Source organism: Lontra canadensis, unplaced genomic scaffold (genome assembly GCF_010015895.1).
Source record: "Lontra canadensis isolate GAN:19392208 unplaced genomic scaffold, GSC_riverotter_1.0 scaffold81, whole genome shotgun sequence".
Classification (NCBI taxonomy): Eukaryota; Metazoa; Chordata; class Mammalia; order Carnivora; family Mustelidae; genus Lontra; species Lontra canadensis.
The window spans coordinates 535,471-607,559 of NW_022631075.1; positions in this window are offsets into that span (position 1 = coordinate 535,471).

Genomic DNA, 72,089 nt, shown 5'->3' on the forward strand with positions numbered 1-72,089 from the left:
TTATAGTCCATTGAGTACATTTTTAAGAAGATGTAATAATTTTATTTTAAAACATCAGAATTTCTAATAAAGTTACATTCTTTGCAAAAAAAATAAATGTTTGGTAGAATTCAGCTGTGAAGCTATCTGGTCCTGGATTTATGGGGGTTTATTATTAATTAATTAATCATTTATTTATTTATTATTTTAAGTAAGCGCCACATACAACATGGGACTTGAACTCACTACCTCAAGATCAAGAGACACGTGCTGTACTGACTGAACCAGTCAGGTGCCCCTGGTCCTGGATTTATGTTTGTTGGAGTTTTTTTTTTTTAAGATTTTATTTATTTGAGAGAGAGAGAGAATGAGCAGAGGGTAGGAGCAGAGGGAGAGGGAGAAGCAGTGAGCCTGACGTGGGGCTCAATCCCAGGATCCCGTGATCATGACCTGAGCCAAAGGCAGATGCTTAACCTACTGAGCCACCCAAGTGCCCCTTGTTGGGAGTTTTTTGACTACCAATTCAGTCCCATTATACTAATTGGTATGTTAAGATTTTCTGTTTCTTTCTGGTTGATTCTCAGAATATTGTCTTTCTTTATTAATTTATGCATTTTTCCCTAGTGTGTCCAATTTATTGACAAATAATTTTTCATAGTAGTCTCATAATCTTTTGTATTCCTGTTGTAACTTCTTTTACATTTCTGATTTTATATATTTGAGCCTTTTTTTTCTTGATGAGACTGGCTAAAGGTTTATCAATTTTGTCAATCTTTTCAGAGCATCTGTTCCTAATTTCCTTGATCTATTTAATATAATGTTTTTGGTCTCAGTTTCATTTATTTCCACTCTTTTTATTATTTCATTCATTCTGCTAAATTTGGGCTTCATTTTCTCTTCTTTCCTAGCTCCTTTAGGTTTAAGGTTAGACTGAGATTTTTCTTGTTTCTTGAGGTTGGCCTGTATTGCCATAATCTCCCATCTTAGAACCACTTTGCTCCATCCCATAGATTTTGAAATGTCCTGTTTTCAGTTTCATTTGTCTCCAGTTATTTTTTATATTTCTTCTTTGCTTTCTTCGTTGACATATTTTTTAAAGATTTTATTTGTTTATTTGACAGAAAGAGAGAGAGAGAGCACAAGCAGGGGGAGCAACAGGCAGAGGGAGAGGGAGAAGCAGGCTCCCCATGGAGCAGGGAGCCCAATGCAGGGCTCGATCCCAGGACTCTGGGATCATGACCTGAGCCAAAGGCAGATGCTTGAGGACTGAGTCACCCAGGGGTCCCTATTTTTAATTTTTTGAAGAACCTTCCTGCTATTTCCCACAGTGGCTGTACCAGTTTGCATTCCCATCAGCAGTGTGCAGGAGTTCCTTTATCTCCACATCCTCACCAACACCTGTTGTTTCTTTTTATTTTTGATTTCAGCCATTCTGACGGGTGTGAGGTGCTAACTCCTTGTGGTTTTGATTTTCATTTCCTTGATATTTAGTGATGTTGAGCTACAATCTTTATTTTAACATCTAATTTGTCTGATAAAATCATTGCTACCCAGGGTTCCTTTTTTTTTAATTTTTTGCTTCCATTTGCATGGAATATCTTTTCCTATCCCTTCGCTTTCAGCCTGTATGTGTCTTGAGGTCTGCAGTGAGTCTCTTGAAGGTATCATATAGATGGGTCATTTTTTTTAATCAATTCAGTCACCCTGTCTTTTTTTTTTTTTCACCATATGTCTTTTGATTGGAGCATTTACTTCATTTATGTTTAGAGTAATTGATTGATATGTATGCTATTTTGATCATTGTTTTTATAGTTGTCTTTCTGTTCTTGCTGTGTTCCCTTGATGCCTGATGACTTTCTTTAGTGTTATGCTTAGATTCCTTTGTCTTTATTGTGTATCTGTTACAGGTTTTTGGTTTGTGATTACCATGATGTTCATTTAGAACTTTCCATGTATGTGGCAATGTGTATTAAGTTGGTGGTCACTTAAGTCTGAACACATTCCAAAAGTACTTCATTTGTACTCTCTCTTGCATGTTTTATGGGAATGATGTCATATTTTATGTTTTTATTTTGTGTATTCCTTGACTAAGTTTTTAGATATAATTGATTTTACTGCTTTTGTTTTTTTATCCTTCATACTACCTAAATAAATGATGGAACTCATAACTTTACTGTGTGCTTGCTTTTACCAGTGAAATTTTTCCTTTGAAAATTTTCTTTTCTTTTTTTTTTTTAAGGATTTTATTTATTTATTTGACAGATAGAGGTCACAAGTAGGCAGAGAGGCAGGCAGAGAGAGAGGAGGAAGCAGGCTCCTAGCTGTGCAGGGAGCCCAATGTGGGGCTCGATCCCAGGACCCTAGGATCATGATTCAAGCCAAAGGCAGAGGCTTTAACCCACGGAGCCACCCAGGCGCCCCTGAAAATTTTCTTACTTATAGTTATGACCTTGCGTTTTCTCCTTAAATATGTCCATTTAACATTTCTTGTATAGTTGATTTAGTGGTGATAAACTGTTTTAAGTGTTGTTTGTCTGGGTGACTCTTTCTCCTTCAATTCTGAATAACCTTGCCAGTAGAGTATTTTTGGTTATAGATTTTTTCCCTTTCAGCACTTTGAATATATCCTACCATTCTCTTTTGGCCTGCAGTTTTTGCTGAAAAATTAGCTAGTAGTCTTACTGTTTATCCCTTGCACATAACTGCTTTTCTTTTGCTGCTTTGAGATTCTCTCTTTATTTTTAATTTTTGACATTTTGATAATTGTGTTTCTGGGTGTGGACCGCCTTGAGTTCATCTTGTTTCATGTTTGTGCTTCCTGAACCTTGATATCTCTTTTCTTCCCCAGATTAAAGAGGTTTTCAAGTATTTCTTCAAGTTAGTTTTCTGTCTTTCCCCCTTTTCCCCTTCTGAGACCCCCATTATGCAGATGTTATTATGCTTGATGTTGTCACAAAGGTACCTTAACCTGCTCTAATTTTTTTTACAGATTTTATTTATTTACTTGACAGAGAGAGAGAGAGAGAGTGAGCTGAAGAGCATAAGCAGGGGAAGTGGCAGAGGGAGAGGAAGAAGTGGGCTCCTGGCCAAACAGGGAGCCTGATGTGGGGCTTGATCCCACTGGGATCAGGACTCGAGCCGGAGGCAGACATCTAACTGACTGAGCCACCCAGGTACCCCAACCTATTCTGATTTTTTAAAAATTGTTTTCCCATGTGGTTGCTTTCTATTACCCAGTCTTCCAGCTTACTGATCCATTCTTCTGCATCCTCCAATTTGCTGCTTATTCCCTCTATAGTACATTTTTCACTTCAGTTATTGCATTTTCAGCCCTGATTGGTTCTTTTTTTTTAAATTTTTTAAATTTTATTATTATTATTTTTAAAGATTTCATTTATTTATTTATTTTTTTGAGAGAGAGAATGAGAGAGGGAGAGAAAGTATGAGAGGGGAGAGGGTCAGAGGGAGAAGCAGACTCCCCACTGAGCAGGGAGCCTGATGCGGGACTCGGTCCTGGCACTCCAGGATCATGACCTGAGCCACTTAACCAACTGAGCCACCCAGGCACCCCTGATTGGGTCTTTTATATATTTTCTATCTCTCTGTTATATTTCTCAGTGAGTTCATCCATTGTTTTCTCAAATCCAGTGAGTGTCTTTATGGCCATTACTTTGAACTCTTTTGTCAGGTAGATTGCTTATCATTGTTTGACTTAGGTCTTTTTCTGAAATTTTTTCATATTCATCCTTATAGAACATATTCTTCTGTCCTCTCATTTTGTCTTAATCTTTGTGTTTGTTTCTATGTATTAAAGGAGTCAGCTATGTATGTCTCCTGCTCTTGGAAGTAGTGGTCTTATGTGGAAGGCGTCTTGCAATGCCCGTTAGTGTAATCACTCCTGGTTGCCAGAATCAGTATGCTCCAGAGCTGTCCCCGGTGTGGGCTTCATGCACTTTCTTGCTGTGGCTGAGCTACAGCGCTGCATTCGGGCTGGAGGGTCGAACTGGCCCTCAGCTTGGCTGGCTGCAATTTTTGTAGACTCACTTTTATAAACTATTCCGTTCTCTCCCACACTACAAGTCTTTTTTAAGGTAAGCTTTTTTGTTGAGCGGGAGAATAACCCACCTCCGACTGTGTCACTTGGGCATGTGGAGCATTTGGAGCTGAAGACTTGGGGCCTGCCAGACAAAGGAAGAGCTTTCTTATTTGTTTTTCTTCTGTTAATCTGTGTTATGTCAATTTAATTATTAGAGCAGCTGAAAAACCTAGAAGGGAAGAAGAGAAAAGTTTCCTGCCCTTATAATACTTAGCTAAAAAATATGTTTGTTTTTAATCTGTAATTCAAATTTAACTCAGGTCATGTATTCCATTTTTTTTCTTTTTTTAAAAAATCTGTTATGGAAGTATAGTTGACGTACAATGTTATATTAGATTCAGGTGTACCACATAGTGATTCGGCAATTCTGTACATTATTCGGTGCTCACTTTGTTAAGTGTCATCACCATTTGTCACCGTACATTATTACAGTATGATTGACTAGATTCCCTGTGCTGTACTTTTCATCTCTGTGATTGTATTTATTTTATAACTGGAGGTTGGTAACTTTTAATCCCCTTCACGTATTTTGACCATCCCCCCCATCTTCCCCTCTAGCAGCCACCAATTTGTTCTCTGTATATATGAGTTTATTCCTTTTGTTTGTCCATTTGTTTTTTTATATTCCACATGTAATGAAATCACATGGTATCCGTCTTTCTATTTGACTTACTTCCCTTAACATAATGATACCCTCTAGGTCCATCCATGTTGTTGCAGATGTCAAGATTTCATTCTTTCTCATGGCTGAGTACTGTTCCATTGTGTATACATACCACATCTTTATCCATTTATATATGGATAGGCAGTTGGGTCGTTCCCATATCTTGGCTGTGATAAATAATGCCGCAATACACATAGGGGTACATATATCTTTTCTGGTTAGTGTTTTTGTTTTCTTTGGGTAAATACCCACTAATGGAATTATTGGATCATACGGTATTTGTATTTTTAATTTTTTTGAGGGATCTCCATTCTGTTGTTCACAGTGATTGCATCAATTTACATTTTCATGAACAAAACATGAGGGTTTCCTTTTTGCCACATCCTCACAAACACTTGTTATTTCTTGCCTTTTTGATATTGGTTGGGCTATATATTTCTGTTTGTTTGATCTTATAAATGTAAGGATTCAAAATTTGCCACCCCAGAATGTGTCTTTGGCATGGGAGTTATTCAGTGTGATTTTTTAAAAAAATATTTTATTTATTTATTTGACAGAGAGAGTGTGAGAGCATACACATGCACAAGCAGGGGGAGTGGCAGAGGCAGAGGGAGATGAAGGGTCCCCACTGAACAGGGAGCCCAATGCGGGGGTTGATCCCAGGACCCTGGGATCATGACCTGAGCTGAAGACAGATGCTTAACCAACTGAGCCACCCAGGTGCCCCTAGTCTGATTGTTTCTATGAAATATAAAGCTCAGGAAGAACTTCTGACCTTCTTTTTAACTGCCTAAAAGAATTTAGGTAGAGGACCTACTCCAAGCCAGGGATGTCACCATAGGTAACTATAGTATAATATGAACTAAGTATGATGGACAGGAATCTAGCAAGCCCTGTTCGTTTCAGGTCCTGGCATGTCCCATTATTTCTGTTTGGCTCAGCAAGCATTTCTTTCACAAGCATATACTCTTTTTCATCCTCTAGTGAATTGCTTTCTTTTCCTTTGAAATTCCTAACCCATACCCATTTCTCCTTAGTCCAGAATGAAATATATATTTCATTTTGCCTGACTGTGTTTGGAAACTTATGTGGATTCCTTGTAGGTACATAGTTTTGATTTTCTTCTGTTAATCTGTCTCATGTTAGTTTAATCCTTAGACCAGCCAGAAGAATCTTGAAGGATGCAGGAATTTTTTACTCCCCAACAGTTGTCGTGGGTGGCAGGATAAATTTTAACTGGATGGACATTACTCTCCCTAGGGTACAGGGCACAGCACAGCTGTGAGGTTCTGGGACTTCTGACAAGTTGGCCTAAGTTACCAGTTCTTACAACATTAATCTGCTGAGTCTCTGCCTGAAGGTATAGCGGAATCAAGAGTGGTAAGCATCCTTTCTTTATCTAAATATAGATTAGCAGGAAACAATATTTGTGGAACTCGTTCCTTGGGTATAGGGACTTTGGTAATACTTCGTTTTGGAAAGCAAATTAATATTCAGAGATTGAGTTTGCCTTTGCTAATAATTTATTTAGAAGAGGTTCACTGTGAGAATTTTACAAGCCAGTAGGATACAGGATAATGTCTCTTCATGAACCCATAAAGAAATGACATACTCTAAATTTATGATAGATTAACCACACTACTGTTCCAGGAAAGGAGAAGTGAAAGGGATAAAGTCCAGACTTAGTTGAGGTGTACCTTTAAAGGAGTTGGTACTCAGGAGAGAGTGCTTAGCCAACTGAAAGGTGAGGCCCATCCACCAATGCAAAAGTCAAGGTCCCCTGTTGCTAGAGCACTTTGCTGGGGATTGATGGCACCATTCTGAGAGGCAAGAGGATTTTTATCTCAAAGCTGCTTGCTGCTCGGCTTTCACCACTGCTTGTAGAAGATTCCCTTTTACCAGCAACAGGAGCTAATTGCCCAGGTCTTCAGAGAGCTGTCTTAGATCAGCAAAATCTTGCTTCTCTAAGACCAAACACTAGAATTGTCCTCATAAATTCAGTATTTGCTGTCAAAATGTCCCCTTGCCATATTTGCTTCCTTATATATTTTTTTGATATGCCCCCAGGGGGGCCCCCCAGCAGCTGAGCTTTTGAGTTCTTAACAATGAAAAAAGATGACAGGACAACATCCTAACACAAATTTCTTCGTTCTTATATCAAAACAACTTTATTTCTAAAAACTTTGTCTTTATCATAAACAAGTGGATTTGAAATTGCATCGTAAGAATGCACAACAATTCAATTTGTAATTTCAAATCACTCACACCCTAATTAATCCTAAGGGCCTAATGCCCGGTACGAAGCTAAGTTCCCAAAAATATCAGTCCACCCTCTGATTCTACATCACTTACAACCTTAATCACGTGCAGTCATTTTGGGGGAGCATTTTTCCTTTGCTGCACATTCTTTTACACCATCGTTTAATGACCAATTTAAGCAACCATATTCCTAATATTTGTAGCAGAAGCACAATAAAGAACTGCTTAATATGCTACCGTATCCAATTGCTAAATGAAAACAAATGAAGCTTTTTAACTCATTCAGTTAAACTTCCTTAAGAATTGTATTTCCAGGGGCGCCTGGCTCAGTGGGTTAAAGCCTCTGCCTTCGGCTCAGGTCATGATTCCAGGGTCCTGGGATCGAGCCCCGCATCGGGCTCTCTGCTCAGCAGGGAGCCTGCTTCCTCCTCTCTCTCTCTCTGCTTCTCTGCCTACTTGTGATCTCTGTCTGTCAAAATAAATAAATAAAATCTTTTAAAAAAAAAGAATTGTATTTCCATTGATAAGCCATTTTTTAAGATATTCATTTGAGGGAGAGTGCATGAGAGAGAGCACAAACGGGGGAATGGCAGAGGCAGAGGTAGAAGCAGCTCCCCGCCGAGCTTGGAGCCTGAGCCGAAGGCAGACACTTAACCAACTGAGCCACCCAGGTACCCCTATAAGCCATTTTTATAAGGATCCAGGGGTTATAAGCACGAATAGTACCTTGTGTATACAATATCAAGTACAGGTATGGTTGCCATAACATCAGAATTCAAGGCTGTCGTAACTTTGGGAATAGAATTTTTTTGTCTTCTTTTCAATTCCTGCTGCATTACCTTAAGTTTATTAGTCTTATCTACCATGTTTGTTTATTTAAGTTTCTGTTATATGATTTAAATTGACTAAATTTATTTTTTTTTAATGCTAGTAGCTTTTTTTAAAAGACTTTATTTATTTATTTGACACAGAGAGAGAGATCACAGATAGGCAGAGAGGCAGGCGGCGGGGATGGGAAGCAGGCTCCCCACTGAGCAGAGAGCCCGATGCGGGGCTCGATCCCAGGACCCTGAGATCATGACCTGAGCTGTAGGAAGAGGCTTAACCCACTGAGCCACCCAGGTGCCCCCAAATTGACTAAATTTATTTTAAAAGTTTCAATGTGAAATATTTCTCTGGTTTTTCTTCTTTTTACTTTTTTCTTTTACTTTTACTTTTTTCTTTTATTAAAGTTTTTTTTTTTAAATTCTAGTTATTTGGGCACCTGGGTGGCTCAGTGAGTTAAAGTCTCTGCCTTTGGCTCAGGTCATGATCCCAGGGTCCTGGGATTGAGCCCCGCATCGGGCTCTCTGCTCAGCGGGGAGCCTGCTTCCTCCTCTCTCTCCCTGCCTTTCTGCCTATTTGTGATCTCTGTCTGTCAAATAAATAAATAAATAATCTTTTAAAAATTCCAGTTAGTTAACATACAGTGTTCTATTAATTGCAGGTGTACAGTGTAGTGATTCAGCAGTCCCATACATCACCCAGGGCTCATCACAACAAGTTTATTCCTTAACTCCATCACCTGTTAACCCATTCCTCTCTCTCCCTACCTCCCCTCTGGTAGCCATCAGTTTATTCTCTATAGTTAAGACTCTGTTTCTTCATTTAGCTCTGTCTGGTTTTGTTTCCCCTTGCTCATTTGTTTTGTTTCTTAAAATTTCACATGACTGAGATCACATGGTAGTTGTCTTTCCCTGTCTTATTTTGCTTAGTATTCTATTCTCTGGCTCCATCCAAGATTTCATTCTTTTTATGGCTGAATAATATTGCATTGTATATTTATACCACATCTTCTTTATCCATTCATCAAACGATGGGCATTTGGGTTGGTTCCATAATTTGGCTATTGTAAATAATGCTCTATAAACATCGGGGTGCGTGTATCCCTTTGAATTAGCGTTTTAGTATTTTGGGGGTAAATACCCAATAGTGCAATTGCCGGGTCATAGGGCAGTTCTGTTTTTAATTTTTGAGGAACCTTTGTACTGTTTTCCACAGTGGCTACACAAGTTTGCGGTCACACCTACGGTACACAGGGGTTCCTTTTTCTCCACATCCTCACCAACACTTGTTGTTTCTTGTGTGGTTGATTTAAGCCATTCTGACAGGTGTGAGGTGATCCTCATTGTGCTTTTGATTGGCATTTCCCTGATGATGAGTGATGTCGAGCATCTTTTCATGTGCCTGTTGATGGTCTGGATGTCTTCTTTGGAGAAAAATGTCTGTCTGTGTCTTCTGCCCATTTTTTTCATTGGATTATTTGTTTTTCAGGTGTTAAGTTGTATCAGTTCTTTATATATTTTGGATATGAACCCTTTTTTGGGTACATCATTTGCAAATTATCTTCTCCCATTCCATAGGTTTTCTTTTCATTTTGTTGATTGTCTCCTTCGCTGTAGAGAATCTTTTTATTTTGACATAGTCCCAATAGTTTAGTTTTCCTTTTGTTTCCCTTGCCTCAAGAGGCATACCTAGAAAAAAGGTGTTATGGCTTATGTCAGAGAAGTTACTGTCTATGTTCTCTTCTAGGATTTTTATGGTTTCAAGTCTCATACTTATGCATTTAATCCATTTTGAATTTATTTTTGTATGATATAAGACAGTGGTCCAGTTTCATTCTTTTCCATGTTGCTGTCCAATTTTACCAACACCATTTTGTGAAGAGATTGTCTTTCTCCCATTGTATATTCTTGCTTACTTTGTCACAAATTAATTGACCATAAAAGTATGGGTGTATTTCTGGGTTTTCTAGTCTGTTCCATTGATTTTGTGTTAGTTTTTGTGACAGTACCATGCTGTTTTGATGACTTCGTAATATAACTTGAAATCTGGAATTGTGATGCCTCTAGCTTTGCTTTTTCTTTTTCTTCTTTTAATTTGTTTTTTTAGGGAGGGAGTGGGGAGAGAGGAAAAGGAGAGGAGGGAGAATGAGGCTCTTAAGCAGGTTCCATGTCTAGTGTGGAGCCCAAGGCAGGTCTCAATCTTAAAACCCTGAAATCATGACCTGAGCCGAAATCAAGAGTCAGACACTTAACTGAATGAACCACGCAGGTGCCCACAGATTTTACATTTTTTTTCTCAGTAATCTCTACACCTAACATGGGGCTTGAACTCACATCCTGAGATCAAGAGTCACCTGCTCTATTGACTAAGGCAGCCACACACCCCTTTGCTTTGCTGTTTTAAGATTGCTTTGGTTAGGGGTGCTTGGGTGACTCAGCCGGTTGTCTGCCTTCATTTGGCGCAGGTCACGATCTCCAGGTCCTGGGATTGAGCCACGCATCAGAGTCCTTGCTCAGCAGGGAGCCCGTTTCTCCCTCTGCCTCTGCTGCTCCCCCTGCTTATGCTCTCTCTCTGTGTCAAATAAATAAGTAATCTTTTTTTTTTCTTTAAAGAGAAAAGATTGCTTTGGCTATCAGGATCTTTTGTGGTTTCATACAAATTTTAGGATTGTTCTAGTTTTGTAAAAAATGCTATTGGTATTTTGGTAGGCATTGCATTAAATGTTTGGATTGCTTTGGGTAGTATAGACATTTTTTTACTTTAATTTTTAAATTTAAATTCAGTTAATCAATATATAATGTATTATTAGTTTCAGAGGTAGAGTTCAGTGATTCATCAGTCTTACATACTAATGTATAGTGCTCATTACATTACATGCCCTCCTTAACAGACATTTTAAAAAAAGATTTTATTTATTTATTTGAGAGAGAGAAAGAACATGAGTTGGGGGGAGGGGCAGAAGAAGAAGCAGACTCCTCGCCAAACAGGGAGACCGATGTGGGGCCCAATCCCAGAACCCCAGGATAATGACTTGGGCTGAATGCAGACGCTTAACCAAGCCAGGTGCCTCCAGACATTTTTTTAAAGTATGCTATGTGTCCAATGTGGGGCTTTAACTTAGGACCCCAAGATCCAGGGTTGCATGCTCTTTTGACTGACCACCCCAGGGACCCCCTAGTATAGACATTTTAAACAATATTTGTTCTTCCAATCCATGAGCATCCAATGTCTTTCCATTCCTTTGTTGTCCTGAATTTCTTTCATCGGTGTTGTATAGCTTTTAGAGTACAGGTCGTTCACCTCTTCGGTTAGGTTTATTATTAGGTGTCTTATTATTTTTGGTGCAATTGTAAATGGGATTGCTTTCTTAATTTCTCTTTCTGCTGCTTCATTATTGGTGTATAGAAATATAACAGATTTCTGTACATTGATTTTTTTTTTATCCTGTGACTTTACTGAATTTGTTTATCATTTCTAATGGTTTCTTGGTGGAGTCTTTTGGGGTTTTTGTATATAGTGTCATCTGCAAATAGCGAAAGTTTTACTTCTTCCTTACTGATCTGGTTGCCTTTTATTTATTATTCTTGTCTGATTGCTGTCACTAGGACTTCCTGTACTATTTTGAATAAAAGTGGTGAGAGTGGACATGCATGTCTTGTTCTTAACTTTAGGTGAAAGCTCTCAGTTTTTCTTATTAGAGATGATGTTAGTGGTGGCTTTTTCATGTATGGCCTTTATTATGTTAAGGTGTGTTCCCTGTAAACCTACTTTGTTGAGGGTTTTTATCAGGAATGGATGTTGTACTTTGTCCAGCGCTTTTTCTGTGTCTATTTATTTATTTATTTATTTTTAAAGATTTTATTTATTTATTTGACAGAGAGATCACAAGTAGGCAGAAAGGCAGGCGGGGGGTGTGGGGAAGCAGGCTCCCTGCTGAGCAGAGAGCCCGATGTGGGGCTCGATCCCAGGACCCTGAGATCATGACCTGAGCCAAAGGCAGTGGCTTAACCCACTGAGCCACCCAGGTGTCCCTTCTGTGTCTATTTAAATGAGCAAATGGTTCATATCCTTTTTCCTATTGATATGACATATCATCTTGACTGAGTTTGTGTATATTGAACCATCCTTGAAACCCAGGAATAAATCCCACTTTATCATAGCAAATGATTTTTTTAAGGTATTGTTGGATTCGGTTTGGTAGTACTTTGTTGAAAATTTTTCTATCTATATTTATCAGAGGAATTGGCTTATAGTTCTCTTTTTAGTGGAGTCTTTATCTTGTTTTGGTATCAGGGTAATGCTGGTCCCATAGTAGGAGTTTGGAAGTTTTCTTTCAAACTCTTTTCAAACTTTGGAATAGTTTAAGAATAGGTATTAACTCTTTAAATGTTTGGTAGAATTTGCATGTGAAGACATCTGGTCCTGGAATTTTGTTTGTTGGGAGTTTTTAAATTAGTGATTCCATTTCTTTGCTGGTTATCGGTCTGTTCATATTTTCTGTTTCTTTCTATTTCAGATTTGGTAGCTCATATGTTTCTAGGTATTTATTGATTTCTTCTAGAGTGTACAATATGTTGGCATATAGTCTTTCTTAATATTCTCTTATAATCCTTTGAATTTTTATGGGTTTTTTGTTATTTCTCCTTTCTCTTTCGTGATTTTATTTACTTGGGTCCCTTTTTTTCTTGATAAGTCTGGCTAGAAGTTCATCAATTTTATTGATTTTTTTTTCAAAGAACTAGCTCCTGGGGGTGGCTGTGTTGCTCAGTCAATTAAGCGTCTGACTCTTGGTTTCGGCTCAGGTCATGATCTCATGGGTCATGAGGTCAAGCCCTGTCTCAGACTCCACATTCAGTGGAGAATCTTAAAGATTCTCTTCTGCTCCACCCCCTAGTCACACACACACTCTCTCTCTCTCTCTTTCTCTCAAAAAAATGAATAAATCTTTTTTAAAAAGAAAAGAACAAAAAGATCCAGCTCCTGGTTTCATTGATCTGTTTTATTTTTTTTTAAGATTTTATTTATTTATTTGACAGAGATCACAAGTAAGCAGAGAGGCAGGCAGAGAGAGAGAGAGGAGGAAGCAGGCTTCCCACTGAGCAGAGAGCCCGATGTGGGCTTGATCCCAGGACTCTGGGATCATGACCTGAGCCGAAGGCAGAAGCTTTAACCCACTGAGCCACCCAGGCGGCCCTGATCTGTTTTATTTTTAACTTTTTAAATTTCTGTATCATTTATTTCTGCCCTAATGTTTATTACTTACTTCATTCTACTGGTTTCAGGTTTTGTATATTGTTCTTTTCTAGCTCCTTTAGTGTAAGATTTGGCTATTTTTGAAATTTCTTCTTCTTTTTAAAAAATACACATATTTTAAAAGATTTATTTATTTATTTTGGTGGGGGAGGAGTGCATGTGAACAGGGACAAGGTTAGACAGAAAGAATCTCAAGCAGACTCCCCATTGAGCACACAGAGCCCGATGGGGGGCTTTATCCTACAGCCCTAAGATCATGACCTGAGCTGAAATCAAGAGTTAGATGCTTAACTGACTGAGACATCCAGGTACTCCTGGGTCATGTTTTTTTATTCATTCTGTATTAACCTTATGTCTTTTGATTGGAGCATTTAGTCCCTTTGCATTGAAAGTAAATACTGATAGATAAGTACTTAATTGCATTTATTACTTGTTTTGTGGTTACTTCTGAAGATTTTCTCTGATCCTTTCTTGTCTTTTTTCATGGTTTGCTGATTTTCTTTAGTGATATATTTGAATTTCTTTCTCTTTAGTCTTTTTATCCTTTCTCTTTATTCTTAGCATATTTATTAGTGGTTTTTGACCTATGGTTGCCATTATGTTTATATGTAATATCTTCTCCATATAGCAGTGTGTATTAAATTAATGGTCATTTCAGTTTCAATGAATTGTTTACTCCTCTCCTCCCCATGTTTTAGGTACATGATATCATATTTTAAATCCTTTTATTTTATGAGTTTCTTGACTGATATTTTTAAAGAAATATTCATTTTTATTGCCTTTTTGTTTCCTACCTTCACAGTGTCATTTTTTGGTCTTTCCTTTCCACTTAGAGAGTTCCCTTTAATATTTCTTTCAGGGCTGGTTTAGTGGTCATGAACTCCTTTAGTTTTTGTCTGGGAAACTATCTCTATTTCTTTTCTTTTTTTTTTTAAGATTTTATTTTTTTTTTATTTATTTGACAGAGAGAGAGATCACAAGTAGGCAGAGAGGCAGACAGAGAGAGGGGTGAAGCAGGCTCCCTGAGAGCAAAGAACCTGATGCGGGGCTCGATCCCAGGGTCCTGGGATCATGACCTGAGCTGAAGGCAGACGCTTTAACCCACTGAGCCACCCAGGCGCCCCAACTATCTCTATTTCTATTCTGAATGATTGTCTTAATAGTTAGAGTATTCTTGGCTGTAGATTTTTCCCATTCAGCATTTTGACTGTATCATCCCACTCCCTTTTGGGGTTTTCCTTGTATGTTACTGTTTTCTTTTGTCTTGCTCCTTTTAACATGTTTTCTTTATCCCTGTATTTTGCCAATTCAGTTATAATGTCTTGGTATGTATTTGCTTTTGTTGATTTTGTTGGGAGTTCTCTGTGCCTCTTGGATTTGAGTATCTGTTTCCTTTCTCAGATTACGGAAGTTTTTAGCTATTATTTCTTTAAAAAGTTTCCTGCCCCATTCTGTGTATGTCTCTCTTTCTTTTTATTTTTATTATTTTTACTTATTTTTAAAAATATTTATGTATTTGAGAGAGTATGAGAGCACGACGGGGGAAGGGTCAGAGGGAGAAGCAGACTCCCCGCTGATCAGGGAGCTGAGTGTAGGGCTTGATCCTGGAACTCTGGGATCATGACCTGAGCCAAAGGCAGACACTTAACTGACTGAGCCACCCAGGCACCCCCCCACTCTCTTTTTAAATATTTTATTTTATTTTTTTAAGTAATCTCAATATCCAGTGTGGGGCTCAAACCTACACCTGCAAGATTGAGAGTTTCACGCTCCACCAAATGAGCCAGCCAGGTGCCACATGCCCCCTTTTCTCTTCTTCATCTGGGACTCCTATAATACGAATGTTAGTGCATTTAATGGAGTCAGTGATTTCCCTGTGTTCTTATTTTGCATAATACTTTTCTCCTTTATTTAGCTTGCTTACTTTCCATTATTCTGTCTTCTAAGTCATTAGTTTGTTTCCCTTCTAGCCTGCTGTTTATTGCACCCAGCATGTTTCTAATCTTGTTTATTGCACTCTTCATCTCTGCTGCTGTGTTAAGTGTCTCACTCATGTCTTCTACTCTTTTCTCAGGTCTGGTGAGTATCCTTATTATCATTGCTTTAAATACTCCATCGGCCATGTTACTTATATCTGTTTCACTTAGATGTCCAGCTGTGACCTTGTCCTATTCTTTCAATTAAGACAGATTTTTCTGTCTTCTCTTTTTGTCTAAGTCTCTGTGCCTGTTTCTATGTTAGGAAAGTCAGCTCGATCTCCTGTGTTTGAGGATAATGACCTTATGGAGAACAGGTCCTGTAGTGCCCTGCTGTGTGGTGTCCCCTGTTCCCTAGGGCCTGGTGCTTCGGGAAGTGTCTCCAGTGTGTGCTGCGTGTGCTCTGCTGTTTCGTCCTGGCTGCCTCATTCCTCAGGCCAATTGTCTGCAGAGGCTCTTTGCCTGTTGTGGGCAGTGTTTCGTCGTTGGCCTGAGTGTGGTGCATTTTAACTAGGTATGCTTGTGAAGTAAGACCAGTCACCACTGCTACTGGAACTGAAGCTCCACAGTACTCCGAGATCAGGAGACATGGTGGTGGCAGGGGTTAGGGTCAGTCTTTTGGGGGTGGAGTCCCACCGCACCGGCCCTGAGGAAACGTGTCTGGGAAGGCCGGTTCCACCATAGTGTGGGGCGGTGCGCTTGGTGTAAGCCAGTCAGATAGCAAGTGTCAGCACTGTGCTGGTTCTCACAGGTGGCTCTCTGTTTATGCTGAGGAGCAGCAGAGGGAAAAGGCATGTGCCAGTTCCTTTGTTCCTGGCAGGGTCTCTCTGTGAATGCTGCCTCTCTGCTGCCTCTCGGGGACTTGCCTCGAGAGGAGTAAATAACCTCCCCTGTGTGCCCCCGGTGCTCTTCAGACTGCTATTTCCACACTCTGTGTGTGGGCTCTTTGCCCTGCCTTCTCTCCAAGAGCAGCGCAGTGCCCTCTGTGCTCTCTCTGAGCCAAGGCCACTAACCTTTTAAAGTCTAGGCTTTGGGGCACCTGGGTGGCTCAGTTGGTTAAGTGTCTGCCTTCAGCTCAGGTCATGATCCCAAGGTCCTGGGATCGAGCCCTGCATCTGGCTCCCTGCTCAGTGGGGAGTCTGCTTCTCCCTCTCCCTCTGCCTGCTGCTCCCCCTGCTTGTGCACTCTCTCTCTGACAAATCAACAAATAAAATCTTAAAAAATAAATAAATAAAAGTCCAGGCTTTAAGCCCCGCCAGTTCCAAGAACCCAAGAAATTTCACCCCTTTTGCTTTCTAGGCCAGTTGCTGTGGGGATTCGTTTTCCCTTTGCACTCCCCTGTGTGCTAGTCTGTCTCTCAGCCTTCTCTGCGACCCTGGCTCTTTCCCCACCATGGTGGCCATTGATCTGTTTCTCTCTCAAACCACATCTCCTCCCTTCCTACCGTCTTTGATGTGTCTTCTTCTCTACTTTTAGTTGTGGAGCTTTTTCTGCCAGTCTTCAGGTCGATTTCCGGGGTATTTAGGACAATTTGATAGTTATCTAGTTGTACTTGCTGCAGGTGTCCCTAGGGCCCACCTTTACATGGTCATTTTCTCTCTGGTCATTTTTTTAAATTTAAATTTTATTTAATTTAAAGATTTTATTTATTTGACACACAGAGAGAGAGCATGCACACAAGCAGGGGGAGTGGCAGGTAGCAGGAGAGGGAGGAGAAGCAGACTCCTGGGGAGAAGGGAGACCAATGCAGGGCTTGATCCCGGGATCCTGGGATCATGACCTGAGCCGAAGACAGACACTTAAAGCCACCCAGGCACCCCTGTTTTATTTTTTAAAAGATTTATTTATTTTAGAGAGAGAGTGGGTGGAGGGGCAGAGGGAGAGAGAATCTCAAGCGGACTCCCTGCTGAGTGCAGAGCACGATGCGGGGCTTGATTCTGCTACCCTGAGGTCATGTCCGGAACTGAAACCAAGAGAAGGACGCTTTACCAACTGAACTACCCAGGTGCCCTTCTCTGGTTATTTTAATAGTTTGTGTATCTTCTCTTGACCTTGAACAATATCTTTTTCCTTTTCTAAAAAATATTTATTTATTTATTTGACAGAGAGAGATCACAGGTAGGCAGAGAGGCAGGCAGAGAGAAAGGGGGAAGCAGGCTCCTTCCTGAGCAGAGAGCCCGATGTGGGGCTCAATCCCAGGACCCTGAGACCATGACCTGAGCTGAAGGCAGAGGCTTAACCCGTTGAGCCACCCAGGTGCCCCTCTTTTTCCTTTTATTTTCATCTTCATTATCTTTTATTTTTACACATCCCATCATGTTGTGTTCCTTACTTTTTTTTTTTTTTACTGTGGTAGGTTAGGGTGCGGTTTGGCTTAGAGCACACTCTCACGGGCCAGTTTCCCGTATTACATATAACTGGTTGAGGAAGCATCAAGGCCGTTGTACCTTGTACCAAGGTACAAGGCTACTTGTACCACAGGTTCATGCAAATGTCTAGCAGTAATAAGTGTAATTTGGGTCCATTCTACTAGCATATCCTTAAGAACATGTGTTTCTTTTATCATAAGGGGGTTCTCTGTAGCCTACGGGTTCCATTCTCCCTTTTGATATTGGGGAACTGCAAAAGTGTGGTAACCCAACATCATGTTCTTTTATAAGTGCCAATGTATTAAAGGTTCTGATAGCATTTTTCAGGTAAGTCAAAGCTACCTCTCGAGTCTCCATCCATCTAACTTCCGTACTCTTACTAGTTATATCATAGATAGGTTTTCATATCATCCCTATATGCAGTGTGTGGTGTTTCCAATATCCAGTCTTGCCAGTTCATGAGCTTCTTTTGTGGTAGGAGATGTTTTGCAATCGATCTTGTTCACGACTGGATTGGGTATTTTTTTACCTTCAGAGAACTAAATTATGTCTAGAAATTTTACTGTAGTGTGGGGTATGTGGACCTTATGTGGGTTAATTGTCTATCCTCTGAGTGTAAGGAATTCAGTTCACCCTATGTTGACCTTAATCTGTTCTTCTATGTTATTACCGTAAGTAAGGATGTCGTTAATAGAGGAAATCATGGTGTGTTTATGTGTTGTGTTTTCCTGAAGGCCTGGATGTCTTGTGTTAGAAGGTGGTGGGGTTTTGCTGGGCTGTTGAGGTATCCTTGTGGTAACATAGTAAACCGATATTGTCTGCCTTCCCACGTGAATGCGTTCATAGGTTGGTTTTCCTCATCAATTGGAATAGCAAAGAAAATGTCAGGTAAGTCTATAACTGTATAGTAAGTTCCGGATCCCATGCTGCTGTTGTCTGTGACAGTGCCTGTGTTTGGGAGTGTTCCCTCAATTTTGGGAGTGTTTAAATTCCTATAACTTAATGTAAATCCGTATGATCCATCTAGCTTTTTAACAGGCAAGACTGGGTGAAAATAGTAGGACCAATAACTTGTTCCTATAATAGTTCCTAAATTTTGTTCTTAACTTGCGTATGTCCTCCCTTAAGATCATATTGGGGTATGTTTGTTATTTTAAATAGGGTGGGCAGTCAGATAAGCGTCTGCCTTTGGCTCCAGTCATGATCCCAGGGTCCTGGGATCGAGCCCGCATCAGGCTCCCTGCTCAGTGGGGAACCTGCTTCTCCCTCTGCCTGCCGCTCCCCCTGCTTGTGCTCTCTCTCACTCTCCTTCTCTCTCAAATAAATAAATAAAATCTTTAAAAAATTTTTAAAATTAAAAAAAAATGGGGTGGGCAGTTCAATTGCAGTTCATTTTGGTGTAGCTAAAGTATTCTGTGGGATGGTTAGATCTTTGTTATTTATATCTTGTATTACTGTATCTATTTAAATCGGGACCTACAAAGCATTTGTTCTTAATGGGTGGTATAGCATCAGTTAAGAGTGTATGTACCCATGTCCAGGGGTTAATTTTCCTCCTAATCCTTCAGTTAGTCTCTTTTATTGGTAAAGTTTTCTAAATTAGTAGGATACCCTTGTATCATTGTTCTTTGGGACCCTATATCTAACAGTGTAGTAGTATATGTAATATTTTTATTTACAGAAGGAGTTTCTATAGATATGGGCACTGTAACATGGGTAATTGTCCCTGACTTGGGCAAAGAGATGATGTCCCTGTATGAGGCTCATGGGGCTTTCTGCCTTTCACCTATTAGTGGCATGTCTATTTATGGGGCTAGGTTTTATAACGGGGTAATATTTACAATAAATGAGTTAGTGGGTCTACATGTTGATTTATTTTCTGTTAGTCTATTTCCTGTAAAAAAAAAATGGGTGTTTCCATCTCTCTGCCACTGTAAATAGTTTCTGGGATTCTTACGTGGATTAAAGGTCTGTATTTCTGGCACCTTCAAATACTGTGAATAGTGCTGTTCTAGCCTGTGGAAGTGCAGCTGTTAGAATGACCTTTTAGGAGCGCCTGGGTGGCTCAGTCTGTTAAGTGGCTGTCTTCAACTCAGGTCATGATCCCAGGGTCCCAGGATCAAGCCCCACATCAGGCTCCCTGCTCAGCAGAGAGCCTGCTTCTCCCTTTCCCTCTGCCTGCCACTCTGCCACTTGTGCGCTCTCTCTGTTAAAAAAAAAATGACCTTTTAAGTTAATTCTTGTGCTACTGTGTATAGTAGTGAGGGTGTCTGTCCCCTATCGTAAATTATAGTTAACAGTCCTAATCTCATTACATTAGGATCTTCCCTTGCTGTTTTTCATTGAGATGGTCTATGGGGTGGTATCTTACGTATAGGCCATATTAATCTCCAGGTTGCTGCTGTCCAGACATCTTTGTATATTAATGTACTTTTTTCCAAATGCTCTAAATTGTTCGTTAAATTTGGCATCAGTGGTAATGGATCTGAGTTTCACAATTTCTGCTCCTGTGAGGATCAGATTCTGTCTTCTTTTAGACTATAAATGTAATAGCCACTGGGTTTCTGTGTCAAAATCAGTTTGTTGGAATGCCATTCCAATTTTTGCCATTTCGTGTATAGTATAAGTTCTCTTGTCAGTGATTCTGATTGGTTCCATATTATCATTTGTTGTAGTTTTGTCTATTTTCATGGGTAGTTTCTAGTAAGTTAAAATTTACTGAGGTCAAAGGAGTTAAAGTAATCATCATTGTTGGGGTGTGCATTGGTGCTATGAGGAGCAAAAAGGTCTAGGTTTCTTCCTACTCTGGAGATTACATGCTAGTACTTTTCCTCCTAGTCTGTCAGTATCTGTGTTACTTAATATTCATAATAAGAGTGATAGAATTTCTTCCTTATGTGCTTTTTTTGAAAGAAAGCAATTATTTTATAAATCATAATAAATGTGTTATTTTGCTTATTAAAAGACAGATTGACAGGTTATAATTTAAAATGTCTAGTAATATGCTGGGTTTTGTTGACATTTTGGCTTCTTCATAGTCTTTTTTTTGATACATAATATTATATTAGTTTCAGGCCTATAACCTAGTGATTCAGCAATTCCCTACATTACTAAGTGCTCACCATGGTAGTATAGTTACCATCTATCACCATACAAAGTTTTTATAATATTATTGACTATATTCTCCATGCTGTACCTTTAATCCCTGTGACTCACCCATTTTACAAGTAGAAACTTATACCTCTTAATCTTCCTCAAACATTTTACCCAACCCCCAAACCTCCTTCTTATGTGCTCTTCTATTTTACTTTAAAAAATACTGTTTATATTCGTGTATGAAAATAATGGCTGTACTAACATGTTTCTGTACATACCAATACTGGAAACAATTCAATAATGAATCTTTAAATCTTTTAAAGAACATACAAACGTTAAAACACTGATTGATTATAGAAAGTACGGTGGAGAGGGGCACCTGGGTGGCTCAGTTGGTTAAGTGTTTGCCTTTGGCTCAGGTCATGATCCCAGGATCCTAGGACCAAGTCCTGCTTCAGGCCCCCTGCTCATCAGAGAGCCTGCTGCTCCTTCCTCCTCCTGCTCCCCTGCTTGTGCTCTCTCTGACAAATAAATAAATAAAATCTTTAAGAAAAAAAAGAGGAGAATGTAGGAAAAAAACATTGGCTATATTTTCATCAAAGAGAAGCATTCTGAGAAGAATCAAATCAATTAGTAATATTCATCTATATTGCAAAATGATGCATACATTAGGAAAGTTTGTGATTGTAATGATCTTACTACTTTTTCTAAGCCATTTTATCTTCCTCAAAGTCAATGCAAAGAAATAAAACAATATAAAGAAAAATATGTCCTCGTTATTATTCACAATAAAAAAAGGTTTGCTTCATTCTACAGGCCTGGGCATATTGTATGATATGGAACACTTAATGGCTCAAGTGGGTCAAGGTACCACTTTGATTCTGACTCACTGAAAGGAATTTCATGTGTATTTGGTGACAGGACTAGCTCCATGGGAGCTGTAATGTATTGAAGCATTTCGTTGGTGTCCCCAGATCTCACACTAAGTAAGAAAAGACCCTAGTCAAGAAAATATAACAGTCTGTCCATAAATTATATCCAAAGGCTCCTTCTATTTATTTATGTATTTATTTAGAGAGTGTGTGTGAACAGGGGAGGAGGGAATGGGGCAGAGGGAGAGGGAGAGAATCCTCAAGCTGCCTCTGTGCTGAGCATGGAGCCCTATGTGGGGTTTGATCCCAGGCCCCCGAGATCACAACCTGAGCTGAAGTCAGGAGTCAGTCACTGAGCCGACTGAGCCACCCAGACACCCAGACTCTTTCTTTAGTGTAAGGTGGGAAAAGGGACCCTTTCTCGAGTACATGCATACAAGTATTGTTGTGGTCTAAAGATTGCTCGATTGATATTTTGTCTGCTATAAGGAAAATGAGTTGTACAGCACAACGATGGCCAGATTAAGAAACTTCCACAGCGTGTCTCAGTTTTTCAAATAATTGAGCAGGTTCCTTTTCTAGGCTGATAGTCTGGTATTGGCGTTGCTGCTGGCTATGAAACTCCTCACCTGAGGTAAAGGTTCCATTGAACCACCTGGTTGGTGTTATGGTAACAGATGATACTGTTCTAAAACATTTTTTTTTAATTTTTATTTTTTTTGAAAGAGAGAACATGTGTGGGCTGGGGGAGGGTCAGAGGGAGAGAGTGCATCTCAAGCAGGCCCCACACTCAGCACAGAACCTGATGGCGAGCTTGACGCCAGGACCCTTAGATCATGACCTGAGTCGAAATCAAGAGTCAGTTGCTTAACTGACAAATCACCCAGGTGCCCCGTTAACAGATGACGCTTTTTTTGAAAGTCCAAGTTTGCCCTCTTGGTCTGTTGCAAGAGCAAAGTAGGTAAGAAACCTGGTATCAAAGAATGCTTTGGAGCATGATCATTGGCTGCTTTAATAACAGGCACTCCAGGGGCACCTGGGTGGCTCAGTGGGTTAAAGCCTCTGCCTTCGGCTCAGGTCATGATCCCAGGGTTCTGGGATCGAGCTCCGCAGCGGGCTCTCTGCTCTGCGGGGAGCCTGCTTCCTCCTCTCTTTCTGCCTGCGTTTCTGCCTATTTGTGATCTCTGTCTGTCAAATTAAAAAAAAAAACAGGCACTCCATCTCTAACAGACACAACAGTAGCATGGGGCCCTTCAACATGGAGTAAGTTTTTTATTTTACTTATTTTAAAGATTTTATTTATTTATTTGTCAGAGAGAGAGAGAGCACACAAGCAAGAGGAGTGGCAAGCAGAGGGAGAAGCAGGCTCCCCGCTGAGCAGGGAGCCCCATGTGGGGCTTGATCCCTGGATCATGACCTGAGCTGAAGGCAGACGTTTAACTGACTGAGCCACCCAGGCATCCCTACAGTAATTTTTTAAATTAAGTGTTTAATTTCAATTCCAGTATAGTTAACGTACAGTGTCATACTAGTTTTAGGTGTACAGTATAGTGATTCCGCAATCCCACACATCACCTAGTGCTCATCAGGACAAGTGCCCTCCACAATCCCCATCATCTGGTTCCCCCATCACTCCTCCCCTACTTCCCCTCTAGTAACCATCAGTTTGTTCTCTGTAGTTAACAGTCTCTTTCTTGGCTTGGCTTTCTCTTTTTTTCCTTTCCTTATTTGTTTTTTTGTTTCTTAAATTCCACATACAACTAAAATTATATATTCATATTCTTCTGACTGACTTATTTTACTTATTATTATACTCTCTAGCTCCATCCATATTGTTGCAAATGGCACAATTTCATTCTTTTTATGAATGAGTAATATTCCATTGTGTGTGTGTGTGTGTGTGTGTATATATGTATATATATATATATCACATTTTTATTCATTCATTTATCAGTGGACATTTGAGCTACTTCTGTCATTTGGCTATTGTAAATAATGCTACTATAAACTTAGGGAAGTGTGTATCCCTTTGAATTAGTGTTTTTGTATTTTTCAGGTAAATACCCAGTAGTGCAACTGCTGGATTGTAGGATAGTTCTATTTTTAACTTTCTGAGGAAACTCCATACTGTTTTGCACACTGGCTGCACCAGTTTGCCTTCCCACCAACAGAGCAAGGAGGATACTTTTTCTCTCAAGTCCTCACCAGTACCTATTCTTTCTTGTGTTTTTTATTTTAGCCATTCTGGCTGGTGCGAGGTGATGCAGCATTGTGGTTTTGATTTGCATTTTCCTGAAGGATGTACTTTGATCCTTTTTTCTGTGTCTGTTGAGCTGGTCATATGGTATTTATCCTTTCTGGGTTTTTGTTTTTAATTTTACTGGGCATGTTCTGGTTTTTTAAAAGATTTTATTTATTTATTTGACAGAGAGAGTGAGAAAGCACAAGGAGGCAGAGGGAGAGGGAGAAGCAGGCTCCCCGCAGAGCAGGGAGCCCCATGTGGGTCTCAATCCCAGGATCCTGGGATCATGACCTGAGCTAAAAGCAAACATTTAACTGACTGAACCACCCAAGCACCCCTATCCCTTCTCTTCTTGATGTGATTTATTTGCAATCATTGAACTACCCTTGCATCCTGGCAATAAATCCCACTTGATCGTGCTGAATGATTTTCTTTAATATGTTTTTGGTTTTAGTTTTCTAGTTTTTCATTTAGTATTTTTTACATCTATGTAAATGTTTATCAAAGATTTTGACCTGTAGTTCTCTTTTTTTGTGGTGTATTTATCTAGTTTTGGTATCGGGGTGATACTGGCCTTATAGAATGAATTTGGAAATTGTCCTCCTCTTCTATTTTTTGTAGTAGTTTGAGAAGAATAGGTATTAACTCTTCTTTTTTAAAAAATAATTATTTTAGAGGGGAACAGGAAGGGTAGAGGGAGAGAGAGAGAGAGAATCTTACGTGGACTCATGCTGAGTGTGGAGCCTGAGGTCTGGTCCTGAAATTTTGTTTGTTGGGAGTTTTTTGATTGCTGATTGAATTTCATTGCTGGCAATGACTCTGTTCAAATTTTCTAATTCTTCCTGCTTCAGTTTAGGTAGTTTATATGTTTCTAGAGATTTATCCATTTCTTCTAGGTTGTCCGATTTATTTGGCATCATATAATTTTTCACAATATTCTCTTACAATTGTGTGTATTTCTGTGGTGTCAGTTGTTATTTCTCCTTTTTATTTCTGATTTTTTTTTAACTTGGGTCCTTTTTTTTTTTGATGAATCTGGCTAGAAGTTTATAAATTTTGTTGATCCTTCAAAGAAGTAGCTCTTGGTTTCATTGATCTGTCGTATTGTTTTTAGTTTCTATATCATTTATCTCTGCTCTAATCTTTATTACTTCCTTCCTTCTGTTGGTTTTAGGTTTTGTTTGTTCTTCCTTAGCTCCTTTAGGTGTATGATTATGTTGTTTATTTGAGATTTTTCTTGCTTCTTGAGGTAGGCCTGTATTGGTATAAAGTTTCCTCTTAGAATTGCTTTTGCTTCATCCCAAAGATTTTTGGCTGTTATGTTTTCATTTTCATTTATTCCCATGTTAATTTTTTAATTTCAAATTTGATTTGTTGGTTGACCCATTCCCTGTTTAATAGCATGTTATTTAACCTCTGTGTATTTGTGCTCTTTCCAAATTTTTTCTTGTTGTTCATTTCTAGTTTGGTGGTACTATGGTCAGAAAAGATGCATAGTATGACTTTGATCTTTTTGAATTTGTTGACACCTTGTTTTGTGGCCTAATATGTGGTCTGTTCTGGGGAATGTTTTGTGTGCCCTTGAAAAGAAAGTGTAGGGCCTCCTGGGTGGTGGAGTCGGCTAAGTGTCTGAATCTTGATTTCGCCTCAGGTCCTGATCTCATGGGTCCTGAGATAGAGCCCTGTTTCTGGCTCCATATTCAGCAGGGACTCTGCTTGAAGATTCTCTCCCTCTGGCCTTCACCCCACTTGGATGTGTGTATTCTCTCTAAAAAATAAATAATTTTTTAAAAAGTAGACCAGTACTGGGCGCCTGGGTGGCTCAGTGGGTTAAAGCCTCTGCCTTCAGATTAGGTCATGATCTCAGGATCCTGGGATCGAGCCCCACATGGGACTCTCTGCTCGGCAGGGAGCCTACTTCCTCCTCTCTCTCTGCCTGACTCTCTGCCTACTTGTGATCTCTGTCTGTCAAGTAAATAAATAAAATCTTAAAAAAAAAGTAGACCAGTACTATACAAAAACATTGTTTTAACAGGGGAAAACCAAATCATAATTTTGTACTTCTGATATTAAAACTCATTTTATTTTTTATTTCATTTTTTAAAGATTTTATTTATTTATTTATTTGACAGAGAGAGACACAGGGAGAGAGAGAATACAAGCAGAGGGAGTGGCAGAGGGAGAATTAGGCTCCCGCTGAGCAGGGAGCCCTGTGAGGGACTCCATCCCAGGACCCTGGGATCATGACCTGAGCTGAAGGCAGACGCTTAACGACTGAGCCACCCAGGCACCCCAAAACTCATTTTATTTAATTAAATTTATTCTAATTTTAGCTAGTCCTGATCATGTATAAGATTACTTTCCAAAGATTCTTTTGTTTTTTTTAAAGTAGGCTCCACACCCAGAGTGGAGCTCAACACAGCGCTCGAACCCACAGCCCTGAGATTAAGGCCCAAGCTGAGACCAAGAGTTGGGTGCTCAACTGACTAAGCCACCCAGGTGGCCTCCGCTTTCAGAAACATTTATTTATTTCCTTTGGTAATCTCTATACCCAACATGTGGCTTGAACTCATGACCCTGAAATCAAGAGTTGCGTGCTCTTCCAACTGAGCCAGTCAGGTGATCCCCAAAGATTCCTTTTTAATAAACCTTCTGCAAGTTGGGTTTTTTTTTTTATTTGACAGACAGAGATCACCAGCAGGCAGAGAGAGAGGAGGAAGCAGGCTCCCCGCTGAGCAAGGAGCCACACATGGGGCTTAATCCCAGAACCCAGGGATCATGACCAGAGCCGTAGGCAGACGCCCAACTGACTGAGTCACCCAGGTGCCCCGGATGTATTAATAGTGACTTAAACCAATAAGCCTTTTTAAGGCTTAACTATGGACACAAGAGGCATACCTAAAGACAGTGTGGGAAAAAAAAAAAAAAAAAGACGGCAGCCCAAACAAGGTACAGAAAGTTCAGGTCCCACAGCTGGTCTAAGAAAGCAAAGGCCTTTGTTATACAGGTGGTTAATTTATCCCAATATAGGAGTCTTTCATGGTATCAGAATGGCAGAATGTTCTAAGGCACCAGACTCAAGCCCCACCTTCCCACTTTAGGAGTCTGGGTTAGGTAGGAAGTGCCGGAACCTCTTTTAAGTGCTTTACCCATGCGCACTAATTTTGTGGCTTTGGCTTTCAAGGTGTCCATTAGCAACAGCCTTTACATCGTGTGCACATTAACCCACAGCAAAATTTGTCCAAAGTGACAGTGGTCTGATGAGAAATGCACACTCACCAGTCTGTGAGCTTGCCTTGAACAACAGGCTTATTAGAGTCTATGCCTGCATTCTTACCCTATGGTTTCTCTTCCTTATGACAAATGACCCAACAGACAAAGACAGAGGAAAACAAAGACCATCTCTGCAAAGACATGGATCACGACTCTCCCAAGTTTACTGAATCCCTAAGCCTAAGGAACTAGTTCCACAGATATTCTTTCCTGTTCATCTAAATATATGTAACAGACTCTTATCAATCTTGCTTCTCTGGACTCCACAGACAGAGATTCTAGGAGGCTGACAGGGTGAGACATCTTACCTTCTCCTGGCTGTATATCAGATGTTCAAGGATCTGCAGGGTTTTTGGAGCAAATATTCAGTGAAAGTTTATCCTGCCAAGTATGTCAACTGATGGGGAAGAAAAAATTTATTCTTCAGGGGCGCCTGGGTGGCTCAGTCAGTTAAGCAGCTGCCTTTGGCTCAGGTCATGATCCTGGGATCCTGGGATCGAGCCCCGCATCGGGCTGCCTGCTCCGCAGGAAGCCTGCTTCTCTCTCTCCTATTCCCCCCTGCTTGTGTTCCCTCTCTTGCTCTCTCTCTCACTCTGTCAAATAAATAAATATTATCTTTTTTTTAAAGATTTTATTTATTTATCTGACAGACAGAGGTCACAAGTAGACAGAGAGGCAGACAGAGAGAGAGAGAGGAGGAAGCAGGCTCCCCATGGAGCAGAAGCCCGATATGGGGTTTAATCCCAGGACCCTGGGATCATGACCTGAGCTGAAGGCAAGGGTTTAACCCACTGAGCCACCCAGGTGCCCCAATAAATATTATCTTTAAAAAAATTACTCTTCAAGGGTCTTCTAGCTGGTCTAACAATTAATTGACATGAGACATAGTAATGGGACAAAATCAGATTTAATTACAAGTGTACAGGGAATCCACACAGACACGAGATTCTAGATAGGTGGGACAAAATGAGGTACATATGTCATTCGGAACTAAGGAGAAGGGAATGGGGTCTGAGACTTGAAAGGCAAGGAAAGCAACTCACAGGAAGATGAAAAAGAGTAAGTGTTTGGGAAAGAAGTATTTTCTGGGCCATCTAGAAATAATGGGTCACAGAGAGGACTTTGATCAAACAGGTCTTACTAGGTTCCTCCCTGTCTACCATGTAATATTAAAATGTAGTTCTCTATATTGATCACTTTCTTTCTGGAAGAAGTCCTTTATCTATATTCTTTGAGACAGTTAGGGAGAAGATCAAATTGTCTTCCTGAGTCCTTTGGGCATTGATTATTTTCTGCTTAAAATAATCTTCCTGCCAAAGAGGCATATCTTGGGGTGGCCTGCCCTTGACCCCTACATGTGGAAAATAAAAAACACATACTTAAACAATGGGTCAAATTTTAAAAAAGTATAAAGAAAGTTAGAAAATATCTTGATACAAATGAAAAAGTAAACACAACATATGGAATATATGAGCTGCAGTAAAAGCAGTGTGGAGATCAACTTATGCTTGTAAACAGTGTGTTTATTTTTATTTTTAAAAGTTTTATTAGTATTTTTTAAGGGTGGGGAGGAAGAGGAGAGGAGCAGAGGGAGAGGGAGAGAGAGAAACCCAAGGCAATTCCATACTGAGCGCAGAGCCTGATGTGGGGCTTGATCTCAAGACCCTGAGATCATGACCTGAGCCAAAATCAAGAGTTAGACACTTTACTACCTGAAGCAGCCAGGCTCCCCATCACTCTCTTTATTTATTTACTTTTAAGATTTTTATTTATTTGTCAGATTGAAGTGAGAGAGCACAAGCAGGGAGAGTAACAGGCAGAGGGAGAAGCAGACTCCCCACTGAGCAGGGAGCCCTATGTAACTCCATCCCAGGACTCCAGGATCACAACCTGAGCCTAAGGCAGATGCTTAACCCACTGAGCCTCCCAGGCGTCCCCTATTCTCTTAATTTCTTATAGGTCTTTCAAATACTCTGTTTTCAAATACTCTGACTTCTTGAGTTAGTTTCACTAGTTTGTGTCATTTTAGGAATTTGTTCATTTCATCTCTTATCTAATTTGTTGGCATACAATTGTTTGGAATATTCCCTTATAATTCTTTTTAAATAAGATTATTAGTAATTTCCCATTGTTTACTTCTGATTTTAGTAATTTCTGTTCTCACGTTTTTCTTTTTTGGCAGTCTAGCTAAATGTCAATTTTGTTGATATTTTCAAAGAACCAACTTTGGGTTTCATTGATTTTCTCTATTTTTAAATTTTCTATTTAATTAATTTCTGCTCTAACCCTTACTTCCTCTTCTACTTTGTTTGGGTTGAGTTTGCTGTTGTTATTCTAGTTTTTTAAGGAGATTGTTGATTTGGTATCTTTCTTTTTTTTTAAACAATTATTTATTTATTTGACAGAGAGAGAGAGAGACAGAGCGACAGAGGGAACACAAGCAAGAAGTAGGAGAGGGAGAAGCAGGCTCCCCGCCAAGCAGGGAGCCCCATGTGGGGCTCATCCCAGGACCCCAGGATCACGACCCAAGCTGAAGGCAGACACCCAACAACTGAGCCACCCAGGCACCCCGATATCTTTCTTTTTTGGTGTAGGCCTTTACAGCTATAAATTTCCAAGTACTGCATCTAATGTTTTCGTATGTTGTCGTTTTCGTTCATCTCAAAGTGTTTTCTAATTACCATTGTGATTTTTTTCTTTGATCCATTGGTTATTTACACATTCTTTAATTTTCACATATTTTTACATTGACCAAACTTCTTTCTGTTTTTAATTTCTGTTTCTATGCCTTTGTGATCTCAGACATACTTTGTATGATTTTAATTCTTTAAAATACAGTGAGTCCATACCAAGACACATAATTAAAATGTCAAAAATTAAAGATAGAATCTTAAAAGCAGCCAAAGGAAAACAGTTCCATACAAGAGAACACCCATATGACTCTTAGCTGACTTTTTAGCAGAAACTTTTGCAGGCCAGAAGTGAATGAGTGGGGCGCCTGGGTGGCTGAGTGGGTTAAAGCCTCTGCCTTCGGCTCAGGTCATGATCCCAGGGTCCTGGGATCGAGTCCCGCATCGGGCTCTCTGCTCAGCGGGGAGCCTGCTTCCTTCTCTTTCTCTCTGCCTGCCTCTCTGCCTGCTTGTGATCTCTGTCTGTCAAATAAATAAAGAAAATAAAATCTTTAAGAAGTGAATGAGTGGAATGATATATTCAAAATGCAGAGAGAATAAATTTACAACCAGGAGTACTCTACCCAGCAAGGTTATCATTCAGAATTGCAGGACAGCCCCAGACAAACAGAAGTTAAACGAATCTACCGCTACTAAACCAGCCTTAGGAGAAATGTTAGAAGAACTTGTCTAAGTAGCAAAGAAAAGGCCATGAGCAGAAGTAAGAAAATTATGAAAGGAAAAGATTGCAGTGGTAAAAACAAACATATAGTAAGATTGTAAACGTGGCAGATCAATCATTTATAAAGCTAGTGTGAAGGTTAAAACAAAAGTAGTGAAATCAATTATATCTACAAAAATAAGTCAAGAAATAGGAGTCATGGCTTTGAAAGTTATTTCCCATGATCTCCTTATTGACTACAAATAAACTTACAAAAAGAAATTAGTTAAGGGATCCACAAAATAAAATGATGTAAGATATGATATCATTTACATAAAATGTGGAGGGAGGTGAAAATGTAGATTGTGTTCAAACTTAGCTTAACAATCAATTTCGTATAGACTGCCGGATGCACAGGATTTATATACCTTCCTCATGGTAACCAGAAACCGGTAACAGATACACAAAAGATAAAGAGAAAGGAATCCAAGCATAGCACTAAAGAAAGTCATCATACCACAAGACAAGAGAGCCAGAAAGGAACATAGAAGAACTACAAAATAACCAGAAAACAATTAACAAAATCAAAGTAAGTACATACTTATCAATAATTAGTTTAAATGTAAATAGATGGGGCACCTGGGTGGCTCAGTGGGTTAAAGCCTCTGCCTTCGGCTCAGGTCATGATCTCAGGGTCCTGGGATCGAGCCCCACATCGGGCTCTCTGCTCAGCGGGGAGCCTGCTTCCTCCTCTCTCTCTGCCTGCTGCTCTGCCTACTTGTGATCTATATCTCTCTGTGAAATAAATAAAATAAAATCTTTAAAAAAATGTGAATAGACTACAAGTTCTAATCAAAAGGCGTAGGGTGACTGAATGGGTAGAAAAAACAAGACCCATCTATATGCTGCCTACAGGTGACTAACTTCAGACCTAAAGACACCTAGAGAATGAAAGTGAAGGGATGTAAAAAAAAAAAATTTCATGAAAACGGAAACAAACAAAAAAGCTGGGGTAGCAATACTTCTGTCAGACAAGATAGGCTTTGAAAGAAGGAGTGTGTTAAGAGACAGGGTATTACGTAATGATAAACGGATCAGTTCAATAAGTAGATGTAACCATCTACTTATGTACCTAACATCTCTGCACCTAACATAAGAATACCTAAGTATATAAAGCAAACATTAACGGACATAAAGGGAAAATTGGCAGTAATAATAGGGGACTTTAATGCCCCACTTATATCAGTGGGACAGATCATCCAGACAGAAAATGAGTAAGAAAATAGTCACTTCAGATGACACATTAGACCAGGCAGACTTAATAGATACATACAGAACATTCCATCCAAAAGTAGTGGAATACACATTATTTTCAAGAACACCTGGAACATTTCCCAGGATAGATCACATTTTAGGCCACAAAACAAGTTTCATTAAATTTAAGGAGATGGAAATGCTATCAAACAGATTTTTTTAAAAACAAACAGAGTCATAAATGCTGAGAACAAACTGATGGTTGCCAGAGAGCAGGTGGGGTGGGGGTGGGGGGAATGGGTAGAGGTGATTAAGAGGGAAAAATCCCAGTTATAAAATAAGTGTTGGGACACCTGGTTGTCTCAATCAGTTCAGTGTCTGCCTTCGGCTCGTGGATCGAGTCCTGCCTCGGGCTTCCTGCTCAGTGGGGAGTCTGCTTCACCCTCTGCCTGCTGTTCCCCCTGCTTACGTGCACTCTCTCTCTTCCTCTCCTCTGACAAATAAATAAATAAAAATCTTTTGAAAAATAATAAATGTCACGGGGATGAAAAGTATTGGGAATATAGTTAATCATATTAATAATTTGTATGGTGACCGATGGTTAATACACATATCATGGTGAACATTTTGTAATGTTTAGAAATGTTAGATCACTATGTTGTACATCTGAAGCTAATAGGATATTATTTGTCAATTGTATTTCAATTAAGGAAAGTTTCAATAAGGTGCTTCTCGCTGCACCGTGTTAAGTAGCGAGGTTGGTTTTGTGCCCAGAGTCCATGTGCCTCACACTCACGTGGCTGGCCCTTCCAGGATCTGTTTGCTGAGAGGCCCCTGGCTGGAAATCGATCAGCCTTATAAAGCTGTTCTGGGTGTTTGCAGCCTGCTGCTGCTGGGCCCTCCATAAGGATGGCTGCTGGCGAGGAAACCCAACCTCCGAGTCCTGGGACTGCATTTCTCATACTGGATGCCAGGCTGGGTCTGCATTCCTTTCCATCCCACACCATGTGCCCTGGTTGGTCCTGGTCTCCTGTCCCAGAAGCCAAGGACCTGCGCGTCCTTCTGCTTTCCCGGCCGCAGAGGCTGGGAAGGCAGGCTGCAGGCTGGACACGTAGTGACTCTCCCTCTTCACCGATCTTCCTCCTCTAGCTCTGCCTCCACTCAGCGCGCTCCTCCTCCAAGCCAGCACCCTACCTTACAGGCAGAGGTGGTCATTCCCTGAATAGGGGGAAAATGGAAGCCAGTGGGCCGGGCTGGGGGGTGACTGCCGGGGACCTTTGGGGCCTGATGATCCGATGGGGCAGGACTGGGTCTGAGGGTGGCCAGTTGTTGCAGGAGTCAGGAGCCTAGGTCAGGACTCTTGTGCTCCCCTTCCAGGGGCTGCTGGCTGCCCACTGTGACAGAGAGAGGGTTCCCGGTACCCTGTACCGTGAGCTGCTGGAGTCGGGCTGAGCTTGGAGCATGGTGCTCCCCGGAGCAAATAGGTTTTCACAGGAAAAGAAAGTGGGGGAGATGGGAAGCACTGAGTATATGGAGCACTTCCTCGCAGGCCCCGCTTAGTGGTTGAAGCTTGCGTGATACCCGCTAGCTGCTGACTGGGTGCCCCACTTTTAAGTACACATGTGTTTCCATTATGCCCGGAGGAAATGAGCTGGTTGCTTTCCTGGCAGTCCATGGGGAAGGGTTATGAGCCAGTTTCAAAGACGGCCTTCTCCATGCCAGCCATCCCTTTAAAGGATGGGTTCTGATTTCAGAGCGTTACTACTCAACAGGCATTACAAGGCATCACAGAGGTAGTGAAATTGAAGCCCAGTTAGGGGAAATCCTTGGCCAAGGTCAAACAGTGAGTTAAAGACACAGCTACATACATTCATTCACTCATTCATCCATTTATGTATTCATCAGGCACTGTTTCCATAGCTGTTGTGTGCCGGGCACCGTGTTAGACACTGGTGGTGTAGCAATGCTGAGACCAGCCAGGCCCTGCCCTCCTGGATTCCCTGGTCCCCAGTACAGAGAAGTGAATGTGCTGATGACCATTTAGATTTCTGGGATTGGGGGTCAAGGATCAAACAATTCTCCATAAACCAGTTCTGCCCGTACTTCCAGCCTCCTCTCCCCACTCAGTCCCTGGGTTCTGGTCACTCGGGCCTTCAAAACACACCAGCCTCATTGCCACCGTGGGTCCTTTGCACTGGCTCTCCTCTCTGCTCGGAATGCTGTTGCTGTAACGGCTTTTCATGGCTGCCCTCTCCATAGCATTCGTGACTCTGCTTGGATGCCCCTCCCCAAAGCCCTCTCTGAGCCCCTGACTTAAAAGCTCCCACCCCCGCAGTGTTGGGTCCTTTGCGCTCTTGTTTCATTTCTGGCTCCCTCCTAGAGCCCAGCACTCAGCACTTAAATGTGCCTGGCGCGTTGTAAGTACTCATGTCTGCCAGTGGTCTTAAAGGCTCAGGGACTCCTCTTCCCGTAAGGCCTCTGAGCACTTCGGGTTTGAAATCTTTAAAGAGGGCAAACACTCTCCTTTTACAAATAGTACACGGAGTTGCAGCGAGAGGCAGTAACTGTCGGAATCCCTAAAGTTGCTACCCGAGTCTTGGGGACATCCGAGCTAGTCCTTCAGACGTTTCTTCTCACTGTGCTGAGACCCGAAGAGGCTTTTCTGCCCCAAGGACTCTGAGTTCGAAAGCAACAGATTCTCTCCGTTTCTTTTTTTTTTTTTTTAACGGGGCGGATCTTTGCCTTTGTTTCTGAAAGATCGCTTTGCTGGATGTAAGATTCTTGGTTGATAGTTTCGTGCGTTTTGAGCGCTTTGAATGCTGTCCCCTTCCATCAGACGGCCCGTTTGTGCACCAGCTCCCCACGGTCATTGTTTGCCGGCTGTTCCTGGGAACACTGATCTCCCGGCACTTCCAGCCTTCCCTGCACAGGCAGAGGGGCCTCAGTCCACAGAAGAAACAGGGGGTAGGTGGATGCCGGACCAAGTGCGTACGGCTGGGGAGATGTGCTAGGACACACACGTCCCCTGCTATAGATGACCCGCCACGCTGACACAGCAGCAGGGCCACACTCTGGGCCCAAATTCGTGTGAAGGCCAATTCCATGTTCTTAGCCTCTTCTTGATTCCACGAGTGGAGAGATTGGCAAAGAATAGCAGAAGTTTGCTAGAGAGTTTGTCCAGATTACTTACCTGCACTGTTTCTCATTTACATATCCCACAGATTGTTAGGGACACAGGCTCTGTGCCTGTCCTATGGTCAGGCTTTCAGGTCACAAAGCTGAACCAGGCGTGTTTCCTACCCTCAAGGTAAATGTGTCTGCTGCTTAGATGGCCGTCTAAGAGGATAAACCCACACTTTGTTCCCCATCATATCTGTGTTAACTAGGGAGTCCTTCCTGGAGGAGGTGTTGGCCAAGCACTGGAGAGGACCTTTGGGGGCATCAAGCCTATTCATCGCACGTTATGGGTGAGGGAACACAGGACTGTAGCAGAGGAATGGCCTGCAGAAGAGGGCAGGGGTGTTCCGGAGGCCAGCCTCCCAGTGGCCATGTCCTCCCTTGGGCTTTGGTCACAGATACAGACAGTGCACACTGTCCCCAGGTGCAGCCCCTCCACCCTGTCCTGGAGCTCTTTCCTTCAAGGGGCTGCCGACTCAAGCCTCTTCTCGGAGCCTCAGCACCAGGCATTTTACCTTAAGCAATGTAAGCAGCTTCTCCTGAGACCACTGCATATCCTGCTGTGGGAGGAGGTGTGTGTGTACACCTCGGGCTGGGAGCATGAGAGGGCATCTTAAGGTTTGCTGAGTTGCTTTTTCTCCTTTGGATTTACATAGTCCTCAGTTGAGGCCTGGAGGGGAAATGAGCCATAATGGAGAAAAGGTTTAAAAAAAAAAAGAATTTATTTTCTATTTCCAAACCCTACAGCCTGAATTTCTCCAAGAAACTATTTATAGATGCTTTCCACCCCCACACAGCTTTTGCAACTGTAACAGGTCTGATTTGTGGGGATATGGACCTAATGACCTATAACACAACCCACTGTGGATATTTGGCCAGTGGTATATTCGAACTCCCCTGAGAGGAGTTGTTACAATGACCTACCTGGTCTACTCGATCTGGCTCTGCAGGGGGCCTTCCCCCGTCATCCAGTCCATTCCCTTCATTCGCCAGATAAGGAGTGAGGCCCAGGGCCTCTGAGGGACCTACTCAAGGACTCAAGAGAGCTCCCAGAGGGGCGCCTGGGTGGCTCAGTGGGTTAAAGCCTCTGCCTTCGGCTCAGGTCATGGTCTCAGGGTCCTGGGATCCAGCCCGGCATCCATCGGGCTCTCTGCTCAGCAGGGAGCCTGCTTCCACCTCTCTCTCTCTCCGCCTGCCTCTCTGCCTACTTGTGATCTCTGCCTGTCAAATAAATAAATAAGTAAATAATCTTAAAAAAAGAGAGAGAGAGAGAGAGAGAGAGAGAGGTCCCAGAGCTCAACAGAGAGAAGGCCAGCTTCTGGGCGGCCTTGTTCTCCTTTCTGTTTGTAAGGTCATTCCATTTTGGGCAACATGCTCAAGTTCACAGCCAAGTTCCTATCCTAAGCACTTACTACACTGTCCTACCCAGAACTCTTTCACTTAAAGGGCGGAAGACTGGAGGCCAGTTCCCCAGTCAGGTGCAGAATCCTTCCGCCTCTCAGAAATGTAAACACCTCCCTTGCAGGGCTGCAGGGGCCCTAGGAGTTGGTTCTCGCCAGGCTTGAGAGCCTTGCAATCCGTACTCTCCCTGCAAAAGGCCGGGCGTCCCACCACAGCTCTAGTTTCTCCCAGTCTTCTTGCGAATAAACCTGTTTGCCAACTGGTACTACACTTGACCAGCCACCAGCTATGCACTAAGGGTGAACTGACTTTCTTAGAAAAGTGGGCCAATAGCTTGGAAACTGTTCTACCGATATCTTAGAACCCAGGAAAACAAGACTCCTTCTGAAAGCGTGTTCTGTCTTGTTACATAAAGAGACATAAGAGATTTCAGATTCAGGCATAGATGGCATAATTAGTAGCCGTGTCCCCCTCCAAAGCACAGCCCCCAGACAAAACTAGGGCTCTTATGAGAACTGCAGAGTTGGGGCATAATTTTCTATTTCAAGGCCAAGAATCTTGGTTTAGGAAAAATAATGGAGATAAGGCAGAGAATAAGGAGTCTCTGTCCGGTACCCCTTGAATTAGGGAGACCAAAAAAAAAAAAAAGGATGTTTTGAAATCAGAAGTGGAAAAGAAGGTAGTAGAGACCTAGAGGAGAAAGAAATCCATGGCAATGGCTGAGCCCAGACCTGTTGGGGCTGGGGACGTTGGTGGTTAGTGAGGGCTGACAGGTAGGTACTCCCGTTGCAAGGAAGCCAATGGGGCACAGGGAGGTAGCTCTAACCAGCTGGGCTTTACAAAAGAAAACCTAAAAGGGGAAACATTCATTTGTAAATTCGTCAATTCGTACGTAAATTCAGATTGATATGTAAATTAGCCCCTAACAGCTCCTTCCAAAGTCCCCATCACAGGGCCAAAAATAGAGTTACCTTTATTTAACTCCACAGGTCGTCCTAAGAGGTTTCATTGGGATTAAAATACTCATGAAGAATGAGGGAAAATCGGGACTGAGAGGAAATTTTGCAATGTGATTTTCCCAGCCTAGGTCACCAAGCCTAACACCCCAAGAAACAAAAAAGATGCCTGTATTTCTTCACCTTAATCAGAAGGAATTTTCAAAGATGTCTCCTGAATTCCATGGACATCAAAATCTCATCTCCAATAAGGAGCCAGACAGAAATATTAAAAGGTGCTAAACTGGTTCTTCTGGTATTTATTTACTATAAAAATTTGGACTTTGGAATCTCACCATGGCCAAATTTGTTAGGTGAATAGACGCTATAGTCTTGAAACATTGCTTAACTCTTCCACTCTGGTGAGTGTTCTGGGTATATTCATTCTGAGCTGGAAGCAAGGAGGTTAGCTACCCCCCCACCCCCGCCCCCCGTGGATCCTGGCAACATGTGGGGTGTGAAGGGATGAGGAGGTCATCTTCACAGTCGTTGAGTTGCTGTCCAAGAGTTGCAACCACAGCCAAGGCCATAAATCGTGGTCCATTCACTTCACTGTGCTCTCCCTCACCCAGCGAAACATGGGAAAGACTCAGTCCATAGGCAAAATAACTCTGTTAACACCCTCCTGATATTTCAGGCACCCTGCACAGATTGGCATATTCTCTCTCCTAACTGGTAGCCTTGTAATATTGTACACCAATCTCTCAGCTAAATAGAATCACATGGGCTCCTTTGTTGCTCAGTCAGGTAAGCATCTGACTCTTGATTTCAGCTCGCGTCATGGTCTCAGGGTCATGGGATGGAGCCCTGTGACTGGCTTTGTGCTGGGGGTGGAGCCTTCTTGGGATTTTCTCCCTTTACCTCTGCATCCCCCCCCCCATTTAAAAAAAAATAGAATCACACTAGAAAAGAACTTCCATTCACCATGATCATGCACTTATTGCAGGAAAAGGCAGATATCCAAGAAAATCATTATTACTTTGCTAAGTCCTGTTGTTTTTTAAGCTGTTGTTTGCGTTGTGTTTTGTTTTGTATATTGTTTAGAGGAAATCACAGGTGTTGAGCACACAGTCTAATAGCTTTCATGTTTTCCAGCTACAGTCATGGCAATGAAGTTTGATCTCTGCAACGATGTCTCTTAGACACTACCACCTCACGGCGATTCCTCAGAACATGTCATACTCATCTCTGACCCCCCGTCTTTGCTTGTGCTATTCCCATTCCAAACCTTTGCTCGTCTAGCTCAGTCATCTGGGTCTTGCCTATGTTCTCACACTTTCTGCCTCCTTTCACTCACCTCCTTCCTCTTCCGTCGATTTCTCAACCTTACCTGCCCAGTTGTCTCCCCTCCCCGAACCCTATAGGCCTGAAGCGTAGATCACTCATTAAGAGACAACAGCTGTTAACATGGTCTCCCACGGAAAACTGTTTTGTGGGTGTCATTCTTATGTTCCCTACCTGCACAGTGAGCACTTGAATTTTCAGATGGGGTGACCTACTTTTTTCTTTCCCCATTTGAAGCTGGGGTGGTGCTTTACATGTAGTAAAAAAATGAGCAGTGATTTTAATAACAGCCGAAACTTCTGGCAGGCTTACTGTGTGCCAAGTGCCGTGCTGAGCAATATGCATGAATCAGGGTTATTGCTATTTTGCAGATGAGAAAACAAAGACAGGGAGAGGGTAATAATTTGCCCAGATCACGGAGCTGACGAGTGGTACAATGGAATTTATCCATCACATATTCTGTTCGGTTTGCTAGACTCTGAGAAGAAAATGGCTTCATGAATATTTTCACATATCTTTTGTTTTGAAATACATATTTATTTCTTTTAGAGAGAGAGCACACAGCCGTACGTTGAGGGTAGGGGCAGAGGGAGAGGGAGAAAGAGAATCTCAAGCACACTCCCCACCGAGCACCGAGTCCAACATGGGACTCGATACCATGACCCTGAGATCACAACCTGAGCCAAAAATCAAGAGTTGGACGCTTAACCGACTGAGCCACCCAGGGGCCCCCAAAATTGGTTTTTTTTTTAAGAAGAGAGAGAAAGCCATCTCACTTTCCTGAGTGGTACTCAGTCTAGGAACACACAATGTCATTGCAGTTTGGAAATCAAACACATTAAAAAGCAAGACAAGATCAAAGCTTGAATATGACCCACATCTCTGCTCATTTGAATTGAACATTTCCAAGGTATGCCTATTTTGATGACTCTTTCAGTTTATTGGTATGGCTTAACTAACAAAATATAAAAACTAACTCATGGATTATTTCCTTTAATTTCATATACCTGTATTCAGAAGTTGAGTTCTGTCTAGAAACAAAACTAGAACAAAAAACATTTTCCCCATTGAACGCAAATTGGTGTAGCCACTGTGGAAAACAGAATGGAGATTCCTCAAAAAGTTAAAAGTAGAACTACCATATATATGATCCAGTAATTGCAGTACTAGGTATTTACCCAAAGAATAAAAGACACTAATTTGAAAGGCTGTATGCACCCCTATGTTTATTGCAGCATTATTTACAATAACCAAATTAACTCAAGTGTCAAGAAACAACTCAAGTGTCCATCAGAAGATGTGGTGTACATACACACACACTCACACACACACACGCACAGTGGCGTATCATTCAGCCATAAATATAATGAAATCTTGCCATCTGTGACAACATGGATAAAACCAGGGAGTATTATGGTAAGTGAAATAAGTCTAATTCAGAGAAATACAAATGCTATAGGACTTCACTCATATGTTGAATTTAGGAAACAAAATAAAGGGAAAAAGAAGAGACAAACCAAAAACCAGGCTCTTAACTCTAGAGAACAGATGGTTACCAGAGGGGAGGTGGTTGGGCGGATGGGGGAAGCAGGAGAAGGGGATTAAGAGTACACTTACCATGATGAGCACTGAGTAATGTATAGAATTATTGAATCACTATATTGTGCACCTGGAACTAATATAACACTGCATGTTAATTATACTGGAATTTTAAAAATTAAACATAAATAAATAATTAAAAAAACAAAAGCAAAAAAAATCATTTTTTCTCTCATTATCCTATGATACATTTTGATGTTTGTTAAGGTCATATATACCAGTAGCTACTCTGATATACCCCCTCTGTTCCACTGATAAGGAGTGCCCTTTTGAGCCAGCATTAGTCTTAACAATTAGTGTTTCGTGGTTTGTTCTAATAAATATGTGGTCAGTTGAATCTCTTACATATTTACTATTCTTTTGTTTTCTTGCTTATTTTTCCATTTTAATTGAAATTGTGTTAAAATCAGAAAATTATCTGGAGCAAATGGTCATATGTACATATATGCTGTCTTTCCATCCAAGAGCATATCTGTAGTGAATCGTTTTGCAAATAACACCTAAATCTTACATATTCTGTCGGCATTGCTTAAATCTCTCAGTGGCCCCTAATCTCCCTTTAGCAACAGGGTCCAATTCTCTTTGTAACATTCAGTAGCTAAGTGAATGTTGTGCAGAAGCTTCTCTTTACACTGACCTCGTTTATTTATTTATATTTATTTATTTACAGATTTTATTTATTTAACTGAGAGGAAGAGAGCACAAGCAGGGGAACAGCAGGCAGAGCAAGCAGAGGGAGAAGCAGGCTCCCTGCCGAGGGAGGAGCCAGATGTGGGACTCGATCCCAGGACCCTAGGATCATGACCTGAGCTGAAAGCATCTGCTTAACCGACTGAGCCACACCCAGGTGTCCCTATGCTGACCTCGTTTTGCTCAGACCTTAACCTCCTTTCTCTAGGAGGCCTGGTCTTGGTCCCTTTCTTTCTGACATCCAGAACATAGAAGACAGCCTTCTGGAACTCAGTTGCTTCCACTTGGTAGAGTCTGTATCACTCTGTCCACTCCTGCTCACCCATTTTTGTCCTTCTGCCAGCATCTATCTGTAAAACACTTGGGGATCAGGAGATGTTCGGAAAACATCAGAAAGGGGGCGCCCGGGTGGCTCAGTCAGTTAAGCATCTGACTTTGGTTCAGGTCATGATCTCAGGGTTCTGGGATGGAGCTCAGCCAGGAGCCTGCTTCTCCTTCCTGTTCACTCCCCACATTCATGCTCTCTGTGTCTCTTGATTAATTAAATAGTAAATCCTTTAAAAAAAACACATTATGGTGATGTTATCACAGGTATATGCATATGTCCAAACTCATTGGAATGTGTACTTTAAATATGTGCATTTTTATGATTAAGTATACCTTAATGAGGCTGAAAGAAAGCAACCAAAGTTTTTAGTAAATTTGGTAAGCTTTGGTGAATTAAGTCACATGGTAAATCGATCCTTCAAAGAGTGGCCCACTTGTTCACTTGGCCATTCTGTGACTCGGCTTTGGGTGACATGGCTCTTGATGAACTGACGTGGAGACCAATCTGTGCCTTCTAATACCAAGCAAATGACGTAGGATTTTTATCCACAGATAGATCCTCTTGAGAACTTCCCCGTGGAAACCAGTGCTCTGTCATGAGAAGGAAAATTCTGGGATTTTATCCTCACATAACTGTGGGAACAAATCACTCTTGACTTTCCCTTTCCCTGGACTTTTCTAGTTCCTTTCTCCCCTTACCTTCCTAGTACCAGGCGAATTGGGCAGAAGGGGTGGGGTCTAGGGGTCTAGGAAGGTTTGGGGTCTCGGTGGTAATGGGGAGAATGACGGCAGGGCCTCTGTGTGCATCCCGCTCTTCACAATCCCTGGTATTGGTGGGGAGCAGCGGCTGCTAGAGGAGGCCCCCCTCCTCCCGCCACAAGCCCCTGACGTCTTTGTCTTTCTGCATCTTGCTGCGTATGTTCCCCAGAGTTCCCAGAAGGAAAGCTAATGGGTGCTGCCATGGCAACCACTTTAGCCAGGCAGGAAGTAAAGCTGTGACATTTCTGCCTGCTTGGGCTCTGTGAGGGAGGGGGAAGTAGGAGACAGTTGAGGGGAGAGTGTGATTGGTCCTGGTAACTCTCTGATCTCAGTGAGAGGACCGTTCTGTAATGTTCAGACCCTGTTTCTTCCCAGCCGGAGACTTGCAGAGCTTGCAGGGCTGTGCCAGGATGGAGCGGAGGGATAAGCCCTGCCCGTGGTATGTATGACCGGTCCTTATTTGCCAGTCACTGGGTTAAGGCCATTTCCTTCTCACAACAGATATTCATATTTTCATATTAGATTTCAGAAAACAAGAGGCGAAGAGCATTAATCTGCCCCAGACTCAAACCCAAAGCTTCTGTGCTTTTTGCTTGGCTATTCCCAGATTCTGAGATCAGGGCCTCTGTTGTATGCTTGATGGTTTCCTTTAAAGGTAACTTTTACGGGGACATCTGGCGGGCTCAGTCAGTAGAGCGTGCAGCTCTTGGTCTCAGGGTGATGAGTTCAAGCCTTGTGTTGGGTTAAAAAAAAAAGTCTATTCAAAAAAACCTTAAAAATAAGGACCTCTTACGAAACACAGATGACAGAGAGTATACGATAATGGTTATCAACTCAGAATCAGGAACAATTTACGTAGCACTTTTTTTTTTTTAATTCCCTTGCCTAAAATGGGGATAACAATGATGCCTATTGAATAGGATTTTGATGAAGATAAAATCAAGTGGTTCATTGAAAGATTAAGAACACCTGGTACATCATGGCCTTTCTCCTTAAGGTTTACATATTATTCTTGTTCATTAGTATTATTAGTAGGAGGTGTATAAATGCTCTTCTTTTAATGGTCTTAACTGGTGAAAGGAGAAGACCGCAATCTGTGTCAGAACCCAGTTTTGTTATTTAGTCCGTGAAATCCGCAAGGCTGGGAGTCTCTGCCCTTAACCGGTGTGCTTTGTATATGGAGCGGCTGATTTCTTGTGTTGAAACAACTGGTCTCCATCCCAACAAAGGCAAGTACTTTGCTAAGCGTTCTCTCTCTTCAGGAAGAACTGTTGAGCTCGCTACCTGGAAGACAGGGCACGAGTCCAGGCCCGCGTCCAGGCCCGCCACACGCAGGTTGGCCTCCCCAGCTGGTACAGAGAGGTAAGCGCCTGGGAGTGCCAGGGTGGAGGTGGGGGGAGGAGTGCAGAAGGTGGGGTGGCTTCGTGGGAAGAAGGACCAACTGTGGACTTGGTCGCAAACCAGGAATCTGCCTCAGCCTGGCCCTGTGACTTCGGGCGGGTGCTTTCAGCTGTCGGAGCCTCCTCTGAGCAGTGGGATCGTAATAGGGGTTGACAAGGCTGAAAAGAAGATGAAATGAAGGAATTCATATAGAGCACCTGGAACAGGGCCAGGCTTGCTGTAGGCCTTCAGTAAACATCAGCCACCCCACTAATGATGATTAAGAGCCTAACCAGAACAGACAGAATAAACAAGTGGGGGCCTTGGAAAGAGCCCACATGTTCCCTGAGGCTGGGAACATTTCCTCAGTACTCCAGGCACGGGTGTAGCTTGAGCTGTCGCTGTTTGAGTCCGTGCCCAGCCGCCACGGCCCGAGCAGGATACGTGTGGACGCTCGTGGAGACCGCTGTCGCTGTCGGTGATGGCGCCCAGCCTCAGCTCCGCTCACTTGTCCAGATCCCACAGAGCCCCTCGCACCAGTGGCTGTGAACCTGGCGGTGCCACAGCTGGCGCCCAGCCGTAGCCCTGCCCTCTCCCCGTGTTCCCTGTGTACGCGTGTGGTGGAGGGGGCCCTGGGGACCTCTGCGATGAGAGCCCGAAACACCCAGCCCCGCAGCAAGGGTTTTCCCAAGGGGCAGAGCTCTGAGCTCCTTCGTGTCATGCTTTGAGGGCAAGGACAGCAAGACCCCCTGGGACCCCTGGCAAGCGTAAGTGGCCTGGCTCCTGGCCCAAAACCTTGGCGTGATCTTTCGGGCATATACAAGGGATTTGTTGGGTGTCCTGGAAAGATGCTGGTTTCTCCACATGCCACTCGGTGCACAGCCCCGTGCAGGGCATTCGCTGAGGGAGCTGCAGGCACGGACCACTGGTCAGCCATGAGCCCACGTGCCTCTGTTCGGGGGCTTTTTATCAGGGGCCTATGGCAGAGGCCTTCCTTGGCTCCTCTGTCAAGGCCTCCTCATGTGGGGCCGTGGAGCACTTCCAGATGCATTTCCTCCTCTCGGTACTCAGGACTTTTCCAGTCCTAGCCTTTTCTCTTCCCCTCCTCCTGCCTGTGGGTCCCTAAAATGGTGGGAACCTTCTGTTCAGGGCTTCCTCCACAGGGAGACCATTCCTCGAGGCTGCGCTAAGCCACTCGACCCTTGCTGGAGCCGTTCCGTGGGAGAAAATGGGACAGTGGGGTCACTCTGCACCTTCTCTGGTTGACCCCCAGGTTATACTCTCAAAGGAAGTGACTCAAGGCTTGACTGTTAGTTCTCTCTTGACTTCCTGTTTCAGTCGACTGCTCTGAAACCCGGCGACTCCGCTCTCTCTGGCTCAACTCAGCTCTTGACTAAGAGGTGCAGTAAGCAGGGTGGTTGGTGTTGAAGAGCCCGAAGCCTGAAAACCTCATGGGGCACTTCACCAGGGGGTGCCGGCGTTGTGTGCTGGCAAGTCAGCTGCGGGAGGCGGAGGCTCTCACGGGCCACTTGGCCAAGGGGGGTCAGGAAGGGGCAGTGGGAGCCACGGGGCGTTCTTGGAGGATGGCAGTACAGTGTCTGTCCATCCTTCCTCCCTCCTTCCCTCCCCCTTTCTTTCTTTTAGATTTATTTATTAGAGAGCAGGAGCGGGAGGGGCAGAAGGACAGGGAGAGAGAATTTCCAGCAGATTCTGTGCTGAGCGTGGAGCCCGACACGAGGTTCGATCTTAAACCCTGAGATCATGACCTGAGCCGAAATCGAGGGTCAGCCCCCCACATGCCCCGCAAATGGTTTATATACGCTTCTTGGTTCCAAGGTAAACCATTGGTCCTTCTCTTTAGCTCCCAACACCCTGGCTGAAATCGTTGGGTGGGTCACATTCGAAATCCAACAGCGAGGGCCTGTAAGAAGCCAGGGAAGCAGTCCCCTCACTATTGTTTCCAGTTCTCTGAGGACGGGACGGGACGGGGAGTCGTCAGAGAGCACAGAAACTGAGTTGCACCCAATGACTGTTCTTAGATCTAAGCCCGTCCCTGGGGTGCCCATGGACAGCCTGCTGGACAGTGTGTTATTGAGACTCGTGCTTCTAATTAAAAAAAAAATGTAGAGCTCTTTTGAGATTGCTATGTCCAGTGGTCTGAGGATGTCCGTGATGAAAGAGGGGATCTTGTTCAAAAGGGAAAGTGGCTCCGAGTGAGGTGCGTCACCGTGGACCCCCTCCTCCAGAGCCTTGACGGTAGCCACCTTGCTTGAGGAGGAGGAAGGGAGAGAGCGGAGGGTGGGATTACAGAGATCCTCTTCTCAGCTCTGGGCTCTGACAGATTTGGCCACACAGGATGAGGCAGTCAAGAAACCCGGGTGAAGCGCCCTTACAGAGCTACGGAGGCCCCCCACCCCACCTGGTCATCTTTGGGGTCTACAGTGAGGGAGAGGGAGCTGTGTTGGATGAGATTTTTCACCAAGGTGAAGATCCTTAGGTTTGTTCATGCTGGTCCTGATGGTTAATGAATCCAATTAAACGTCCACCCAATTAAGCTTTAGAATGAGGTTAAGTCAGTCAGTCAGCCACACAATCTGGATCTTCACTGAGAAATTTCTGGCTACTGCAGAAATAGCAAATGGTGATCAGGAGCCCTCCGGTGGACTCTCTGGGCAAGAGCTTTTCCAGAGACGGCTCTGGGCCCAGTCACTCAGCAACAGACCCTCAAAGGAGGAGATGGACGTGCTCCCCACTAAGGAGCTCCGGGCCAGTGCCAGCTCACGGGGGACTTGATACAGGGGCCTGCTAGGGTCTGCATGGCGATGGCCCTCTGCCTGTCCTGCTGAACTGGGAGATGCCTCCGAGAGCCCCCAGTGTCTTGGTGTCCTAGCTCAGACAGAATTAGTGGCCCGCTGTTGGGCCCTGTTGGATACTGAGCACATGCTCGATGGTTGTGAGGCAATCTTAAGACCAGAAATCCCCATCGTGTCCCGGATCCCAGCAGATGTCTCAAATCACCTGGTAGAGGTGATTCAAGAGTCTTCCATGCGAAAATATAAATGGTACCTGCAGGGATGTACAAAACTCGGCCCCGAGGAGGTCTCTTCACTCCACGAAAAGATCTCAGGAGTGTCCCTCTGGCTCCCTGGCATATTTCCCAAGGAGGCACTGTCTCCACCAGACCAGTGAGGTCCCCGAGGTAAAGGCTTCCTGGACCGCAAACGGGGCTGTTCATTGCCTGCTCCTCCTGGTTAATAACAAGCAGGAACGGTGTGCGCTGCCATCCACACAGAGACAGACCTTTCCCTTCCCGAGTGTGGCAAGGGATGCTCGGTCTAACGGGCAGAGCTGCGTGCAGGATGGCTGGCTGGCTGGCCCGGCCATGTCCATAAAGGAGGCTCGCTGTATTTTCGCAACCAGTACACGAGTGGCCTCGACATTTTTGGGGGCCTCTGGCAAGACTCAGATTGGCATGTAGAGCAAACCTCCCTGTGGGGACTAGCCCCTGGGGTAGAAATGAGTTCTGCTCCTAATAAGCTTCTTGTTCCCTGTGTGGGTGCTCACCAGAAAGGCCTAATGCTAACAAGGGGGAAACATCACAAACAGGCAGACTGTGCTCGTCAACCACACAGGGAGACTGAAGTGTCCTTTTATTTTATTTTATTTTATTTTATTTTTAAGAGTTTATTTATGACAGAGAGAGACAGCAAGAGAGGAAACACAAGCACAGGGAGCTGGAGAGGGAGAAGCAGGCTCCTTGCCAAGCAGAGAGCCCGATGTGGGGCTCGATTCCAGGGCTCTGGAATCATGACCTGAGCCAAAGGCAGAGGCTTAATGACTGAGCAACCCAGGCGCCCCTGAAGTGCCCCTTTACCCCAGAGCAAGCAGATCCGCTTCTAGGATCCACAGGAAGATGGCCATTGGGAATCCAGTGTAGGGAAGGAAAAATTCTTTCTCTACCCTTCAAGGTCTTCTAGCTTGATTAAATTAAATTTACATGAGACAGATTAATAAAAAAAAAAAACAAATACTGTCATTATGTGGGCACAGAGGCCCAGTAATGAAATTGAGACCTCAGGAAATGACCAAAGTAGGCAGTTTTTATACTTTTTAGACCAAGAGTCATTAAGCTTGTGAAGAATTGACAGGATAAAGAAAACAGGTGTTTGGGGGCATGACTAGGGGATTCTAAGCAGAATTTAGGCTGAGGTAGTAGATTAGGGGGAAAAAAACACCACAAGGTTTGTTTCTACGGTTTTCTCAGCTTTAAAGTCTCTGTCTCTGGTCGTAGAGATGTATTTTTTCACTTCTTAGTACAAAGAGGGCATTTTTCACAGGGGAGATCAGTTTCCCTCTTTCTTGGGGGACAGGACAGTCTGAATGTCCTTATATGAGCTATAACTTCTCTTTAAAAAAATCATTATGCCAGCGTGGCACATTTTGGGGTGGCCTGCCCTTGGCCCCACATCGGAAGCCATCCTAGACGGGGCCCACGTGCCTGGGCTGCAACTGGTGTCTGAAGAAAACATGGGGCAAAGCTCCTTGGTGTGGGTCCTGCCGGTGATTGCTTGGATGGGACACAGAAGCACATGCGGCAAAGTGGAGTAAGCAAGAGAGGTAACCTCAGCCCAACAGGCTTCCGCACCATGACGGGAACCCTCAACAGAATGAAAAGGAGAAAATATTGGCAGCCCATGTGTCTGCTAAGAGACTAATCTCTAAAATACACAAGGCACTTCTGTCATTTAAGACGGGAAAAGCAAGTAACGGGTTAAAGAATGGGCAAAGGACCTGGGTGGATGCTTTTCCAGAGAAGTTGTGCACACAGCACCACTCCTCAGCGGGAAAATGCAATTCAAAAGCACAATGAGATCTCACCTTCCGGGGGGAGCAACATTGTCACCCCAAAATGTGTCTCTTTGGCACCAGGATTAATTTAGGCTGATTCTTTTTAAGAAACAGAAGACTCAGGAAGTTTTTCTTTTTACCTCTTTTTGCCTTTACCACACTGCCTGGGAGAATTCAGATAGAGGCCCTCTTCCCGGAGCCAAGCTACCATCCTAGACAGTGACAGTGTAACGTGACGGCCGCTGTGGTAGACAGGAAGGAACCAAGCCAAGTCTCTGTTAAAACGCCTCCCTGCGTCTTGTTGTTTCTTTGTGGCCCAGCAAATATCTGTTTACCAGACATTTATTCTTTTTCATCTCCCTGTGAATGGCTTTCCTTCCCTTTGAAGCCTCAGACCCCTCCCCGCTTCTCCTCAGTTCAGGAGGACGTACCTAACTTCATTTTTGCCTGTCCTTGGAATGTCTTAGGTCTATGGGGATTCCCCCGCAGGTATATAATTAAATTTGTTTCTCTCCTATTATTCTGCCTTGTGTCATTTTGATCATTCAGCCAACCCGCCAAAAGTACCAAGGGGGTAGGGAGAAACTGTCCCTTCTCTGACAACCTTACACCTGTTGAGATGGCTACTGTCAAAAAGACAGGAGATAACAGGCGCTGGCCAGGAGATGGGGACGAGGGAAGCCTCGTGCACTGTTGGTGGGAATGTAAACTGGTGCAGCCACTATGGAAAGACGGCATGGAGATTCCTCAGAACCTTAAAAATTGGATCACTGTATGATCTGACAATCCCACTTCTGGGTATGTTCATGGCAGCATTATTCAAATTATTCACAGTAGCCAAAACTTGGGAACAACCTGAGGGTCTGTAGATGGATGAAGAGATAAAGATATATATATAAAATGTGGGAGAGATATATAATGTGAGATGTGTATATATATGTGTGTGTGTGTGTGTGTGTGTGTGTATCTATATCTATATATCTATATCTATATATCTATATATATCTGCTGTCATTTGTGACAACATGGATAAAACCAGAGGGCATTTTGCTAAGTGAAACAAGCCAGACAGAGAAAGTAAATACTGTATGATCTCATGCATATGAGATGCATATGTGGAATCTAAAAAAAAAATTAAATTAAACTCATAGAAACAGAGTTGAACGGTAGTTGCTAGGGGCTGGGGCTGGGAGAAACCAGATCTTTGTCAAAAGATGAAAAAGTTCTAGGGATCTAATGTTTGGTGTGGTGACCACAGTTGTTAATAATGTATTGTGTACTTGACATTTGCTAACCGAGTCTATCTTTTTCTCTTTTTGTCAAGTTTTAGGTATTTATTGATGATTTTGTGCATTTAGGGGAAAGTCTTTCCTGGATAAGTGGAAAATTGTGCAGGTGGCTTCTGGAAGCTCTGCATTTTAGGCAGGTTTATAGTGAAACATTTCATTTAGAAGTCTGGACCTTCTTTTTTTTTTTTTCTTTAGAAGTCTGGACCTTCTTCCATTTGCTGTCATCTGTGTTCACTGAGTAGACCTTGTGTTGATTACTGGGACCCAGTGTGTCCCAGGATTGTGGAATACCAGGTGCCAGACGTACAGCTCTGCTCCCGTACCTCTGACCCCACGACAAAGGAAAAGAGGCCCTGAGCTTGGCAGCTTCTTGGAACGTCCCAGAAGATCTGGAGTCTAGAAGGAGAGAACAGGTCTGCAAGGAAGAGATTCTGTTAAGATAATAGATCTCCAGACTTCTTTCTACACACAGGAAAGGTAACTGTGTGAGGTGAGGGGTGTATAACAATTACCTTAATTGTGATCATCATTTCACAATGTGTACGTATATCAAATCATATTACGCACTTTAATACGATTTTATCAATTAAAAAGCTGGGAAAAAAATACAAATAAAATGTCAAGCAGATCCCCTGATGGGTGGTTCTGTTGAGTTCAGCTTTATCCTTGCTGACTGTCTGCCTACTGGGTCTGTCAGTTACTAATAGAGGGAGTGTGGAAATCCCTCACGTTAATAGTGGGTAATCTATTTCTCCGCATTTTTGTCAGTTTTTCCTTCTTGTATTGTGACGCTTTGTTGTAAAGTGCATATATTTCAAAGATTATTGTGTTTTCTCAGAGAATCGACCCCCCCTTATTATGTAACACCCTCTTTATTCCTTGGAAGTTTCCTTGTTCAAATGCCTTTTTTGTCTGAAATTAGTATCACTATTCCAGCTTTCATTTGATTAGTGCCCGTGGTACCCCTCTCCCCGCTCTTTTAATATTTGTGTGTTTTTGTATTTAAATTGGGTTTCTTATAGACACCATAGAGTCTGGTCTTATTTTTCACCTACCCTTACAGTGTCTTCTTTTAATTGGCGTATTTAGAGCACGCCCATTTAAAGTGATTATTGATAGTTGGATTTATATCTACCATGTTTGTCAAAATTCTGTATTTGTTGCACTTGTTCTTTGTTTTTTTCTTAATCTTTCTGTTTCTGCCTTCTCTTCTAATTGAGCATTTTTTATTATTCCATTTTCTCTTCTCTCTCAGTGTATCAGTTATATTTCTTTTTAACTTTTTAGTGGTTTCCCTAGACCTAGACTGCGCAACATAAATTTACAACTAATCTAGGTCCACCTTCAGACAACACTGCACCACTGTCTGGGCAGTGTGGGTGTAACAGAGAATCCCCAGCTCCCCACTCCCATCCCTTCATACACTGCTACCGTCTCTTGCACTGACCTCCGCGCTATGATCACCCGTATGTTGTGGCTGTTATTCCTTTGAACAGTTGTCCTTTAGAGTAAATAAGAAAAATAAAATATTGTATTTTAGTCTTCACTTATGCCTTCTCTGATACCTTTCCTTTATTCATGTAGACTCAAATTTCTGACTAGTACCATGCTTCTTCTCTCTGAAGACCATCTTTATCATTGACTGGTGACAAAAATTCTCTCAGTGCTGTAAGTCTGAGTGTTTCACATTGAATTATGTCCCCCTCCAGAAGTCAGATGTCAAAGCCCGAGCTCCCAACATGACTGTATTTGGAGACGGGGCCTTTAGAAATGTCATCGATGTCACATGTGGTCATAAGGGTGGGGCCTTACTGCAATTTGGCTGGTGTCCTTGTAGGAAGAGGAAGAGACCCAAGGATGCGCATGCACGCTCAGGGAGGTCAGGCTGTGTGAGGAGACGGCTGTCTCCAAGCCGAACAGAGAGGTCTCTCGAAAGGCAACACTAAAGCACCTTGATCTTTGACTTTCAGTCTCCAAAACTGTAGAAAATCATTTTTGTGTCGTTGTTTAAATCACCCAGTTTATGGTATCTTGTTATGGCAGCCCTAGCAAACTGCTATACCAAGAAAGTCATTATTTTCCCTTACTTCGGAAGAATGATTTTTCTGAATATATAGACTCCCTTGGTTGGTGGGTTTTTCTTTCACCACTTTAAATATTTCATTCCACTCTCTTCTTGCTTGCATGATTTTTGAAGCAATGTAATTCCTGCCTTTGTTCCTCTCTAGATAAGGTGTTTTTATCCTTTGACTTTTTAAAAGATTTTTTTCTTTGTCTTTGGCTTTATGCAATTTGAATATGCTATGCCTAGGAGTGTGTGTGTGTGTGTGTGTGTGTGTGTGTGTGTGTGTAGATATATATGTGTGTGTAGGTATGTATGTATATTGGCATTTATCCTGCTCAGTGTTCTCAGAGGTTCCTAGATTTGTGGTATGGTTTCTGCCATAAATTTTAGAAAAATCCCAGTCATTATTATGTCAAATAGTTCTGTTTCTTTCTCTTTTCTTCTACTTTGGATAGTCTCATGATACGTATGCTATACCTTTTGTAATTGCCCCATAGCTATTAGATATTCTGTTCCAATTTTTATTATTTTTTATCTCTTTACAGTTCAGTTTGGGAAGCTTCTATTGACATATCTTCAAGTGCTCTGATTCTATCTCCAGCCCTTTCCAATCATCTGATGACCCATCAGATAATGTATACTTGATTTCTGTTTCTAGTCTTTCCTTTATATTCTCTCTTAGGGTTTCTATCTTCGTTTCCATTACCTGTCTGCTCTTGCATATTGTCCACTTCTCCCACTGAAGCCCTCAGTGTATTAATCATATGTATTTTTAATTTCCCTGTCTGATGATTTCAAAATCTCTGCCATATCTGAATCTGGTTCTGACACCTGCTTTGTCTCTTCAGGTTTTTTCTTCTTTCCTTTTATCATGCAATGTAGTTTGTTGTCGTTGTTGTTGAAAGCCAGTCATGAATTATCAGGTATTAGGAAGTAAATAGGCCTTTGGTATGATGTTTATTCTTACCTGGCTAAGAGATAGGCTATATTTACTGTTTCCTGTCTCTGTAGCATCAGAGGATTCAGTTTCCACTAGTGTCTTTGTTTTTGTCCCCTAGCATCTTTCGTTTCCCTAGAAAACAGTTCTTCTGTAGAATTTGAGCCTTACAGTTCTTTTCAGCTGGAATCCACTATTATAAGCCAGGAGCCCTGTTGATGTTTGGTCAGGTCTGGACTGAGAACACTCATTCTAGAATCCTGGGATTAGGTCTCAGTCTTTAGTGTACCTGGCCCCCTGGGCTGGGACCTTCTCAGGTGTTTCTCTGCTCCCCGCCTCCACCTTATGTGAAAAGGGAAGGCTCAACAGCCTTGAGTTGCTCCCTTCCCTTACCCCGAGTCCCGAGTCCCATAAGGCTTCTCCTTTGCTGGGTAAGCCTTTGTTGTGGAGAATGCTCTTGGCTTCTTTCAAGATAGTTCTTTCTTGCCTCTCCCAGGCCCAACAGGAAGCAGTTTTGCTCTGCTCCTCATTGAGAGGAGCTGCGGAGGATTCTCGGGGTAGACACCATGATTGTGGAGGAGGTGGCTACCTTAGATGGGGCCCCCAAGAGTTTTCATCTCTCAAGCTAGTCCACAGCTCACTGAAGCTGCCGTTCAAGGCCAGCGCCTCCTGCCTCGGGGGTGCAGCATTACAGTCCGTGCAGTCTGTCATCTCTGTCATCGCTGGTTCCTCTAGGATTAGGGTGCAGTTGGTCCCATGACCTCAATTCTCTGATGTCCCCACCAAGACTCATTGATTTTTAATCTGTTCATATTTTTTCTTGTTGTGAAGATGGGAGTGAAGACTTGCAAGCCCTTTATGTATTGGTGTAGAATCTTTCCTTTCGATTTTAGACATTATTTCTGTTAGCTCTTTGGACATATTAAAATAGCTGATGAAAGTCCTTCTGTAGTAATTCCAGTGCCTGTGCTTCCTTGGGCCAGTTCTAGTTCTATTGCCTGCTGTCCCCTCCATACATGGGCCATCCTTTTTTGATTCTTAGTGTGCCTCGTAAAATTTTATTAAAAACTGGACATTTTGAATATCGTAATGTGGCGACGCTGTAAATGAGATTCCCTTCCTGCAGGACTTCCTTGTTGCCACCTGTTACAGTTCGTGTTTATTTAGGACTTCTCTAAATTAATTCTGCAAAGACTCTCTTCATTTTTGTATATAGCCAATGAAGCCTTGGTTCAGTTAGCTCAGTGTCGGCTAATGGCGGACGGAGATTTCCTTGAGTGCCTGGAACAAATAAATCTTGCTATCATTTCTGAGAGGCTCAGAATATATTTCTAGGGACATGAGCAGTTACGACAATACAGACACTGGAAGATAAGGTTATGCTTTTCACCTTTAAAGACTATCACAGTTTGATTCTGGAAGTCAGATGGGGGGCACTGGGGGGTACTGTGTACTTACTCCAGCCATCGGTAGCATCTCTTAGGGTTTTTGTACTTCACACTCTTGATGAAGCTAGAGACATGTTGTTGCTCCGCACTCTAGTTGACCAAGCTGGGAAGGTAAGCTTCCTGCCCCATCCTTGGTTTGCCTGCAGCCCGGGTCTATGGCGCACCTACCACATGCGATCCACTCAGTCTTTCTGCTTGGTATGAATTTCCTTCTGGGGCTGAAGAGAATGTTCTGGAAATAGTGAGGTTTGATGCAAGAATTTGTAAATATACTAGAGACCACTGAATCGTACATTTTAACAGGGTGAACATGATGGTATGTGCATTGTCTCTCAGTAACAATGTCATTTTACAAAAGAAGAAATAATACTGTGGAGAGCATAAATCCCTCCATGTACTCAAAAAATACCAATGGACCGGCCACCGTTTGACATTTCTAGGGACTAGGGACCAACAATTGAACACAAATTCTTTCCCTTGTAGGCCATATATTCTGGTATTAGACAAAAAGCAGTAAGGTAGCTTTTCGTAATATCTCTGTATAATATCTTAAGAAGATAAGCACGCTCGAGAGTATCAAATAATTTGTTTTATGGCTTCCTAACTGCCCTTCATGTATGATCTAGTCTGTTGTTTCTGCTCATTAGGGTCCCAAAAGGCAACAAGTAAACTTTTCTCAAAACAAACACGATAGTGAAGCTTTACGCAGAATTGCCAAAACATTGAAGGAACCAAGATGTCCTTCACTAGGTGAGTGGCTGAATAAGCTGTGGTACACGCAGACAGTGAGATATTATTTAGCATGAAAAAGAAATGAGCAAAAAAAAAAAAAAAAGAAATGAGCTATCAACCCATGAAAAGACACGGAAGAACCTTAAATGCATTATTACTAAGTATTTGAAAAGGCTCCATCCTGTAGAATTCCAACCATAGGACATTCTAGAAAAGACAGAATTAGGGAGACATAAAAAGTTCAGTGGTTGCCAAGGGTTGGGGTCATTGGGATGGTAGAAGGCGGAGCACAGGAGTTCCGGGGCCATGCGACTCTGTTACTGCCATGGTGGACGCATTGGCGGTACTCGTTTGTTCACAACCACAGACTATACAACATCAAGAGTCCTCTGGTTACTTCTCCAGACTCCCGTGGAGTCTCTCTCCTCCTCACTCCTGATATTCAACCGCATGGCGTCTTCTACAAAATATGAAACTCTCCTAACTCAGGATCTTTGCCCAGAACCTTTCGTCTGGCTTACTCGTATTTCTCCTTCAAGTTTGGCTTTCATGTTCATCCATCTCTTGGAGTAGCCTTTTTTGACCTCACAGCCTCTCTCTGAATCCATTGTACCATCTCTCCTTGTACCATGTCCCTTACTGGACGCACTGATCACCATCTGTGTATTTATTCGTTTATTGTCTGGGCCCCCAGCTGGGTGGCCCATTTCATGAGCGTAAGGAAGGCGTCTGCCTTGTGCACTGATGTATTCCCAGCACATAGCCCAGGGCCTAGCTGGAGTAGGTGCTCAGCGCACCTGCTGACTGTTGAACAAATGGATGGACTCGGTGAGGTTGGTGTTGCTAGCTCAGAGGACTTTAGCCATTTACCTGCTGCCGCGCAGCTAGCAAGTGGACAGAAATGGAGGAGACCTCAGAAGTATAGTTCCTAGGTGACTATACCATCTGGGAGAGTATTTGCCAAGAAAGGAGGGGTGGGGCATGGAAAGGGCAGTGGAGAAGATTCCAGAACAGTGACTCTCAGGGAGATGGTCCCAGGTATGGCGGATGAGGTGAGAATGTGTAAGCTGTATATTCAGTATTTTACTTTTGTAGAGAAATATCTTCTGTTTTCATAAAACAGACTGCTGAGACTACCCTTTCCCCTGGCTGGGAAGGAGAATAGGAAATACAGCGCTTTTCCTCTAACAGGGCAGATTTTTTTGGTTTTTCAGAAGGAAGCAGGTTTCAAAGTCAATAGGGAAACCGCCGCCCTAGGGCTTTCTAGCATTTCCCGAAGCAGAGCAGAGGTCTGTGGGGTATGGGACCGCTCGCAGAGGGGAAGGTGGGTTTTGGCGACACGGCACCCCTCGGGCTGCATGTTCCCACCGCCCCCTCCCAGACTGCCTGCCCACCACATCCTGCCGTCTGCCCATTGCTCAGACGCCACACGCCCCTCCAGACACAGCCCTCCCTTTCACCCGCGTCACCTCCATGGGCTTAGCACCCGCCCCCCGCCTGGACTAGGCTGCTTGTCATCCTCTCTGCTGGGCGGTGAGAGCCCGTGTTTCTTGCTGAGAATAGTTTCGGTGGCCCTGTGGCCGTCTGTAAAAGGAAGGCTGGGTAGTCCATGAATCAAATCCACGGGCGGACAGTTGATCTGAAGGGAGAAACCAGCACGGTGTGGCATAAGGACGGCGGTGGGGACTGTGTTTGGACAGATGGCTTTTGTTTCTTTTTTGGCTTGGATCGTGAGGTGTGTTGTTTCGGCATGTTGTGGGTTTTTTGTCTGTCCGCTTGTTAATATATGGGTTAAAAATAGTCTTTCTGGGAGAGGACCCTTATTTTTCTAGAGTGATTTCACACATTTTTGGTGAGATGCGGTAGCATTCCCTTTTCAAAGGACTGATGGGAAGGGAAGAGTGAGAACAACTTCATATGCCAAAGAAACCAGATAAGGTGTGAAGAGACTGTCCATCGACATTTAAATCCCCACCTCCCATTTTTGTTTTTAAGAACTTCGCTAGGAAGGAAATTGACTAAGTCAGTTAGTTAGAGCTGGGGGGAACTTTTGAAAAGAACCCAGCTTCTCATTATTGTATATACGGAACAAGAGGCCCAGAGAGGGTACGTAACTTGTCCAAAGTCACAGAGCACTTCAGAGTGGCTGGGGCTGATTTCTGGTCTGGAGCTCAAGTGGGAAGCAGTATCTCTTAGTGAAAGGAAAGTCGTGTGATTTTTAAAGAGTTTCTTCTATTTTTTTTTATACGGTTATTGTAAGAGAAGTTGGAAGAACTTAGTGTTTTAATTTCTCTGGAGTCCTAACCACTTCAAAATGATCGTTGTTAGTATTTTTGCTGTGTGATTTTCCAGACCTTTCAATGTATATGTATCCTGGCAAAAATGCTGTATTTATTAAAATTGGATCACACTGTGCATACTTCTCTGTAATGTAATTCTTAACAGATGCTTAACTTATTGTATTGAGTGAATGTACCTTTGTTAATTTAATCAGTGCCCTATGATAGACATATAAGCTTTTTTAGATGTTAAGCTCTTATAAAAGATGCTGCATTAAAGATTCCTGTTTGTACATTTGTTGCTGAAGTCGTGTCTCCTTAATGATCGGTGTGTATTTTTGTAGGAATGTAGTGCTGTGGTGTGGGGTGGCTGTGAGCTCCGGCTCTGGAATTTACTGTGTGTCTTTACACACATCACAACGCTTCTGGGCTCCAATTTCTTCATCTTTAAGTAGGAGCAGTCATACTACAGCTCGGCTGGAGGTGCTGGGAGGATTAAATGAGATAATACATGTAAAATCATTAGTTAGTGCCTAGCACATAGCAAGTCCGGAATCTGTAATAGCTGGTGTTAGTGCTACAAGAAGATTAGTTCATCAACACAACCCCCTTCGTTTTCTTTCTTCCTTTTTTTGATTAAAGATTTATTTATTTTATTATTTATTTACTTGACAGCACAAGCAGGGAGAGTGGAAGAAGGAGAAGCAGGCTCCCTGCTGAGCAGCAAGCTGGTTGCGGGATTCGATCGCAGGATCCCAAGATCATAACCTGAGCCAAAGGCAGTCGCTCAACCAACTGAGCCACCCGGGCGCCGCCCCCGCCCTCGTTTTGTATTACTCTGTAAAAGAGAGTAATCAGTTTCTTTTCATAAGGAGATTTTTAGGTATAAAACTCCAGTAGCTAAATTAATATTTCCTATTTCTAACTCAGTTTCTCCAGATGATAAATAATAAAGTTCAGTGAATTGTGGGCAGTTGAGCTACTCACCATGTTCTGGTTACAGAGTTTAATGCTAGTCAAAATGGAAAAGCATAGCTTTTCATCGAAAGTTTTTCATTTATGATTTTATTTAAAACAACAACAACAACAACAACAAGACTACTTATTTGATAGCAGGAGAGAACACAAGCAGGGAGTGCAGAAGAGGGGGAGGGACGAGCAGACTCCCCACGGAGCAGGGAACCCAAAGCGGGGCTCGATCCGAGGACTCCAAGATCATGACCTGAGCTGAAGGCAGACGCTCAACCTACTGAGCCACCCAGGTGCCCCTCCTCGAAGGCTCTTGAGTAAAACTCAGCTGTTTTGTGATAAATAGAGCCGTCTTAGACTCTTGGTCCTTTGCAAAGTGCTCAAAGCCCAGCGTATCCCATAAAACCAGCGGGATTTCTAGGCTGTCACCTGCAAAGTGTCCCGGTGCCTCAAAAAAACGGACAGGTTTGGGGAGGCGAAAGTGAAGCAGCAACAGCCACGAGGTTCTGGAGTTTGGCGTCAGGCCAGGGCTGGTGTCCCCTGAGCACAGCGGCGGGGACCCTCTGGCGCACCCTGTTGGTGTTGGGCCGCCAGTAGCCCCAGACAGCTGGAGCTTCCACAACATCTCTTCCAAGGCACGCAGCTCCTTGTCCAGGCTGGAGGCGGGAAGGGGCGGATAGAGGTTCCACAGTGTCTTCCCAGGTTTTAGTCTGTCCTCATGGGTTCAAGGGAATCCTTGCAGGTTCCCTTGTACAAACTGAACCCCCACCCCCCGCCCTTGACTCCTTAACTCCAGGACCAGCTGCTGTTGGCTGCGTGCTCACCATGGGCCTTTAGGACTTTAACCTTCACGACCTGTGGCTAGGGGCAGGTACTGTTCTACAGATGTGGCCACTGAGGCACACAGGAAGGTCAGCCAACTTGCCCAGGGTCCCACAGGGAGTAGAGAGTGGGGCTGGGCAATCTGCCTCCGTAACTCGTGGCTTCTTTCTCTGGTCCCGCGGCAGGGTGGCTGGCTCAGGCATCGTGATGGTCCCCACACTGCCTGGCACATGGCCCCTGTCACCCAGCAGCTGGCATAGGCTTATTGACTGAAGGTCCCAGGTACAAAAAGGTGCGGGAGGGACCTTATTGTCACAAGAAAACAGCCTGTCCTTGCGGCAGACCGCCAGAGGATAGCAATCTCTCTCTCTGTTCTCATGGACCCTCATAAATAAATAATTAGAAAGTGGCCACAATCGCAAATATAAAGCCGTGTGGCACGGTCATCTGCAAAGCTTTGTTGGAAATATTCAATCTGACAGTGTTACTGCCCGTGGTGTAAGCAACTACAGCTCTCAAGGACAAACCTCCCAAGAGCCCATCGAGGATGGGCACACAGACCTCACACTACGCCCTCTCCGCCACACCAGCACCAGAGCATCATGAAGAATGAGAAACTGTGGGGCCCCTGCATGGCTCAGTGGGTTAAGCCACTGCCTTCGGCTCAGGTCATGATCTCAGGGTCCTGGGATCGAGCCCCACATCGGGCTCTCTGCTCGGCAGGGAGCCTGCTTCCCTTCCTCTCTCTCTGCCCGCCTCTCTGCCTACTTGTGACCTCTGTCAAATAAACAAATAAAATCTTAAAAAAAAAAAAAAGAATGAGAAACTGAAGAGGCACCTGGGTGGCTCAGTCAGTTGAGTGTCTGACTCTTGGTTTCCGCTCAGGTCAGGGTCTAGGGGTCATGGTCTCGGGGTCGTGAGATGGAGCCCCCCTGCCCATAGGCTCTGCACTCAGCAGAGAATCTCAGCGCTATCGCGTGAGATTCTGTCTCCCTCTCCCTCTGCCTCTTAAAAAAGAGAGAGAGAGAGCAACTTGGAAGAATTTATAAATGGAATTAATTAATGGCCAGAAATGATTAATGGATACGTCCCAGGATAAAGGTACCCAAGTAGTTGTTTAATCGAATTCCCTTGAGCCCTCAAAGGCAGGTTTGCTGACACAGCAGGCTCAGCCTCCGTCTACCTGCCCTTATTTTTCTCTTCCCGCTCGCTGGTGCAAGAAGGGCCCTATCTGCAAGTCCGGCGAGCAGAATCCCCCGCATTCATCGAGGCAGGGGAGGGCTTGTCTGTGACTGAGGCAGTGTCCCTGCACACTGGAAGAACAGCAACTGCACATGTTTAAACACAGTTTTTATTGAAAATCTTGACAGATTCATCAAAGAGCTTTAAAGCAGGGAAGGCTTAGAACAAAGGAGAGCTATTGCTTTTAAACATTAACTAGGAACTCATGCATAGGATATGTGCAGTTAAGCAGAAAGTACGCGTAGAAGAAAGATCGGCTGTAATTATCCCTGGTCCCTAGAGCCTCCTAAGAGTCCTGAGAGCTTTGTCTCCAATACCATCACTTGCGAGGGGCTGAGGCAAAGCTGATGCTGACGTTTCAGCAAATGCCTCCAGACTCATGCCCGCAGGTTCAAAGTATATTTTCTCAAATTAACTCCACCAGGTTGAGCCATCCCACCCCGGCTAAATTTCTTTTTAAAAGGGGACGACGATAACAGTGGTTGTGCAGGGGAAAATAGGGGCAGGGACGTTCGGGTTGTCACGCGCTGGCGCCCGGGGTTGGAAACCATTCTCAATATTCAGGATATTAACACATCCCAGGGTACCTGTAAACACCTCTCCGAGAACCATAAAGTCCTCAAACTGGCCTGGCTCTCATTTGACACTTTTCAGTGGGGAACGAGTGGAGGGGAATATGGAAACTCTCCGGTCCATGACACAGGCCTGGCGAAGGGCAAACTTGGCGTGGAGCGGAGCCCGGCAAACGCTGCGTGCCCCGCGGCTATGTCCGAAGTCACAGGAAGAGCCCCTTGGACTGTGAGCTTTCTTGAACGCACTAAGTACTGGGCAGGGGGGTTACACTCGCACCTTGACGCCAGTTTATTCGTAAAAGCGTGGAGAACTTGGGACTTTCTCAAGGGGCATGTGGGTTTTCTTGTAGGGTGCATCTGAGCACCCAGAGAGCTCCGCTTTCAGCGCGTTATGGCAAAAACCCAGAGCAAGCAAGCAGCCCCCGAGCTAATCGTTTCGTCCGAATCCCTAGCCTGTTCGTGGGCTATGGGGGCGAACGGAAGCCAACCAGAGTCGCATCCGTTAGTTACTGTCTTGTCGGAGGGGAGAGGCGTGCTCTGAGCCCACACGGCGAGGGGGATACCGTCGCTTCGGTGCCGGGGCTGCCAGGTCCTTCTCCAGTCCTGTCTCTGGGTCTCTTGCCCTGGAGGGTCTTGGGGCGACAGCCCTGTACCAACCCGCGTGCGGTGAGGGCAGACGGTGAGACGTTCTCCTAACGGGTCTCCCAGGGCTCGGGGGAGTAGTGGGAAGTTTCATTCCCCATCCCGTCCCCGCCCCGTCCCCGCCCCCGGCTGGCCGGCACCACCCACCAAAGCCCCTTCCCCAAAGCGGTGCCTGGCGGGATCCAGGAGGAGTCGACTAAGCGGCGAGTTAGGAGCCCCGCGCGCGCCCCCTAGCGGCAGCGCTCTTCTGGCAAACGCTCCGACTACTTCGTGGCCACGCCCCGGCCGCGTGCTCGCCCCGGCAAGTCCCGCCCACCACACCTGCTCTACTGGCTCTCACCTGCCGGGCTCCGGCGAGACCAGAGAGAGCCGCGGGGTTAGAGCCCGGCCTCAGACTGGTGCTTTGGCTAACGTCAGGGGACGTCCTTCCCCTAGAGAGGCGGGATGCGGGACGCCGCCGCTGGTCGCGGGTCGCAGCCCTTCCCCGCGCTCTGCCCTCTTCCTGGCCCCCTCCCGGGATCTCAGTGAAGGTAGCAGGAGAGAACGAAATACGGTCCGAAGTGGGCCGGGTGGAGGCGAGGTGGGGAGGGCGAAGAGGCGGTGGTGGCGGCGGCCCGTAGCTGGAGCTGTCCTTCCATTCCCGAGGGGCAGCAGCCCGGGGACCGGCGGCAGCACCTGTGCCACACCCCGTTCACCCGCTGGCAGCTACGGACGGAAAGCATTTTACGCCGCTCCAAACACTCCCACGTGTCCCCCGCCATGCGGCTGCTTCTGGAGGTGCTAGTTCTCCAGGGCTTCGGTCCTCTCTGGATCTCTTCCGGAGTCCCTCTCCCCCCTACCCCTTCTTCAGAGCCAAAAGCCACCTAGCAGGCCCAGGGCCACCAGGCGCCCCCTCCCCCGCCACCGCAAGACTCCGGGATGGGGGCAGACCCACGGGGCATCAAGGTAAATATTTTCATGCGCTGTTTAAATCCAAGTAGGGAACCACTGGCCAGAAGCCTGTTTTGTAAATTACCTTTTATCCGAGCACGGTGGAGCAAGTACAGGGTCAGGTCCTACCTCAATTTACATTTTTATAATTTTAAAATCATGAGTCATTTTTTGCAGTAACTTTGATGTTTATGTTAAGTACCGCACTAAAGCATGTATCCTGGGTTACTGATTTCTTTGGCCCCACATTATATGTTGCGTGGGAGGCAAAAACCATCCCCCTAAAGCAAGCCTCAAACTTGAGTATTACAGAAAAGTGTCCTGAGAGGAGCGGCATGAAGGGGATAGAAATTTTGAAACAAGCATGAAATAACCTCCGTGTATTTAATGCCATCCACGTCTCCGAAGAGGGGACATTGGTGGTTTTCCCCTCTCAGAAAGGAGCTTGGGATCAGCATGGATGTAAGTGAAGGCACAGTGCAAGGGAGTCAACCTCAGAACCGGCTGGGGGCCGTTCAAAAACGTGCTTTAGGACTTTTGTCATGGACATTCTCACACTGGGTTTTATGGCTTTTTCCATGATTGGAAAAAAAGTTTTCAATTTGGGGGCTTTAAGCGATAGAAAATGAGATAAATTCCAGATTATGGAAACTGCCCATTGCCAGTGGCAACATGGGTTCATAGAGGGAAAAAAAAGTACAGAACCATTTTTCTACACCTGTACTTTATGTAAAAAAAAATTTTTTTTTTTTTTGCTATGAAACACAACACCTAACATAGAAATCCTTTGGGGTGGATGGCAGCCCTCTGTAAAGGAGTATTTCTGTATCCTGTGCAGTCATATTGAGACCCAGTCTGACCTAGAAGTATTTACATAAATGCACTGAGGAGCTAAGTTATGAGAGTTCAGCTGTACTCAATTATTTAAAATATTTAAAACTAAGCAGAACCTCTGAGCTACAATGAGGGATTTTGTAAGTATGCGGACACTGGTGCCAGGGAGTCATTTGTCCACAGAATATAGGATAGGAATGCCTAATGTCAGCCTCGTCATGTTGAGACTGATGGAGGAAGAGGGCTTCAAGTCCAAGTCCCCCTACTGTTGTTTTTAAGCATCTGGTAAAGCAGTGTAGGGAGTGGCATCCCTAAATTTTGTCTAAACAACAAAGCAAAAAACCAAAACAATGAATAAACTTCCACTGACCTAAAAAGGGTGAAAATAGGGATGCCTGGATGCCTCAGTCATTAGGCATCTGCCTTGGGCTCAGGTCATGATCCCAGAGTCCTGGGATCCGCCCTGCATCAGCTCCCTGCTGGGCAGGAAGCCTACTTTTCCCTGTCCCACTCCACCCGCTTATGTTCCCTCTCTCACTCCCCCTGCTTGTGTTCCCTCTCTCGCTGTGTCTCTCTCTGTCAAATGAATAAAATCTTAATAAAGGGTGAAAATGGGAGTTCTAATATAGAGGTTGCAGGTACCACACAAATTCAATGTTATAAGACTACTTAAGGTCTAAGTGAGTATTCTCTTGAGGATTTTCTGATGTCTAGGGACTTTTTTCCCCTTTGGCAGTACAGTTACAAACAAGTGGGTTTTATGGAATTTGTGCGGTGGATAGGTGCAAGGTAGATTTGGACCTGGGTTAATTTGAAGTACTTTTTCATTTTCTCAAGCAGTGTTGACTTATTTGTAGGTCATGGGATCAAAAGGTGATTACTTGAGATGATAAAAAAGTTTTATCTAAGTATTAGCAGGGGAAAATCAGGATGTCATCATTTATTAGCTTTGCTGCAGAGCGTGTGTGAACGCACCATAGGAAACAGGCTGCAGAACTAGTGGTGGGGTAGTAGAGCCGAAAAGCAGCTGGAGAGAACAGCCCACCAAGGGCTGGCCCCCTCCGGCCACAGCTCATCGGTCACAATTTTTTTTCTTGTGCTGAGAGCTTTAAGATCTACTCTCTTAGCAACTTTCAGATATGCAATACAGTATTAACTAGTCATCATGCTGTACTTTATATCCCCATGACTTATTTTATAACCAAAACTTTGTACCTTTTGACCCTCTTCACCCATATCTCCCACTGCCCCCCACCTCTAGCAAATGGCAATCCGTTTGTTATCTAAAGCTTGGTTTCTTGTTTTGTGGTTTTGTGTTTTGTTTTGGTTTTTTTTTTTTGCAGATTTATCTGAGAGAGACAGCACACAAGCATCGATGGGGGAGGGGCAGGAGAGGGAGACAGAATCCTCGAGCAGACTCCCCACTGAGTGCAGAGCCTGATGCAGGGCTTGATCTCAGGAACGGGAGCCAAAAGCAAGAGTCGCCCATAAGCGACTGAGCCACCCAAGCACCTCTTGGTTTTTTTAGATTCCACATGTAAGGTCATACCACATTTGTCTTTCTCTGACTTAATTGAGCACAACGCTCTGGAGGCCCGTCCAGGATGGGCAGGGCTGGGTAGGGAGAGACAGGAAGGGGGCTACATGACTAGGTTCACAGAACTCCCAGACGTGGGGAAATGCTGAGGCATACAAAACCATGAGTATTGTTGTTGGGAGTGAGTTAAGATGGCAGAGGAGTAGGGGACCCTAAGTTCATCTGGTCCCTGGAATTCAGCTAGATAATTACCAAATCATTCTGAACACCGGCAAAAACCAACTGGAGATCTGAGAAAAGAAATGCAATTCTACAACTAGACAAGCAACCGCTTTTTGGAAGGCAGGAGATACTGAGCCATGAACCTGGGGCAATATATCAGGGATAGGCAGAGGGGAGGGAGCCTACTGTGAAGTATCACAAGCAGTGGAGCACAAAACCAGAGCGTTCAGAAGTCTGCTACGGTGGGGGACGTCCCTGGCTTAAAGATGAACGGGTGGCAAAGCAGGGTAGAATCCCAGGTGGGACAGTGTGGTCTCAGGATCCCCGGGATCACAAGAACAGGGGTACAGGAGTGCAGCAGAGTTCCCAGGCATCAGAGCGGGGAGCTGGCTGCAAACCTTGGTTCTAGGCACTGGCTTTCTGCCTGGTGTCACCATAAACTGAGAACAGCCGCACAGTCGAGTGACCGGTCTCTGGCCAGGGGCCCAGCAAGCGTAGAAGCGGCAAGACCCCTCCCTACCCTGAGAGGAACGGTGCAGGTCTGCGCCACACCAGTCTGTAAAGTTTGGAGACTTGAGACTGGGCCACGTGCCTGAGATAAAAATGCTCGGTCACAGGCTGGGTGACCAGAGTGCGGTGGGAAACCGGGGAGACAAGAGGGATCGACTGCTTTTCTCTGAGAGCACACTGAGGAATGGGGGGGTGCGGACTCTCAGCTCCAGGGCTAGAGAGCAGGACGCTGCCATATTCACCCCCACCCGTGCCTGCTGAAAGCCTGCAGGAAGCCAAACAGCAGCGCACGGTGCAATCCCGAGCCACGTACACCGAGCCCGGGCCCCTGGCGAGCAGGACGCAGTTCCACCCAGGCAAGGACACCCGAGCGTCAGCGCAACAGGCCCCTCCCCCAGAACACCGGCAGGAACTTCCGGCTACACCCAGTTTACCGGCTGTAGAGGCTGCAGAACTTCAGCTATCAGGGAAAGCAGTATATAGCATTCGTGGTTTTTTCTTATTATTCTTTAGTCTTTCATTTTTTTTTCCTTTTAAGCTATTATTTTTTCAATTCTTTATTATTTTTAATTTATATTTATTATATTATAATACATTATATATTATATATTATATATATAATACATATTATAATATATGTGTGTGTATATATATTATATATATATGTATTTTTTATTTTGGGATTCCTTTCATTGTATTTTATTTTTGTACATTTATTAGTTTTTCTTTTGTTCCTATTTTGGGATCTAGTTTCCTTTAACAAACAGATCAAAATACACCCAGGACCTAGTTTATTGTTTTATTCTGTTCTACTTCTTGTTTGCTTTTTGTTATTTTGTTTTATTTGTGTTTTCTTCTGATTTGTTTTTTCTGGTGGCGTTATTCTTTTTGTCTTTTCTCCCTTCCTTCTATTCTTTTCTGGACATAATGACAAGACAGAGAAACCCACCCTAAAGAACAGGAGGAAATACTCACCACCAGGGATTTAATCAATATGAATATAAGTAAGACGTCAGAAGTAGAATTCAAAACAACAATTATAAAGGTACTAGCAGGGCTTGAAAGCAGCACAGAAGACACTAGAGAATCCCATATGGTAGAAATAAAATAACGAAAATCTAATCAGGCTGAAATTTAAAAAGCCCTTACTGAGATGCAGTCAAAAAGGGAGGCTCTGGAGCACCTGGGTGGCTCAGTGGGTTGAGCCTCTGCCTTCGGCTCAGGTCATGATCTCAGGGTCCTGGGATCGAGCCCCGTATCGGGCTCTCTGATCAGCAGGGAGCCTGCTTCCCCCTCTCTCTGCCTACTTGTGATCTCTGTGTCAAATAAATAAACAAAATCTTTTTAAAAAAAGGGGGGGGGGAAGCTCTAACACCAAGGAAATATGGGGCAAAAGAGATTGATACAGAAGACAAAATGATGGAAAATAAAGTAGGCGAGAAAAAAAGAGAAAAACAACTACTGGATCATGAAGGGAGACTTCAAGAAATCAGCGACAGCATAAAGCAAAATAGTATCTGGATAATAGGGGTCCCAGAAAATGAAGACTGGGGCAGAAGGTTTATTTGAACAAATTATAGTTGAGAACTTCCCTAATCTGGGGAAGGAAACAGGCATTCAAGTCCAGGAGGCACATAGAAACCCCCTCAAAATCAATAAATATAGGTCAACACCCCAACATGTAATAGTGCAAATTTCAGAGATAGAAAGTCCTGAAAGCAACTAGGGACAAGAGGTCCATAACCGACAAGGGTTAAAGCATTAGACAGGCAGCAAACCTGTCCACAGAGACCTGGCAGGCCAGAAAGGACTGGCAGGATAAATTCAGGGTGCTGAGTGGAAAAAATATGCAGCCAAGAAGACTTTGTCCAGCAAGCCTGTCATTCAAAATAGTTTCCAGGACAAACAATAACTAAAGGAATTCAGGAACACTACATCAGCCCTGTAAGAAATATTAAAGGGGATCCTTTGAGTGAAGAGAGAGCCCAAAAGTAACAAAGACCAGAAAGGAACAGAGACAATCTACAGAAACAGCCACTTTGCAGTAATACAATGGCACTAAATTCTTATCTTTCAATAATTACTCTGAATGTAAATCATCTAAATGCTCCAATCAAAAGATAAAGGGTATCAAATTGGATAAAAAAAAAAAAAACAAGACCCAGGGGCACCTGGGTGGCTCAGTTGTTTAAACATCTGCCTTCGGCTCAGGTCATGATCTCTGGGTCCTGGGATCGAGCCCTGCATGGGGCTCTCTGCTCAGCAGGGAGCCTGCTTCTCCCTCTTGCTCTGGCCCTTCCCCCTCACCCTGCTCTCTCTCAAATAAATAAATAAAATCTTAAAAAAATAAGACCTATCAATATGTAGTCCACAAGAGACTCATTTTAAACCCAAAGATACCTCCAGATTAAAAGTGTGGGGTGAAGAACCATTTACCATGCTAATGGACATCAAAAGAAAGCTGGGGTGGCAAGGAATCAAACAAACTGGATTTTAAATCAAAGACTGTAAAAAGAGATGCAGGAGGACACTACCTCATAATAAAAAGGGTCTACCCAATAAGAAGATCTAACAATTGTAAATATTTCTGCCCCTAACTTGAGAGTAGCCAAATATATAAACTAATCAATAACAAAATTAAAGAAACACATTGATAATAATACAATAATAGTAAGGGACTTTCACACTCCACTGAGTAATGGACAGATCATCTAAACAGAAGATCCTTGCCAAACAGCAAGGAAACAACAGTTTTGAATGACACTGGACCAGATGGACTTTACAGATATATCAGTACATTCCATCCTAAAACAACAGAATACTCATTCGTCTCGAGTGCACATGGAACATTCTCCAGAATGGATCACATTCTGGGTCACAAATCAGGTCTCAACCAGTACAAAAAGATTGAGATTATACCATGCATATTTTCAGGCCACAATGCTTTAAATCTTGAACTCAATCACAAGAGGAAATTTGGAAGGAACACAAATACATGGAGGCTAAAGAGCCTCCTACTCAAGAATGAATGGGTCAACCAGGAAATTAAAGAAGAATCTTAAAAATACATGGAAACAAATGAAGATGAAAACACGACAGTTCAGAACCTCTGGGAAGCAGCACAAGAGGTATTAGGAGGGGAAGTATATAGCAATACAGGCCTTTCTCAAGAAGCAAGAAAAGGCTCAAATGTGTAAGCTAAAGGTGTAAGCTAAACTTACCTCTAAAGGAGCTGAAAAAGAACAGCAAATAAAGCCTAAATCCAGCAGCAGAGAAATAATAAAGATTAGATCAGAAATCAATGACATAGAAATGAAAAAAATAGATCAACAAAACTAGAAGCTGGCTGTTTGAAAGAATTAGCATGATCAATCCCTAGCCAGACTTATCAAAAAGAAAAGAGAAAGGACCCAAATAAATAAAATCATGAATGAGGGGCACCTGGGTGCCTCAGTCTGTTAAACGTCTGCCTTCAGCTCAGATCAGGATCCCAGGGTCCTGGATCTTGTGGGACTTGATCCCCACATCCGGCTCTCTGCTCAGCGGGAAGTCTGCTTCTTCCTCTACCTCTGCCTGCTGCTCTGCCTACTTGTGCTCTCTCTCTCTCTCTCTCTCTCTCTGGCAAATAAATAAAATAAAATCTTTAAAAAAATAAAATCATGAATGAGAGAGAAGAGATGACAATCAACATCTAAGAAAAACAGATATAAGAGAATATGATGAGCAATTGTATGCCAACAAATTGGGCAATCTGGAAGAAACAGATGCATTCCTAGAAACACATAAACTACCAAAACTGAAACAGAAATAGAAAACCCAAACACACCCATAACCAGCCAAGGAATTGAAATCTGTAATCAAAAATCTCCTAACAAAGAGTCCAGAGTTGGATGGCCTCCCAGTGGAATTCTACCAAACATTTAAAGAAAATTAATCCTGGAGCGCCTGGGTAGCTCAGTTAAGCATCTGCCTTCAGCTCAGGTTATGATCCCAGGGGCCTGGGACTGAGCCCTGCATTGGGCTCCCTGCTCAATGGGAAGTCTGCTTCTGCTCCTCCCTCTCACCCTCCACCCCTGTGCTCAAGGGCTCATTCTCTCTCATTCTCTTTCTCTCAAATAAATAAAATCCTAAAAAAAAGAACTAATACCTATTCTTCTGAAACGGTTTCAAAAAATAGAAATGAGGGGCACCTGAGTGGCTCAGTTGGTTAAGCATCTGCCTTCAGCTCAGGTCATGATCTCAGGGTCCTGGGATCAAGCCCCACATCAGGCTCTCTGCTCAGTGGGACATATGCTTCTCCCTCTCCCTGCCACTCCCCCTGCTTGTGCCCTTTCTCTCACTCTCAAATAAATAAAATTTAAAAAAAAAAAAAGGAAATGGAAGGAACACTTCCAAACTCATTCTATGAGGCCAACATAACCTTGATCCCAAAACCAAAGACCCCACCAAAAAGGAGAATTACAGAACCTGATGAACACGGATGCAAAAATTCTCACCAAGATACAAACTAATTGAATACAGCAGTACATTAGAAGGATTAGTCACCATGACCAAGTGGGCTGCAAGGGTGGTTCAACATCTGCAAACCATTCAATGTGACACACTACATTAATAAAATAAAGGACAAGAACCATATGATCCTCTCAATAGAAGCAGAAAAAGCACTTGACAAAGTACAGCATCCTTTCTTGATCAAAACTCTTCCCAGTGTAGGGATAGAGGGTACATACTCAATATCATCACAGCCATCTATGAAAAACCCACAGCAGATATCATTCTCTATGGAGAAAACTGAAAGCTTTTCTCCTAAGGTCAGGAACATGACAGGGATGTCCATTCTCACCACTGTTGTTCAACATAGTACTGAAAATCCTAGCCTCAGCAAACAGACCAAAGAAGAAAAAAAAAGAAAAAAGAAATAAGAGGCATCCGAAGTTGGCAAAGAAGTCAAACTTACACTCATTGCAGATGTCACGATACTCTATGTAGAAAACCCAAAGACTCATCCAAAAATTGCTAGAACTGATACAGGAATTCAGCAAATTTGCAGGATATAAAGATCAATGCACAGAAGTCTGCTGCATTTCTCTACACTAACAATGTAGCCGAGGAAAGAGAAATCAAGGAATTGATCCCATTTACAACTGCACCAAAACCCATAAGATGCCTAGGAATAAACCTAACCAAAGAGGTAAAAAATCCATACTCTAGAAACTATAGAACACTTGTGAAAGAAATTGAGGAAGACACAAAGAAGTGGAAAAACACTCCATGCTCATGGATTGGAAGAACAAACATCATTAAAATGTCTCTACTACCCAAAGCAATGTACACATTCAATGCAAGCCCTATCAAAATACTGTCAGCATTTTTCAGAGGTGGAACAAGCAATCCTTAAATCTGTATGGAACCAGAAAGACCCTGAATAGCCAGAGGAATGTTCAAAAAGAAAACCAAAGCCGGAGGCATCATAATTCCGGAGTTCAAGCTCTATTACAAATCTGTCATCATCAAGATCTCACGGTACTGGCACAAAGCAGACACACAGATCAATCGAACAGAACAGAGAACCCAGGAATGGACCCTGAACTCTTTGGTCAACTGATCTTCGACAAAGCAGGGAAGAATGTCCGATGGAAAAAAAAGACAGTCTTTTCAACAAATGGTGCTGGGAAAATTGGACAGCCACATGCAGGAGAATGAAACTGGACCATTTCCCTACACCACACACAAAAATAGACTCAAAATGGATGAAAGACCTCAATGTGAGACAGCAATCTACAAAACCCCCGAGAACACAGGCAGTAACCTCTTCGACCTCAGCAACAGCAACTTCTTGCTCGACATGTCTCCAAAGGCAAGAGAAACAAAAGCAAAAATGACTACTGGGACTTCATCAAGATAAAAAGATTCTGCACAGCAAAGGAAACAGTCGACAAAACTAAAAGGCAACCTACAGGATGGGAGAAGATATTTACAAATGCCTTATCAGATAAAGGGCTAGTACTCAAAATCTATAAAGAACTTATCAAACTCAACACCCAAAGAATAAAGAATCCCATCAAGAAATGGGCAGGGGCGCCTGGGTGGCTCAGTGGGTTAAAGCCTCTGCCTTCGGCTCAGGTCATGATCCCGGGTTCCTGGGATAGAGCCCCACGTCGAGCAAGCCTGCTTCCCCCTCTCTCTCTGCCTGCCTCTCTGCCTACTTGTGATCTCTGTCAAATAAATAAATAAAATCCTTAAAAAAAAAAAAAAGAAATGGGCAGAAGACATCCAAATGACCAACAGACACATGAAAAAATGCTCAACATCATTTGGCATCAGGGGAATAAAAATCAAACCCACAACGAGCTACCACCTCACACCAGTCAGAATGGCTAAAATTAACAAGCCAAGAAACGACAGATGTTGGAGAGGATGTGGAGAAAGGGGAACCCTCCTACACTGTTGGTGGGAATGCAAGCTGGTGTAGCCACTCTGGAAAACAGCATGGAGGTTCCTTACAAAGCTAAAAATAGAGCTACCTTACAATTCAGCAATCGCACTACTGGGTATTTACCCCAAAGATACAAATGTAGTGATCCGAAGGGGCACCTGCACCCCCAATGTTTATATTTATAGCAGCAATGTCTGTAATAGCCACAATATGAAAAGAGCTCAGATGTCCACTGACAGATGAATGGAGAAAGAAAATGTGGCATACACATACAACAGAGTATGACTTCAACCATCAAGAAGAATGAAATCTTGCCATTTCAAGTGACATGGATGAAACTAGAGGGTATTATGCTAATTAAGTCAATCAGAAAAAGACAAATACTGTATGATTTCACTCTTACGTGTAATTTAAGAAACAAAACAGATGAACATAGGGGAAGGGAAGGAAAAATAAAATAGGACTAAAACAGAGAGGGAGACAAATCACAAGAGACTCTTAACTGTAGAATAAACTGAGGGTTGCCGGCAGGGGAAATGGAGTAGAACGGGGTAACTGGGTGAGGGGCATTAAGGAGGACACTTGATGTAATGAGCACTGGGTGTTGTATGTAAGTGATGAATCACTAAATCTACCTCTGAAGCTAACAATACACTGTATGTTAATTAAATTGAA